At 35.0% G+C, this 72,089-nt stretch overlaps 1 protein-coding gene across 1 annotated transcript; it reads right to left on the reverse strand.

Moving 5' to 3' along the window:
• Positions 1-4,040: 4,040 nt before the first annotated feature.
• Positions 4,041-46,753, reverse strand: LOC127549580 (potassium channel subfamily K member 16-like). Its single transcript, XM_051977751.1, has 5 exons — positions 45,640-46,753; positions 34,744-34,864; positions 31,466-31,632; positions 22,979-23,147; positions 4,041-7,868 (listed from the first exon to the last, which is right to left on the reverse strand). The coding sequence occupies exons 1-5, from the start codon at positions 45,832-45,834 to the stop codon at positions 7,534-7,536; spliced, it is 987 nt and encodes a 328-aa protein (XP_051833711.1). The 5' UTR covers positions 45,835-46,753; the 3' UTR covers positions 4,041-7,533.
• Positions 46,754-72,089: the final 25,336 nt, after the last annotated feature.

The raw sequence follows: 72,089 nt of genomic DNA on the forward strand, positions 1-72,089 counted from the left end.
AGTGTTTGCTATATTTAAAAAAAATAAACAACCCATGCTAAACCACTGTTTAGCAATGGTAACACAAATAGAAAAACAAGACAGTCCCTGTTCTCAAGGGCACATTTTAATAAATGAGAAAAGCTTTGGAGGAGGATCTGTGTACAAAGTGGGACAATAGTAACCATATTTTACAAGGGAAGTAATTGAGGCATAAAGATGGAAAATAATGTCTAATATCCTCAAGCTAAGTAGAGTTGGAACTAAAGTCTGTGTTTTACTACTGTTAGATTCTTCCTCTTTTTATCCCCCCTGTCAAATCTGGGAAAGTTTGACTTTTGTTCAAGATTGCCTTCATAGTGAATTGCTGAAAATGATTAGTCCAAATAAAGGTTTGGACTTCACTTACTGCTACTTTTCTTTAAAACTAGGTACCATGGAGAAAAAATCTAGACTTTCTTAGTATGCTCATCAAAGATATTTGCTTTCTACTATTCCTGTTACAATATCAGACTTTTGTCCCAGAACTAGACTACAGTGTTTTTTGTTATTACTAGTCACAGAACACTTTTAACCTTTGCTTTTCTGGACAGGTATGATGACAGCATGGTGTCCTGTCACTCATTTTCTAAGTGGTTTCTTGCCTCCACCTCCACCATTAGTGATAGACCATAAACTTGATAAACACAGTATTCATTACTATCTTATTGCTGTAGTCTCTAATCCATTCATTTTAAGGCTGATTTTACTTGGGCAATGGGAGAGAATTGTGCTATTAATAAGAATTCTAAATTAGAACATGGCATTAAAGGTTGTTTTTTATCTGGACATTTTGAAAAACCCATTAAATTTAATAGTTTCAATAAGAGAAAACTTCTGGTACCAGTCCAGTTTGCTGAGTGCCAAACTTTAAAGAGAGGCTATTAATTTAAATGACATCTTAGATTAAAAGAATTGATCTGAATTAAATACCACATGGTCTAGCATGAGAAAAGAAAATGGACATTTTCTTTTTAAAACATTTTAATATTTTTGCTCATTAGGCTATCTGAAGTAGACCAGAGAATTCTTCACATTAGAACAAGTACTAAAGAATGTAATCTAGAGAATGTAGGTATATTATATATGTCTATGTGTGTTTACACATATATGCATAAAGACTATATTATAAATGAATGTATATGTATAAGCTACATATGTACCCACATGTGTATATATATATAAGCTACATATACATATGCATATTTATATATGTAGACATGAATGAATGGATGGATAAAATGTTTTTTTTAGTATAGTACCTAGGGACATAAGCAAAATGATTTAATTTTGTCATCTCTAAATGTGAATATTCTTTTTTTTATGCTGTTTGAAATTTCAACTAATTGCTGAAAAATTTCTGGTTTTCAAATATTATTCCAATCCTCCCTCAAACATCTGGAATGAAGATGAAGAAAATTCATATAGCAAACTGGGTTTTGTTTAGCAAATTAAAAGTAAAAGGTAAACATTCACTTATTTTAGCATTAAATTCTAAGGTAAAGCAACATTTAAGAAAGTACAGCTTCTTCTAATGAAATGACAGATGATTATGTGATCTTTTCACATAAAATGACAGGCAGCATTTAATGAAGTTATTAGAATTGGCACAGCACTTATTTTTATTTTCTGCCAAGCCTTAGGATTCAGTTGACAAATGAATACTGCCTTTCCCATGCCCTTATGCAACATTTGTCCTAGATGATTTTGATCATAATCTGCCGAAAGGCACACGGTTAGACCAGACACTATCTTGATATTGCTTCTGGCTCTATGATTCTACACTTAGTTAAATTTGTTATGTATTATTTCATAAAGCAAACTTGTTTCTGTACATAATTTTATTTAATATGTAGTATAGGTTTTAGGGGAAATGTGATTCTTCATGATGATTTTTATTGTAGCTTATTAAAACACCTACATTCAGATGATAAAAGAAGGAAAGACAAATGTTGGAAGGGTAATGGGAAAGCAGGTAAATTATCAATGCACTGTTGATGGATCTGGGACTGGTTCAGTCATTCTGAAAAGCAATTTGGAATTATGCCCCCAAAGTCCCTAAGGCTGGTGACTAATACCAAAACTTGTCTATAATCCAAAGAAAGAGAAAGAATTCATTTGTACCCCTCAAAAATGTATTGCAGCTCTTTTTGTGATAACAAAGAATTAGAAACTGATCATAAACCAATCATAACTTCAGAGGACCAACAATGAAGCATGCTGCTTACCTTCTAAAAAAGAAAAGTTGAAAAATAAGACATACATTTTTGGAAAGAGATGAGGGAATTATTTTGTTTGACTATACATATTTGTTTAAATGGTTTTCTTTTTTTAATGAGGGAGGAAAAAAATGCTTTTTAATAAAATGAAATAAGATATTTTTATAGTACTTACATGCTGAGACAGAGATTTCATCAGTGAAAGATCTGAAATCTCAAAACTCAAATTGTCATCTCTAAAGTTTTTCATGTAAACTCTGGTGCAACTTTATCACCAAAACCTTCTTGGACCAGGTTTGATGTTGCAACTAAATGAAGCACTAAAAAGTGATTGAACATTTATATTTGCACTAATCCAGAAAGGATATTAAAAAAAGATATAGTGACATTTAGTTGGTCTCTATATAGAAATGAATCAGCTTAACAGTATGGCATGTGACTTTATTCACACAGGCTTTGGATATACACCAAATCTGATGGACCTAAATTTCACATGGCTCAGACTTTTTATGTTCTTAGATGACCAGAAAGCTGAATCAGGGAATCTGTGGCTAATGAAGTCCTGTTTTGTCCTAGACTTACCTTTTGTTGGTTCAGGGTGGGAGTAGGGTGAGGAAGAAAGCTTCAGGGAAGTTGGGGGGCGATCACATAAGTCAATTTGTACACTGGTTATCTTTTTCTTCTTTTAAGTAGAATCTTCCCATAATGTGGATAGGAGAATACAAACTTTATCAGGGAAGTGCTAGTTCCATTGTAGACACAATCCTGAGGTCATATGTGTGACCAAATACAAATTTACCAATGACATACCTAATTATTTTTTCATTTATGATCAAAGTCCTCCCTTCCACCAGATTTTCTACCAGCTTTGTCTTTGTTTATACACTAAGCAGATATGTTCCACTATCTGTGCTTGGAAAGGCAGAGTAGGGAGTGATAGATTAAGTGTTTGAAGAAGGTCAATCATTTACTACCAAGTTATAATCAAGTTGTTGGGACTCAGTTACTTTATCTGTAAAATGAGAAGTTTAGATTATATAATTTCGAAAGTTACCTCTATGGCTAACTACTCTGATTCTATGATCCTTTCCTAATATATCCACAGCAAACTTGTAAATTTAAAACATTGCTTATAAAGCTGCCTGGTTATAGACCAAGGAGATGCTATTGTATCTAACAACAATATGGTTTTTCTTCTCTTTTGCTATCATGGTTTTTAATTTCTGATGTAGAACTTGACTCAGATTTTGTCAGTTAGCTCTGCATTTGGGAGGCCCTACTGGTTTTCTGGAACATTGTGAATTTCCAGAGTTTCATTTTGAGGCTCAAAATCTGTGAAAGACCTGGAGAGATGTTTTCAGGACCTAGCTTCTGGGAAGTTCTTACTGCCTGTCAAACACATACTCTATCACTAGTGAGCAGTCCTGAACAAGAATAAGAAAGGGGTGAGATCCTAATGTGTTTGGAAAGCTAACATGTTGATGTTTGTCTTACTTGGCAGAACCCCAGGAGCACTTGTGAGAAATATCTATACAAATATAATTAGGAAGTGCCTAAAGTTTTCAATGTTTTTTTTGTGTGTTTCTCAGGGGCCCCAAATCTCAAACCTCTTGTTATGCAATGGGTGCTTACAATTTTTTCAGGAAGTATGGGGCCATCATTCTATTTCTGGTTAGCAGGATGGATGGATGGGGGAAGGAGGTTGGGAAAGATGGTCAGGGTAGAAAAAAAAATAGAGATGGAGAGGAAATAATCTCAAATTAATAAAAGATCTCTTAAGGACTGTTGCCTCTCCAAGAAGACTGTCTTAGAAAGATGCTTTATTTATTTGTTTTTTATTTTTATATTTATATTCTTTTTTTATTTGCATAACTAAGACGACTTTCCCTGTAATCATTAAATGTGATGGTGTCATGTAATACAATTTGTTGAATGGATGAGTTCTGTGTATATGAACTTAAATACAAATATTGTTCCTATTTGTGACATTATGATGCTATACAGGTTCTCTATTTTTCTAGCATAGAGCTCTTTGCAGAGACTAGAAAACATTGGTAAAAGAAGGACAAAAAAACAGAGCCACATTAAAATGCAATAAAATAACCAAAAAAAGTAGCAATCTATGGAGGACCAAGTGTTGGTTACATTCAACAAAAACATACAAATCAATTCAATTTAATAAACATTTATTAAATGACTTTGGGCAAGATACTATGATCATTGCTGGGAATACAAATATAGTTAAGCCCATTTCTGCAGGAGCTAACAACCAAAAGGATAATTAGCCCTAATAGAAAGAGGCTGGGTTCTTAAATGCCTGGGATGAAAGTTGAAAGGGAAAAAAGCAGATTTTTGTTGCTTAAAAAAACCAATTTTTAAAAAAAAATTAAGGGAGACTGAGATGAATGCAAAGAATTGCAGGGCAAGTGTTTTGACAAAGTTGAACATGAATGAGAATAAAACAGGGAAAGCTTTATTTTGGAAGGAACATCCGAGATGGCTCTTGAAATAAGGAGGTATTCTCAAGAATACCTTAGGGTAGAGGAGGGAGTTTCTTCATGGTATCATGAGGTGCATGAGCAAAGGTACAGATCTGGGACAAGTCAAAAATGAAAAAAGGAATTGGAAAGTAATCAAATTTGTCTGTAAGGTAAACTGTGAACGCAAGCAGTATTATGTAAGACTAATCAGGTAGGATAGAATCATAGTAATAAGACCTCTGTGCCCACTTCCCTTATCCATAAAATTAAAAAGTTGGATCAGAAATATATAATTTACCTAATAGACATTGAGGATTTTAAAGAGAGGAGTGATATGATCATATTGATGTGTTAAAAAGGTTACTTGGACAATTATTTGAAGGGTGGATTATAAAAGATTTAAAATAAAAATGAGAAGATCATTTAAAAGAATTCCAAACTCAAAGAGTTTGAAGAATGTAAGGGAGGGGTGTAAAATATAATAAATCTGGAAAGGAAGGTCGTTGCCAGATTGCAAAAAGGCTCTAAATACTAGGTTAAGAAGTTTCCTTTTTTTTTTTTTTTTTTAGATAGCATAGGAAAACACTATAGGGAAATTATTTTTTCAGCCAGGTGGAGATAGAAGAGTTGGAGAGAGTAGAAATTGGAAGAGAATAGATTGTTGTAATAACCCAGGTAATAGATGAATAAGATTGGTGGCTGTGTAAATGGAAGGAAAGGGACAATGTGAGAGATGTGAAGACAGAGTTGGCAAGAGTTACCTGCAATGGGAATGAAGTAGAAAAGCCAAATTTGTGACAAGCTGTACAGATTGAAACAACAAGACTTGGAAATTCATTGGTTAAGTGATACAAGGAAATAAGAAAAGTCAAAGATGAGATGATTGATTTGAAGGATTGATCCTGATGTAATTAATAGAAGTAGGGAAATTAAGGAAAGGGGCAAGTTTAGTAGAAGAAAAGAAATTAGTTTTAGACATGTTGAATTACAGGTGAAGCTACCCAGCATATGATTGGAAATATAATATTGTCTGTGCCTCTGGAGAAAAGATTAAGAGTTGAGATTATGATTTGGGAGTCATCATCTGAATAGAGATGACAATCGAGGCTGAGTAGAAAAATTCATCAAGGAACAGCGTGTACATAGAATAGAGCATAGGGACTAGGACAGATTTTTTTTTTTTTGGAACATTCATGTTTAGAGCGGGATGAGAATGAGGAGCCAGACAAAGAGATATTGGAAGGAAAATGATGAGAATGTAGTGACATGGAAACCCTGGGAAGGGAGGAACACTGCCCTCAGTGTCAAATACCATAGAGAGGTCAAGGAGACTAAGGATGGAAAAAAGGTTGTTTAATTTAGAGATAACAAAGTCATTAGTAATCTGTTTCAGATATTTAAGCTATTTTGCAAAGGAGCTAAGAAGTGAATGCATTGCAAGGAAGTAGAGGCTGAGTATAGAGTATTCTTTCTAGGTGTGTGGTAGTTAAGAGGGAGGAAGAAGATAGAAAAGGTTTTTAAGAGGGTGGAACTGTTAATAGAAGAATTTTGTTTGCTTGCTTTTTAGACTGGTAAAGACTAGACTTCCACCCCTCCCTGCCACACACAGGACTGTAGAAAAGAGATCAATAGAGATAGAGCAGGAAAGATTGAAATTGCACAAGCAAGAAAGAATACAGAAGGGAATGAGTTCAAGAGTACAGGTGGAGAGGTTAACCAGCTAAAAAAGCCATTTCTTCTTCCTGAATTACGAGGAAGGAGTTATAGGTGACAGCAAGAACCTAAGTATGCCCTCAAGAACAATGTAAGTTCCTTGAAGGTGGAGAGCATTTTTTTTTTAAATCACCAGAGTGTAACATAGTACCTTGTTCATAGAAGGCAATTATATACATGCTTGTTGAAGAGACATGATTCAGGCCAGTTCCAATGGACTTGTGAGAGCCATCTGCACCCAGAGAGAGGACTGTGGGGATTGAGCGTGGATCACAACATAGTATTTTTACTTTTATGTTGTTGTTTCTTTACTTTTTGTTTTCGTTCTCATTTCTTTTTCCTTTTGACCTGATTTTCTTGTGCAGCATGATAATTGTGGAAATATGTATAAAAGAATCACACATATTTAATATATATTGGATTACTTGCCATCTAGTGGAGGAGTTGGGGGGAAGGGAAGGAGAAAAAAAATTGGAACACAAAGCTTTGCTAGAGTGAATGTTGAAAACTATCTGTGCGTATATTTTGAAAATAAGAAGTTTAAAAAAACCAATAAATGCTTGTTGAGTTGAACTGAATGAAGACCTAACTTTGCCTCTTTTCTGTTTTGTTTTTGCTATATCACCTATCTATCCTGGTTCTGTTTTCTTATCTGAAAAATGAGGGTGATTTCTAGAGTCTGTTTCTATGATTCTGTGTCACAATGGCAAAACAAAGTGAGACTACTATGACTTCACCAATTAAATATTTGCCATTCAAAACACCCCCTATTTCAATAATATTTAACCAATTCAAAAATCCCAACTATATATTTGTATCTATATCTCTATCTATATGTATGTATATACATATATATGTGAGTTTTCCTCTTTTATATAAATACTAAAAATATAAGTGGAAAAAGAAGATATCTAAGGCCATGACACAGAATTGGATCCTGTCAATCACAAGTATTATCACATTTGTCATTGTGACTATAGAAGCTTGTGGGAAAAAGGCTTAATAAAAATGCCACAATTCTTTATGATTATCATCTTCTTCTCAATGTGACCTACAAAACACAGCTCTCCAAACACCACAATATAATTTCAGTTCAAGGAATATCATAAGACTGTTTCACAAAGAAAGCTGATTTCTTTTTCTTCTCTATTGTCTTTTTCTTCTGTTTCAAAAAAAAATTTCTGAGAACCTTCTTTACTGGAAAGTGGAAAGGTCTCATTAGGAGAAGGATTGGCACACTGGCATTTTTTCAGGCTTCTCCCATTTTCTCTTCCTGCTTTTCCCATTTTGTGGAGGTCCTCAGCTATCTTTTTTTCTGTGTCTTCCAAAAATCTGATCAACAAATTAAACAGAAGTGCAATCCAGGCAAGGCCAAAGAGAATCCAGATGGCCACCAAAGCTTTGTAATAGGAACAGTAGTATTTCCCAGGCTGTGCACCTAGAAGTAGTAAGTAAAACATGTAGGCAAATCAATAAAAGTTGACTTTAGTGTTTCTTTATTCATACACATGCCAGTTTCCAAACTAAAGTTTAGTGGTGATTATTCTGCTGAGACCAAGGCTGGTCCAAGAACTAGAAAACTAGCCAGAACATTACACCTTAGCAATTATTATTCTCAGATGGCATTCAAGGGCTTTCATAATCTTCAAATCAATTGGTTCAGAACCTTTCCAGTCTTCCTTTACTTTAAAATTGTTGCTAACTTTTCATGACTTCATTTAGAGTTTTCTTGGGGAAAATATTAAAGTGGTTTGCCATTTCCTTTTCCATTTCATTTCACAAATATGAAAACTGAGGGAAACAGTGTTAAGTGACTTGCCCAAGTTTATATATCTAGTATCTGAGTACATATTTGAACTCAGATTTTCTCTAGACCTGTTGCTCTATCGACTGAATCATATCGTTTCCTTTTTCACTTTCTTCCAACTACCCAAATTCTGTGCTCCAATGATACTGGAGTTCTTACTGTTCCCCATACCAAACTCTCCATCTTCTGGTCTTTTTTTCATCTTACCTTCCAGCTTCCTTTAAATCCCAGCTCAAAGCCTACATTTACAGAAAGCTTTTGCCAAGTCCCCTTAATTCTGAGGTCTTTCCTCTACTGATTACCATCAGTTTGTCTAGTACATAGCTTCTTTGTACATAGTTGAAAACTGCTTGAATGTCCATTAGACTATGAGCTCCATGAGAATATCTTTTGCCTTTCTTTGTATTACCTATGCTTAGCAGATAGTAGGTATTTAATAAATGTTTCCTGACTGACTGTCTTTTGACCAGCTTGCAATCTCTCACCAGAACAAGCCTTTCCAGGTTCTTAGGATCTGCTACTAAAGCTTATACCAACATTATTATACCTTCAATAATCCAGAAGCATTTTTACATTCCAAATCATCAAAGTAAGACTTTAGAAGATATTAACAATGTCTCACATAAGGATAATTAATTGATTTGATTATAGACTTTAAGAAATAGAACAGATTTTAGAAATTTTATAGTGCCGAAACTGGGCCTCAAATTAGCCCAAAGTCAAAGTTTTTGACTTTCCCTGTGAGTTAGTAATATGATCAGGGACATGATCACAGCCCAAGTCTCCCAAATACCAATATGGATTTTTGGTTTAGTTTTCCAATTGAAAACCAATAAAAAATGAAAAGGAAGTTTCTTTAAAAAAGAAAATGTCAAAAAAAAAAAAAGAAAATGTCCATTAATTAGAAAAATATAACTCAGCTTATGGAAATCAAATTATCCAAAACTCAAAGTTAAAAAAGCTGTCATTTGATTCCCAGATTGAAAGGGTCCCTTGGAATGTATTTATCCCAGATGCTTGGTTTTGAGTGCTTTTTCTCTGAGGTCCCTTAAGAACACAATTAACATTTCAAATATATAACAATGTAATCAATTACAATTTTAAAGTCAGAAATGAAAATAAATACATATATCATATTTTGTGTGTTACACTATTGTACCCTAAGAAATGATGAGCAGGATGCTCTCAGCAAAACCTAGAAAGACTTAATGAACTGATTCAAAGTGAAGGAGAACATTATATACAATAACAGCATTATTATATGATGATCAACTGTGAATGATTTACCTATTCTCAACAACACAATTATCTAAGACAATTCTGAAGAACTTTTGATGAAAAATCCTATCCATCTTAAGAGAAAGAACTATTGAGTCTGTAAATCAAAGCATACTTTTTCTTTACTTTATTTTTCTTATTTTTACCTTTTTTTTCACAATGTGACTAATATGCAAATATGTTTTACATGATTGTACATGTATAAGTTATATAAATTTTATTACCTTCTCAATGATGGGGGTAAGGTAGGGAAAGAATTTGAAACTCAAAATTTTAAGTGAATATTAAAAATTGTTTTTATATTTAATTAGGGAAAAATAAAATAATAAAGTAAACACATGCATATATACACACATACAATATACTACACATACATATGTATACACACATATGGAGAGGTTGTGTGTATGTAACAGAAAATTGTTTCGAAATAGATTCATATTAAGGGAAGAATGATATACTGTTTCATCTGGGCATGGTGGAAAGAGTTTTAGAACCCAAGAAGACCCAAGTTCAAATCCTATCTTTGCTTGCTTACCTAGCTTACTAGGTAGGTGACAATGGCAAAGTCATTTAATTTCTGAATCTCAATTTCTTCATCTGTAAAATAAGGATAATAATATCTTATTATAAATAATATTAATTATATGAAAATTTATATCTGTATATATAAATTATATAATTACATATAATTATATATATACAGGAACTCTGAAAGGGTGTACTTGAGTCTAAGACAGCAGGGTGCTTGCAGTTAAGTACCTACTAGGTGTGAGATGGTGGTTCTCTAAGCACATACTTGATGTAATGTAATGATGTGCTCTATCTAGTTGGAGTATACTTAGGGTAATGTGGTGATGTGATGTTCTACAGCTGCACATGTCCAGTGTGGTGCCATAATGTAGTTGTGCTGGGATATTTAAGGAGAGTTCTTAAAGTATTCAAATAAGAAACCTATTAAAGACTTTAGCTTAAAAAGACCAAGGTTTCCCACTGCATCCAAGGCCATCTCCAGTCATTCTGATTTGTATCTGATCACTGAATCCAGATGACTCTGGAGGAGAAAGTGAGGCAGGTGACCTTACATGGTCCTCCCTCACTTAAATCCAATTTACTTGTATGTCATGGTATCATCTCCCTGGGGCCATGACCCTTTTCTAGAATGAAGGAAAAACAACTACAGTAATAAAGTCCTTGTGAAAATTTTAAAGCACTGTATAAATGTCTCCAGAAGCATGGCATATTTACTAGAGAACCAGCCTTAAAATCAGGAAGACCTGGAATAGATGACTTTGTCTGACTCACTTTGGGTATGTGACTTTGAACAAGTTTTGCTTGATTTCTCAGGAGATCAAAGAAAGTTTTCTCACTGGGAGTACCCATACAAAAGTAATCATAGACTCAGATCTATTTCCATTTGTAATAAATATCAATTATCATCATTATCATAAGCTTGCATTCTTAAGAATTTCACTTTTTCACTCTGTCAGGTTATGATAACTTTAGATTTAGGATCACTGCCTCATTTAATGCAGATATAAATGTGCAGTAATAATATTGTTTTTATAATCACTAAACTCTTTGTAATCTGATGAAATAACCAACAACAGAATTATACATGTTTTATTTCCCTATTCTCCTCCCTACCTCATTTCTGGAACCTTTCAAATATAGATGTTATTGTCAGTAAGAACATTAACCATCCGATTAGGAGTCTGCCAAAGAAACAATTGGGATATGTGTGGAGTCCTGTTGCCTGTCAAGTCAGAACGTATCCACAAAGTTTATTTAAATGATGTATTAACACATACAGTCCCAGGACAGTCTAATTTTGGCTCCTCATAGGTATTTAATGAACTGGCTTTGGGGGGAGTGGGTGGAAATCCTGTTTCCATACAAAACAATTGTCTATTAACAATCTATTCTGGCCAGCTGGTGGGAAAACACAATTTACTTATGACCACATCAAGGCCAAGGTCTACTAACCCTTGTTAATAAACTTGAGGGGGGGAAAAAAAGCTTTAAATTAATGAATTTTTTTCTTCTTATATAACAGAACACAACTACCAATCTTCCAAGCTAATGGATCAAAATATCTTCCCAAGTTGTATATCTGCTATTTTAACTAAACCATACCATTTGGTTAGCCTGAAGTAATCCAGTCTCCAGTAAAGTCTGAATGATTTGGGTCCTGCTGAGTTAGTTAAAAGTATTTGTAATGTAATATGTCTACAGGCACATGTTAGAGCATAAACAATGCTGACATAATGCTGACATAAACAAGTTCTAGATATGTAATTCAAGAATTTTTTATTTGGTTTTCTCCATAATCTTTGGTATTTGTGTATTATAGTACCTTTCATCCAAATAGATTTTGAAAAACCAAAGATTTTAAGTTTCATTGTCTCCATTTTGTAGCAGATAAATGAAGTACAGAGAGGTTAAGTAATTTATTTAGTATCAGTAGTGGAGATAGTAGCAGACACTGGAGGAAAGCTTAGTGAGTCATATGTCTCTTTGAGATTTCTGTTCTCCAAAACCTAGTTTGCAGAAAATTTCTCATCCCATCTCAAGAAACACTGCATCAGCGCATATGGTCAAAAGGCATACTTTTCCTTTGAAACCCTGGAGGTTGAGCTCATTAGTGAAAGAGAAAACACTCTCAGGAATAAGGCTTTGCCTTTGGCTCTCAGCCATCAGTGGGACTTCATTTCTCCATTCTTAGTCATTTTATTAGCACTGGAATAATTGCTAATTTTGTTTTTTTAATTTTTGTTTTTGGCCTTAGAATTTTGTTGGCTTTAGGTTACATTTTATGGGAAACATCCTTTCATAAGATACTAGTTCATCAGGCATTGGTGTGTATATCTTCTTTTTAGAACATCAATCTAAAGGAAATTTATAGAATAGTAAGAAATGAATTTATAATTAAATAAAGATATAGAAATCCATATGCAATCAAATTCAAAGAATGAAAATTCAATCTTGCCTAGGGTGAAAAATAGTAAATTTATTCATCTTCTGTTTATAATACATAGTAACCTGATCCCCTCTAATTATAACATTCTGAGATTGTGAAAAACTTCCCAGATGAGATAGGTTTGTATTGAAATTTTTTTTTGCATTTCATTAGACTAACTTCCATCCTTATAATGAGCATTTGCAACAATACAATAGAGAGAAGTACAGTTTGTGTTTCAACATCTGTTATTAAATTTAGGGAGATAGAGAAATTCTCCAAAAAACTTGTTAAAAGAATTCTAAATGAAATCAATATATACTATAATATTCAGTTACTTCAATGCCAATATAGGCATAAAGAAGAATAGCAAAAAAAAAAAAAAGATATCAAAAAATATGACTTAGGAGTAAGAAAAAAGAGTAATTAAAGGCTCATTATGTTTATAGATAACTCATCTTTATATCATGAAAGCTTTCTTTTAAAAATAGGAAAATGCTATAAGCAATGAATAATATCACAATTTTTTATTATATTCTAACAATTAAGAAATCAATGCTTTGCATTATGAGTGTCATTTTTTAAATAGTCATATGTGTATGCGGACTGTTAACTCATTAGAGCAAACAAAACTCCTTACTGGATTAGGCAAGATGAGAAGATAGTATATAGAACACTGAAGATCCAATTTGACCTAGTTATACAATGTTAACACTGAAAAATGAGAAATGGTTAGAAAAATAATTGTCAACACAGACTACAGTCATTTTCTAATGAAGTCTAACAAATGTAAATCAGTCAGGACAATGAAGAGACAAAACAAAAACAAAAGACAAGAAAATCTCTTAGAGAGCAAACATGATGATGAACTCATTGATAAGCAATGATAGCACTTGTTTAGAATAGAAATTAAGTTACAATATTTAACAGAGGAAAATGGAGAAAGATTATGAGCCATATCTCATAAGATATAATTAGAGGCAGTTGAAGGAAAAAACAAAATTCTTTAAAAGATATAACAGAAATAATTGTTTAAGAACTTTCTGATTACTAATATTAAGAGAGACATAAAACAGAATATTATGTTTGCTGTAGATATTTGCTATTATCATAGTAGATATCCAATGAAGGGAATAAATAATTCTTTATCCCCCAAATATTACCTTTGGAAGATGATGTGTTAATTGCATCAAGTCATAGAGCAATGCTGAGCCACTTAAAAGAGATCTATAATCATTCAAGAATTCAACCTAATTATCTACAGAATACCCAAATGGATGAAGAATATCTATAGTATAACGATATGTTCTCTCTTTTTCCCTCTCTCCTTCCCTCCCTCTGTCGGTCTTTGTTTCTCTGTCTCTATCTCTCCTTAGCCCATACATACATGTTCACATATAACACTGTATTCATTATTGGGCAATTAACTAATACAAGAATAATTGACTCAATTGCATTTGGGAAATTGTCCAGTGCTTTTAATGTCCCCATGTTCCTTCCTGAAATAAAGGCTTATCTTTCATTATTAATATTATTTCCCTTGATACTATACATTTGCAAATCATGAAATTAACAAACTCTAAAGAATTAAAGTTACAAATCACACAAATGACAATGGAGAGGTCTATGAAAGTTGTGAATAGACTGATGCATTTTTTTAACCATTGAAGAATTACTCTGGAGCAGTCATATCAGATTTTATTAGAGACATAAACGGGAAAAACAATGGAATAATTTGAGAGCAGCATGTGTAACCACCAATTTTCACTCAATGCAAGAAACCTATAAGGACTGAATACATGTCCAATAGGACAAGAGTTAACACAGAATAAAAAGCTAAACTAGATTGTGATATATTCTATTAGAGGCAGTATCCATAATGATGAGATTGTACATCCTTTCAAAATATTGCAATAAGCTGTGGGCACCCTCTTTGTAGAAACTCAATCTTAAGGAAATCTACAGAAGAGAAAGAAATGAATTTATAATTAAATAAAGACATAGAAGTCCATATGGAATCAAATTCAAAGAAGGGAAATTCAGTCTTGCCTGTGGTGAAAAATAGTAAATTTATTAATCTTCTGTTTATAATAGAGGGAAAAATTAATCGCCTCCAGCTATAATACTTAGAGATTGTGGGAAAACTTCCCAGATGTGATAGCTTTATATTTAAATTATTTTTATACTTCGTTAGACCAACTTCCATATAGGAACCTAATTTGTATTAAATTCTGACATAAAGTAAATAGTATTAAAAATTTTCTTCTGAGATGGTATCCATCAATTGGGGAATGGCTGAACAAATAACATACATGTTGGATTAATCAATCAATCAATATTTATTAAATGCCTATAATATGCCAGACACTGTGATAAGAATGGGGATACAAAAAAAGAGGCAAAAGTCCCTATCCTCAAGGAGTTTTCACTCTAATGGAGAAAATATGCAAGCAAAATATATACAAAGCAAACTATATTTAGGATAAATAATAAATAGTTAACAAAGGGAAAGTACTAGATTTAAGAGAGATTGAGGATAGTTTTCTGCAGAAGTAGGATTTTAGTTGGTACCTAAAAGAATTGAGGGAAGTCAATTCCAGAATAGCCAGAGAGATTGCCCTGAGTAGGCAGAGATACTCTGAGCTTGGCCCCAAAGTATTCCAAATTCCTTTAAATAGTGACTCTAAACAAATTTTAGAATATCAGAATACATTTCATTCCAGATGAAGATAACTTAGAAGGTCAGCAGGGAAAAGTCTGTGGCAAAAGGGTGCAAGTCCCGCACACAGTCCCAGCGCAAGCCATGCTAGCAAAGCCCTGGTCCCAGACCCAGCACCAGCGAAAGTCTCAGCTTACACATGGGAGGTTTCTTTATCAGCACTGAGGAAGGTCTCTGTTGCGTTAGCAACTAGAACTTTCGGTCACAGTGAAACAGGGATACTCTTCACAGTTCCAGGACAGAAAAGAGGTCTTATGATCAGGTCCCTAGAAGGAACTCTGAAAACAGCTTGAGACAGTGCACCCTCAACTTTGGAAACAAAGCCCTACTTTCACAAAAAGTGAAAAGTTAAATAATAGATTGGGAAAATGAGCTGATAACAAAAAAGATTCTGAATATAGAAAGTTACTATACTCAGAAGATAATAACAAAGTCAAAATTCCTACATTTAAACCTCCAAAAAAAATAAGAACTGCTCTCGGGCCATGGAAGAGCTTAAATGGAATTTTAAAAATCAAGGAAGAGAGAGAGAGAGGAAAAAACGGGAAGAGTAGTGAAAAAAGGAAATACAAAAAACAAATGAGGAACTTAAATGTTTAAATTTGATTTAAAAAAAAAAACAAATTGGACAAATTGAAAAGGAAGAACAAAATCTTACTGAGGAAAATGATTCCTTAAAAATTAGAATTGAGCAAATGGAAGCTGATGACTTTATGAAAAATCAAAAAACAATTAAAAAAAAACAAAAGCATGAAAAAAATAACTCTCTCATTGAATAAACAAGTGAACTAGAAAATAGAGCCAGGATAAATAATTTAAAATTTGTCTATCTGAAAACTAGGGTCAAAAAAAGAGTCTAGATCTCATCTTTCCAGAAATTATCAAGGAAAACTGTCCTGATATTCTAGAACCAGAGGGTAAAATAGAAATTGAAAAAAAAAAATCCACCCATCACCTCCTGAAAGAGATCCTCAAGTGAAAATTCCCAGTAATATTGTATCCAAATTCTGAAACACTCAGGTTGAGGAGAAAATATTGCAAATATTCAGAGGGAAATAATTCAAATATAATGGAGTTACAGTCAGGATAACCCAAGATTTAGCAACTTCTACTTTAAAGAATCAGAAAGCTTGGAATATAATATTTCAGAGTGCAATGGAGCTAGAATTACAACCTAAAATCACTTAACCAGAAGAAATGAGTAATAATTCTTCAAAAGAAAAGATGACATTCAATAAAATAGAGGCATTCCAAGCATTCATGATGAAAAGACCAGAGCTGATAAAAAATTTGATTTTCAAATACAGGACCCAGGAGAAGCATAAGGAGGTAATCAGGAAAGGGACTTAATAAGGTTTATCTGTTTACATTTCTACATGGGAGGATGATAAATTATTATCATGATGACAATCATGATAATAAATCATTGTTATGGCAGTTAAGAAGCACATATAGACAGAGGGGCACAGGTGTGAGTTGAATATAAAGCAATAATATCTAAAAAATAAGATAAAATCAAGGGTGAGAGAGAAATATACTGGAAGAAAGGGAAAAGGAGAGATGAAATGTGTAAATTATCAGCCATAAAAGAAGCAAGAAAAAGTTTTTTCAATGGAGGGGAATGAAGAGAAGGAGAAGTGGGTGAACCTTACTTTCATCAGAATTGGCTCAAAGAGGAAATTAACATACAAACTCAAAATGGGTACAGAAATCTATCTTACCCTGTAGGAAGGTAGGAGGGAAAGGAGACATGAGAAGGGGAGAGAGAGTGATAGAACAGAGCACATTGGGGGAGGGATTAGTCAGAGACAAACCATTTTTGAGAAAGGACAAAAGTGAAAGGAAAGAGAGAATAGAATAAACAGGGGAAATACAGTTAACAATAGTAACTGTGAAAAGAATGAAGGCTTCATTTCTCAAATGTATAGAGAACTGAGTCAAATTTGTTGTTAAAAAAAAAAAAACTATTCCCCAATTGATATATGATCAAAAAATATAATCTATGCTCAAAGAGCTGTAAAATCCTACATATCCTTTGATGTAATAATGCTACTACTAGGCATGAATCCCAAAAGAGATTTTTAAAAAGGAAAAGATCCTCTATGTATAAAAATATTTTTTCTTTTCTCAGGAAAAAGAATTGGAAATTGAGGGGATATCCATCAATTTGGGAATGGCTGAATAAATCGTGGTATGTGAGTATGAAGGAATATTATTGTTCTATAAGAAATGAAGAGCAAGATGCTATCAGAAAAGTCTGGAAAGTTGTCCATGAAGTCAAGCTAAGTGAAATGTACTATGTACAAAGTAATAGCAATGTTGTGGGATAATCAGCTGTGAATGACTTTACAGATCCACGACTGCTCTGAAGAACTTATGATGAAAAATGGTATCCATATCTAGAGGAGGAACTGACTGTGTCTGAATACAGACTGAAACATATTTTTTAACTTTATTTTTCTTAAAAAGGTTTTTTTTGGGGGGGAAGGTAGGGAGAGATCTATTTTCTTTCACAATACGATTTTTATGGAAATGTTTTGCATAACTTCATATATGGTAGGAGTATGGAGGAAGGGAGAGACTCTGGAACTAAAAGTTTTTAAAACAAACATTTGTTTTTTTATGTAACTAGGGAAAGTTAAAATATTAAATAAAGAAATTATGAAAGAGACGACTTTAGAAAACATGGGAGGATTTGTATGAACCTATGCAGAATGGAATGAGTAGAACTAGTAGAATAATTTATACAACAACAGCAATCATACAAAGACAAACAACTTGAAAGGCTTAGGTACTCTGATCAATATCAGAACCAACTGCATTTCCAGAGGACTCAAAATGAAATATGCTACCCATTCCTTGAGAGATAATTTAAAGTATGCAGATTTAAACATATTATTTGGGGCAGAAGATGGGACTGGGGATGGGGATGGAGATAGAAGGAGAAAGATGAGAAAGATATGGCCAATATGATGATTTGATTTGCCTGACCATACATATTTGTATCAGGGGTGGTGTTTTTCTTGCTTCCTCAACTGAAGGTGAGGGCAGTAGTGATTATGAATGGGATTGGAAGTGTGAAAGGAAGAGATGGACCTGAAAATAATTTTTTAATTAATTTTTTAAAAAATTAAACATATACCCAGATTCTGACCAAATCAGTGAAGGTCATTCTTTTTTAATCCCTAGCCTTCCCAAATTTTGTAACTTGGGCATCAGAATATTTTTTTCATCCAGTACAACTAGGATTCACAGAAGTTTAGCATTATCTGTGTAAGTGACAGAGACAGGATTCAAATCCGGATCATTCTTGACAGTGAATTCAATGTGCCTTCTAACATACCATTTTACTTTAAAAAAAAAAAAAGTCATTTTAAAGTTTTTCAGACACAAAGCACTCCAATGTGGACAAGGACACATGGATCCAATAAATGGCTATTGTGAAAACTTAAGATTCTAACACAATCAAAGTATTTTAAAATAGAGGTTAATAGAGTCAATTCCTCTTCCAAATCCATTTGAAAAGAACAGCTTATACCATGATGATGTGAGTTGCCATACCAACTGTAGATTCCTTATGTACTTTTCTAATAAAAGGTTGTGCCCTGCAGGGATACTATGACACGAACAGCTTGTGAGCAGCATGCTTGACCCATCATTAAGACAGAGGAAATACTAGAGGAAATTCAGCACAAAAAGAATATTTTAATTGTGTTTATGCTCAGCATGAAAACTAACAGAGGAACAAAATATGGGTCAGATATTATTACCATATGCATCTAGTTTCAATGGCATGTCACTAGCTGTAACTAGCATGCCTTTCACCAGGACTGAAACAGTAGAGAGGGGACAGAGTTGAACAGAAGATAGTACAATGGAGTAGGAGGTTGCGGTGGAAAAGTAGTCAGCATGGTTCAGGTATACCTATTTTTATAATATGAGAGCAACCCCCAGAGAAGCTAACTTATAGGATTTGAAGGGGAAGGCAAAATAGACCCAGGGGAAGGGATTGGCTGGCAAAGGATAATGAAACATAATGAAGCCTGTCTCTGAATCCTTGTGGGGAAGAAATGTACTTTTCCAGGTGCCATTACCTGGGGAAACCCTCTGGTTGCCCTGCCCCAGTTAATGACCACTGTGACATTCTGTCTTTTTAAGATACTGATAGTAAACATTATCATGTAGTTATTGAAAAAGAAAATAACTCAGCTAGTAACTAGCTAGCTCTGTGATCTTACTTTAATCCAATTCATGCACAAGTCAAGACAACACCCTGTTATGTCATTGGCCCTCTTTGAAAATGAAGAAGGAACAGCAACAACAAGTCATGTGACTTCGGGCAGACCCCACATCTCTAGTCTTTAGTTTCTTCCTCATGGATCTATTTTAAATGACTTTTAAATTATCTTCTAGCTCTAAAATCAAGGCTCCTAAGGAGGGTTTCTTTTGATTCAACAAAACATTCAATTTCTCTTTCATTCTTCTGAAAAGATATTTGTGAGAACAATTTGTTGGAAAGTCATGGCTCTAGCACTCAATTATCCTATATCTGACAGTGATCAGAAAAAGAATTGATTTCTTCAGTCTCAATGTGGTATTTTTGGTGAGACATATCAAAAATGTAGAGTTAATCTTTATGGCAAGTATGAATAAGAACTGTACAAATTTTGTGGTTGGGCACATGGATGCTGGCAATATTTTGTGGATTTCATCATAAATTCTTTTAGTTGAAAGAAATCTTTTTAATTGTGGATTATCCTTTAGTAAGACCTTCCCCGGTCTTCCATTGCTGAGTTCCTTCTGGAGTCTTTTTGAAAGGGCCCAGGCCAGCCTTCATTCCCATCCTACCTCCATTTCTAACTTCCAGACTTCAAAGTCCTACCCTTGCATCAAGTTCCTGCTTGCCTCATGCTTCTCAGAAGTGGAAAGAATACTAGGCCTGGAGTCAGGAAAAGGAAAAGGAAATCCTTTTCCTGAGTTCAAATCTGGCCTCAGACACTGAATATATAAACCTGGACAAGTCACTTAAATTTGGTTGCCTCATCTGTAAAATAAGATGGAGAAGAAAATGACAGTATCCATTATCTTTAAAGAGAAAACCCCATATGGGGTCACAAAGAGTCGGACACAATTGAAGTAAGTGAACAATAACTTCTCTCACAAGAAGGTAAGCTTCTTAAGGGTTTCGCTGGTGCTGAACATAATGCCCTAGCACTTAGGAATTTCTATCTCCAAATTATTTTTTTTCTTTCCTTCCCTCTTAGTCTCTTCCCTTTAGAAAAAGAAAGCTGGATAACATAAATATTATCTAGTCCAGTGGTTCTCAAACTTTTGTTCTCAGAATCTTTATATTATTAAAAATTATTGAGGATCTGTCCAAAAAATTTTGTCTATGTGGGTTGTATTTATAGATATTTATCATATTAGAAATAAAATTTTTGAATTTGTAGACCCTCTGAAAGAGTTTCATAAACTGCCACTCCCAAGACCACACTTTGAGAACCACTGATCTAGTCCACCATTTTGAAAGTATGAAATTAAGGCATTAAAGCAAATAATGTTAATTGACTTTGTCACACAGTCAGTTACACACAGATCCAGGAACAAAACCTAAACTTCTGTACTTGAGAGTTCTTCCTTCTATACCACACTGCGGGTCTTATTTATATTTCTTTTGTGGCTAGAATTAAGGTAAGTACATACAAACTAACATAAGCTGATTCATGTTCTTCAAACCTAATTTTAAAAAATAATTTTTATAATGGGAATGCCATTGTTTAATGGTTGACTGTGACTTCCAAAGCTATTATTCCACATCACCAGGTTGTGATGGTAAGCCTCTCTGCAATCTATAACTGAGCATATATTTAAAATCTTTTCAACCTAATATTACCAATCAGTGCACTTCAAAATCTGTTATAATCACTACACAATAAAACATCAAAAAATGATGGCTTTCTAAAAATATCAGTAAACTGTTGGGAGTTGGGAAAGGGGAGCTTTTCATTGAAGTAGAGTCTTATGCATTTCCTCATTTAATATGTATTACACAAAAATGAACCTCTTAAAGTATGGAAGTCCCCTCCATAAATGGAACCTCAGGGCTAACAACTTTGGTTTGTAGATGTTCGCTTGAAAAAAGAACTTTCAGGTATTCTTTTTCACTTTCTTTGGCACCATTATCTTTGGCTCTATATTTGAAATTGTCCTAGATTTCTGATTTCATTGGTATTAGAAATGCCTGCTAAGTAATTCCCTTCATCACTATAGACTATAGTCTTACGGAACTGCCTAAGTACATTGAGAAGTTAAGTGACTTGGACAGTATCATGGATCCTGTATGTGTCAGTGATGAGAATTGAACCTGCTTGACTCTCCATTTATATATGATGTGTTTTTCATACATCTATCTATGTTTTAAGGGCAAATTTTCTGGACAAGTCACTTAACCTATAAACCATAATCTATGACAGGCAATGTCCTACCATCTTATCAATGAGATGAATAGGAGTTGGATCTCTTTAGCAATGAGGTGATTCAGGCCAATTCCAATAGATTTGTGATGGAGAGACCTGTCTGTATCCAGAGACAGGACAGGAGACTGAACATGGATCACAGCATTGTATTTTTACCTTTTTTTGTTGTTTGCTTGTTTTTTTTTTCTTTTTTGATCGATTTTTCTTATGCAGCATGATAAATGTGGAAATATTTTTAGAAGAATTGCACATATTTAACCTATATTGGAATACTTGCTATCTAGAGGAGAGGGTTGGGAGGAAGGGAGGGAGAAAAGAAGGGAACACAAGATTTTACAAGGTGAATGTTGAAAAATATCTTTACATTTGAAAAAAAAAGCTATTATTAAAAAAAGAAAAATGAATAAGAGTATTTGTGGAGTCTTTCTTCCCCTAGAAGTCCTTTTACTAACAAAAAACCCAGAATGTGAAGAACAAGATAGAGTTTAACTGAATCTACTATTTTCATTACAAGTATTTTTGATGCATCTTGTGTGGACAAGCTAGAGCAAGATTTGAGAATCATTTCTCTAGCAACTAGGAGTTCACAGTACTTAAAGTAGAAGATGTTAATTCAAATTTGGCCTCAGACACTTACTAACTTTTTGTAACTTGTTCAACTTCTATTTGCTTCAGTTAATACCTACCTCCTCGTGTTGTGGAAATCAGATGAGACAATATTTCCTAAGTATTTAGCACCCTGCCTGGCATATAGACATTTTGAATGCTTGTTCCCTTCCTTCCTTCCTTCCTTCCTTCCTTCCTTCTTCCTTCCTTCCTTTCTTCCTTCCTTCCTTCCTTCTTTCCTTCCTTCCTTCCTTCCTTCCTCCTTCCTTCCTTTCTTCCTTCCTTCCTTCCTTTCTTCCTTCCTTCTTTCCTTCCTTCTTCCTTCCTTCCTTCCTTCTTTCCTTCCTTCCTTCCTTCTTTCCTTCCTTCCTTCCTTCTTTCCTTCCTTCCTTCCTTCCTTCCTTCCTGCCTTCCTGCCTTCCTGTCTTCCTTTCTTCCTTATTAGCTTCTTCCCATAAGAGAAAGAACGGTGAATAAAAAGTGTCTGTATTGGATAAAAGTGACAAGATTCTATGAGAAATTGTTGAATATTTATTATATGTGTATAAGCATGTGAGAGTATGTGTATATGTTTAAGTTTCAGCATTTCTTAACTCCAGTAAATACATGATGCATCTCAGGTTGACGCTTTATTTCAAAATCTATTTCAATCTGCTGCTTTAAATGAAAGAGCTACTTCAAATAGGAACATGAGAGTCCTTACCTACTACATAATCACCAAAACCAACAGTACTTAGAGTGATGAATGCAAAATAAATTCCTTCACTATAGGTCCAACCCTCTGTTGAGTGGAAGACAATTGATGGTAATCCAAGAAATATGAGGATTCCCGTCATCAGGAAAAACAGAAGTGTCAGAAATTTGATTTTTTTCTAGAGAAAAATGAAAAGGGATAACAAATTAGGCATACCACGAACCTAATATGACTCAAATAGTTGCTCTCTTCTAGAAGCTCTCAGTTTACAGTGAAATCAGTAATAGTATTTTGAACTTAAATATCACATTTTGCTCTGATACCTTCAAGACTTAATTGAGGTGGGGAGAACAATTTTATATTTTTCTAATCTGTAACTGGGATATTTGTCTTATAGATGTGCTTTTTACTTATTCACCCAATGGTGAACCAATGCTTATGATACAATTATTCATAGTCCTAATGATAGAGTTTATTGCACACTGACAGGCTAAGTGCATGCATTATCTTCAGTCATGACTTTGGGGCACCCATTATGGGCTTGGTATTGTATTAAGAGCTATGTCAATCATATATTTTAAGAGCATGTTGTTCATTTTAGTTGTCAAATGTTACTTTTCCAAGATAGCTCCCAGACTTCAAATTATTTTTTTCCTCTTGCTTGAAAACACAGAATTAATAGGTAATACTTCCATAGAACATAGCACTAGGAATCAGGAAGATTTCAGTTTTAATCCTGCCTCAATTGCTCCCTACTCCTGTGACCCTGGACAAGTCCCTTATTTTCTCTGTGCCTCAGTTTCCTCATATTTAAGATGTATACAATAATAGCTCGTACCTCCCAGGGTTATTGGGAGAATCAAATGAAATAATATTTGTACAAATGTATTACAAATCTTAAATCATTATATAAAATTATTATCATTTGTATAATAAAAAGGGAAGCAATGAAGAGTCTTTTAAAAAACCAATTCCTCAGGTTCCAACATTTTGTGAGCAATGCAAACAACAGAGGAAATACTAAAAATTATTTACCCTCCTTACAAAAATAAGGACAAATTACTAAATATGAGATTATTTCACAATGATGTGGCTTCAATTGTGGTTTTCTATTAGAGAATTTTATCCTGCAGAGGGTATTATGGTAGAAGCAGTTCCAAAATGTGCAAAGTCAGTGAATGATAAAGGATAAGCTGCTGTATCTCTTTTTCTCAGCTTCTCCACTTATATATAGATTCACAATAAAACAGTTGGCTCTTTTCAAAAATGAGATATTCAGATCAGATCCAATGATCTTGTGATGAAGAAAGCCATCTACACCCAGAGAGAGAACTATGGGGACTGAGTGTGGATCACAACATAGCATTTTCACTCCTTTTGTTGTTGTTTGCTTTTTTTTCCCTTTTTGATCTGATTTTTCTTGTGCCACATGATAAATGTGAAAATATGTATAGAAGAATTGCACATATATAAGGCCTCACACATTTATTAGCTGTGTGATCTGAGCAACTCACTTTACCCCATTTGCCTCAGATTCTCCATCTATAAAATGGCCTGAAGATGGATATGGCAAACCAATCAAGTATCTTTGCCAAGAAAACCAAAAAATCAAGTAAAAAGAATTGGACACAATTAAAACAGCTAAACAACATCAATAATCATTGTCATTCTCTCACCTCTCATTTCCATTTAGTCATAAAGTTCAGTTATTGCTACCTTTTCAACATCTCTTATATATACCCCCCTTTTTTCCTCTGACACTGCCACTACCTTCTTGGTGCAGCTCTTATCACCTGCTGGCTGATCCCCCTGTCTGAGATCTTTCTTTCCTCTAACCCATCTTTCAATCAACTGTAAAAATAATCTTAAAGCACATATATGGCAGTGTCAGTTCTATATTTAGTAAATTATAGTGGCTCCTGATTGCCTCTAGGATCAAATATAAAATGTTTGACTCTTAAAGCCCTTCATAATTTGGTCTCCCCCTTTTATCTTTCCAGCAATCTTACACCTTACTCCTTCCCACATATTCTATGATCTGGTGACCCTAGCCTCCTTTATTTTCTCCAGTTATGACACTTCATCTCTCTACTTTGAGTGTTATTATTGGTCGTCCTCAATATTTGAATATTCTCCTTCTCATTTCTCTCTTCCAGATTCCCTGGCTGTCCACCTTCTTCAAAAAAAATTTTTTGATCCTCCTTAATTTTTAATACCTCCTTGTAAGACAATCCCCAATTTATCTTGTATATATAATTCTTTGCACATTCTCTCTCCCACTGACATATAAGCTCTTTGAGAGCAAGGATGAGAATTTGTTTTTTGGATGCATTGAGGATTGAGCGTTTTTTGTTGTTGTTCTTGGTTTTTTTTTTTTTTTTTTTTTTTTTTTTTGCATTTCCTTGTATCTTAAGAATTTAGCACAGTACCTGGAACATAATAGATAATTTAATAAATGCTAGTTTTCTGACTATCTCTCTATCAAAACAACTTTAAACATACTTTTGTTTCTATTAAAAACAGCAGACAAAGATCTCTTTAGAAATCTAGATAGCAATATCTATATATAAAGTAAAGGCAACCATTTAGATATTGGTATAGATATGGATAAAAATATCCCATTAACTAATTCAATTGTCTGTAACATAGGGTTATATATATATCCACTTTGTATTTCAGATTTGTATATGCAAATCTATGTTGCATTATTCTGTACTTCCCTGGTTTTATAGTATTCCAAGGCTGAGTTCAATTAAAATAAGCTAGAGATCACCCCTCTGAATTATTTATTGATTTTACAATTTACAAGCTAGAAGCATTTTAAGAACTTCACAACAGAGAATCTTTTTAAATCTTTGGAGTTTGTATAAAATATCTTTCCAGATCTAGCAAGAAAGTTGTTAGTTTTTCAGTTAGTTCAATCTTGTCTGATTTTTTGTGACCCTATTTGGAGTTTTCTTAGCAAAGGATATTTTGCCATTTCCTTCTCCAGCTCATTTAACAGATGAGGAAACAGAAACAAATAGGGTAAAGTGACTTCCCAGGGTCACAGAGCTAAGAAGTGTCTGAGACAAGATTTGAATTCAGGAAGAGGAGTCTTCCTAACTCCAAATTATCTACCTATCTGCCCTAGCAAGGAAGTTATATAAGCTTATTTTCCCTGTTTTACATCTTGTTTGAAATTAAAACTTTGTAGAAACTGAAGATGTTTCTCTCTCTCTCTCTCTCTCTCTCTCTCTCTCTCTCTGGCAATTGGGGTTAAATGACTTGCCCAGGATCATACAGCTAGGAAGTGTTAAGTGTCTGAAGCCAGCTTTGAAGTCAGGGGTCTTCTAACTTCAGAGCTGGGGCTCTGTCCACTGTACCCTAGATGCCCCTGATGCTTATCTGTGTAAATGTATCCTTCCTGAAGTCTTATAAAACTCTTTCTGAAACTTTACGCAGCAGCCACTTTCACACCAGAAATACCGCCACATCTAGTCTCCTCCTCTGGTGAGTTCCTCTCCAAACTGCATGCATGAAGTTTACCCCATCAGCCAACTTCAAGCTACAGTCTCTTTCTCTGATTTGGGAACTCATTCCTGTCTTCCATGCTTACCGTGGTAGTCATGCTTACTTAAGAGCAGAGAATATCTTAGATTTTGACTCTATTTTTATTCTCAGGTCTGAGCCTAGTCCCTGGCACATAGCAAGTGCTTGATCATTATCTGTCTGTCTCTCTGTGTTTCTGTTTCTGTATTTTTCTCCTTTTATCTCTGTGTCTCTCTGTTTCTCTTATTTCTCTCTGTCTCTTTATCTCTAAGTCTCTCTCTTTCTTCCTCCCTAATTTATCTATCAGCTATTTTCACATCTGTCTCTGTCTACTTACCTACCTATCTGTCTGTCTATCTGTCTATATAGAATGTGAAAGTTGTTATGTGAGCAAAGTAATCATAGCTATATTTTTGTTCTACTAAGTCGTTATTTTTTTCAAATCAATAAATAATTCAGAGGGGTGATCTATACTCTTAGTAGGTAGAATAATCATAAAATTGTCATCTGTTACAGAAGCCTATCTGTGAAAACCTTCCTATTTTCTTCTCATATTTTCATCAAAGATACCACCAATAAAGGCACAAAACCTTCTCATAAAGATTTTAGAGAGACGAAAAGCAGGCATGTGAGTCAGTAGTTGCTAATGTCTTCTTGGTGCCTTTTATATATTAAAACACCATATGTTTTCCATTCTTTTTGAATCATCTTCTCTTTTAGAAATCTTGAAATTCTATCCCTTAAGTACCTTTAAAATGATATTGTCTTCATCATAGATTTCTTCTGTTTGTGTTCAGCCTGATCCAGCTGCTCTTCCTAACTTAATATTTTAAGTGGTATTAATTCACCCTTACAATACTATCTACATTATCACCTATGAGAACACACTACAAAATTGCTGGTGACTTTGTTCCATAATGCTTATGCTTGTTGTCCTCTTTCCAGTTTTATCCACAAATGTTCTTGACTTTGTTATGTCTCATGTTAAGCTCTCTAAAGATTTATTTTCTCTGCAACTACTTTTCATTATTTTGTGAGATAATATTGTTCATAGGCTACCAGTATTGCGCCCTGGGATGTTTTACAAATAAGCTTATTGCTCTAGTTCCATATTGTCTCTAACTACTATACCTCTCCAGGTGGCAAGAAGATTAAGTATTTGTTGCTGAAATTCTTTCTGAACTCAAAATAGTGACTTTGATGCATGAGTGAAATGTCTTTAAGAAGACAATGATAGTCTAAGCCTTTCAATTATCCATTTTCTTTTTTTCCAATTAACTCCTAATTTCAGCAAAATAGATTGATCTTACTGCAGTTGCAGTGTCTTCCTCTTGTCTTCATTTCATATAATCTATTATTTTCTTTGACCTTTGCTATAACTCAATTACAAATACACATAAATAGTGACTCTGAAATTCTGTGCCTGTCACCAGTCTGCTAATGTGAGTGAAAGCCAATTTGATTACTTCAGTCACAGCACCCAAGATGCATGTAAGAAGATTTAACTGATCCAAGAGAGCAGGCCCAGTCATTTTTATGCTATGGCATAGTGAGAGTTAAGTTTCTTCATTCCCCATCCCCCATTCCTCATTCCTACTAAAGAATAAGACAATTCAGAGAATACTGTCTTTCTAGTGGTCCAAATTATTCCCCACTGCCTTGCTTCACAGATAACAAGATAGTGTCCTATTAGTGTCACATAAGACATTTGTATAAAAACTCTAAGTAAGTTTGAGTGACTTGAGTGACTTTTGGGGGCCTTCAATCATAGTGCACAAATTGCTGCACATCTGAGCCACCAGACATACACTGTTCCTAAGGGCCTCCCATCAAAGCTGCTTCTGACTGACATCTGTTCTCCTCCCATGAGTGCCATCTCTATGTGGCAGTGTTAATATTCAAGAATAGCTCCCTCCTCTTTTGCACTGCAGTTAAGATAAAACCAATTTCTCTTTTCAACAGTGTGGTAATTCACTGAGTGTAGATCACAACATAGTATTTTCACTGTTTTTTGTTTCCTTGCATTTTGTTTTCTTTCTCTTTTTTTTTTTCCTTTTTGATCAGATTTTTCTTGTGCAGGATGATAATTGTGGAAACATGTATAGAAGAATTGCACTTGTTTAACATATTGGATTACTTGCTGTCTAGGGAAGAGATTGTGGGGGAGGGGAGAGAGAAAAAAATTAGATCACAAGATTTTGCAAGAATGAATGTTGAAAACTATCTATGCGTGAGTGTTTGAAAATAAAAAGATTTACAAAAAAAAAAAAGGGACAGTGGGGTGATTCAAGGCAATTCTAACAGACCTGGAATGGAAAGTGCCATCCACATCCAGAGATAGAGCTATGAAGACTGAATGAGGATCAAAGCACAGTATTTTCACTTTTTTGGTTGTTGTTTTCTTGTTTTCTTGTATTTTGTTTTCCCCTTTGATCTGATTTTTCTTGCACAGCATGACGAATATAGAAATATGTTTAGAATTGTACATGTTTAACCTATATTGGATTGCTTGCAGTCTTGGGGAAAGTAGAGGAAAGGGAGAAAAATTTGAAACTCAAGATTTTCCAAAGATGAATGTTGAAAACTATCTTTGCATGTATTTGGAAAAATAAAGTACTATTAAATAAATAAATAAAAAGATATGGCCAATTTCAATTTTTTAAACAATGTCACTCAGTGCTTGAAATATTTAGTACCTTCTGACATTCATGAAAATTGTTCATAATGGCCAAGTGTGAAAACTTCAAGCAATTAAAAATCTTTGACCTCTTTAGTTTCTTGATCCTGAAATTTATTTTCCAACATAATTTGCACTATCTACTCACTTTTATGGTATCACCAAATATCTAAGTATATTTTAGTTTCATCAAGTTTTTGTTTTCTCAACATCTTCCTTTTCTGCAACAGATGTCACATTCAAATGGATTCAACAATGCATAACTATGAACACACATAGTTTATATATATATATATATATGTATATATATACATATATATATGTATATACATACATCTGAGGGGGAAAGATTAGCAGGATGGAGGAAGGAAACAAGAAAGGCATTCTGCAAGAGATGGATTTTCAGCTGAATTTTGAAGGAAGTCAGAGAAGCTCAGAATCAGAAGTGAGAATAGAGAATATTTCAGTTCGGGGCTTCTCTGGGTATGTTTTGAGCATGCCCAGTTTATCTAGCACAGAGCTCTATGGATCCCTTATCATGTGGACGGAGTAGTATTCTTTGGTTGATCTCCTCCTTCTTTAAAACGGATGAGAATGAGTCTTTCATCCTCTTCTGGAACTATGTCTGTTTACTGTTAGCAACCCTTTTTTTGATCTTTTTGTGATTCCTATCTGTTCTATGCAGCATAAACACCATGAAGTGAACCCATAAGAGGCAAGGTGCCCTTTTTCTTTCTTCTCTTTATTTCAGCTCTGAGAAATAGCTCTGAGGGAGGGCGGGATTTGTTCCACGTTGTTTGTCTTCAACTGAGGAGTTATGTGTAAAAAGATTAGGAAGGTAGAAAGCGGCCAAGTTGTGAAGATCGGAAAAGAAGATCTTATATCTGATTCTACAAGTAATTAGAAGCCATCGAAGTTCCTTGGAGTGAGGTTAAGGGGCAGATAACAGTTATCAGACTTGAACTTTAAGGAGATTTCTTTGGTAGTGGAATGACAGATGGATGGGAATGGGGAAAGACTTAAGGTAGGGAGACCCATTAGAAGATTATTGAATAGTCCTGGCAAAAGGTAATGAGGGTCTATACTAGTAGCAAGATGACTATGTTAGTAGAGAGAAAGAAATGTATATGGGAGATGTCATGAAGAAAATATAAGATTTGACAATAGGTTAAACATAAAAAGGTGATTGTGAATGAAGTACTGAGGATGAAACTGAGATTGGGAGTCAAGGTGCCTGGGAGGATGATGAGTAATAGGAAAGTTGAGAAGAGGGTAGGGTTTAGGTAAAAAGATAAGTTCTAATTTGTACTTGAGTTTGAGATTCCTACAGGGCATTTAATTTGAGATATCCAAAAGAAGATTGGAATGTCCAAAAGGCAGAACTGAAGTTCAGGAGAGAAATTAGGACTAGTTATTGGTATTATAATCCAACAGGTTAATCTTAAACACCAAGTCTAACAGTTATTCACTGGGAGTTAAAAACTCCCTGAGTCTCAATACATGATCCAACTCACAAACTATTGTAAAGAAATTACTTGATAAATCTTAAGTAATCTTAAAATAATTCTTAAATTTTAAATGTATTGAAATAATTCAATACAAGTGTGAATTTTAATGGTAATTTTAAAAAATAGTTTTTTTAAATTAAAGATTAATGAAAAAGATACAAAATTTGATTATATCCCAACAAATTAAACTTAATTCAATTGATAGTAGATTTGTATTTAACATTATCCATATGTTCATGTTTCATATGATATCACAAAGCTCCTTTCAATTTACCATTTCAAATAAATGTTCCATAGTCCTATATGAATATCATAGTTTCTATTTATCTCCAATGTTTTTTAAAAAGAAATTTGCTTTCTAGATCTGTAACACTTGTCTACTTAATGTTTATACTCAGATATTCATTAAAAAGCATATATGGTGTAAAAATATGTATCTCATTACTTTAAAAATTTCTATGGTTGACTTCTATGGATTTCTACCATGAAACAATGATAAGAACATTCCTTGGATATCTGTCACCAGCTTACCCTAACTATAGGCTAAGGATCTAAAAGGAATCATTTCTGGAATATTAAAATTGTAAACAATAATCATAGATGAACTTTTTAGATTTTGTAATACCCTATCAGACTTGATTTTCTAAACTAATACAATAACTACTATATTTAATACCTTGAATACTTATTCTGACTAAGTACTCAGGTTCCAGTTGACATTTTTTAAAGATAGTAGAATATAGATAACAAGCATGTATCAAAATACTGGATAATTATTACCTCTTTCATTCCTTGACTCTGAAGGCATTTTCCAAGCTTTTCACATAACATGGAAAGTGTCTTACCCACTTGGTGAAGGAATATGAGATTTAAAGGAATTCCAAACAAAGCAAAGATGACACAGAAAATCTGTCCACCAGCTGTCTTGGGAGATAGAGTCCCATAACCTGTTTTTAAGAAAGAGATAAATTGAATGACCTCTCTTGCTGCTACAAGTTTGTGCTTCTGATATTAGGCTTGGCTATTATTGGAGATTGTTATTTTGTTATTTTAACAGACCTATCATGTGCATAGTACTGTGCTGCCCGGAGCTCCCTCGGCCAGCAACATAATGGGATTCTTAATCCCAGGGTTGTGGGCTCGAGCCCCATGTTGGGCACCAAAATATAATATTCTTCTCTAAAATATAATGTTTTCTGGGAGCAGGTTGCTTGGAGGGCTTCGGGAGGCAGCCTTTGTTCCAGTTCAGTAAATACCCCAAATGCAGCCTGGAGTTAAAGTCCAAATCCTTTATTGTTTCCTTTAAAGTTTTGTCTCTTCTCCTGGGGCCTGGTTAGATTTAATAGAGTCCTATCTCTCTCCTTGGTTCTGAGAGCTCCTGCCGCTAGTCCTTTGCCTCTGCCAGCTTCAGCCCGTAGCTCCCTCCGAATGTCTCCAGCCCAGCACAAAGGTGGAAGATGGAATGGATCTGTCTCAGCCTCAGAAAACTTCTAGTGCACTTGTCCTTCCTGGCCCTAAGAGCTCCTCCTTATATGTTCCACACTGAGTATATTCCAATCATTACGTCACTAGGAAACTTATTTGTTGTAGGATTAAATCAATGCTAAACTAGATTTAACCATTGTCTCCTCAATTCCATTTACTAAGCACCTTATAAGAATCCTAACATCATTGCACAGTGCAGACTGAGACATCAAACTAAATTTCAAAATTTCCTCAAATACCCTGCTTGGTATTATTTGCCAAGCTAAAACTATTTATGAAAGATTATTTGACCTTTTCAAGTATAAAAAGGAAAATATTTTGGGGACAGTTAATTTCTTAGGGCTTATGTAGTCTGGAACATTTTCTCCCTGTGCTTATTAATTTTCACAAGAACCATACATAATTTTTCTTTTATCAAATGTTCTTAGAGAACTTTATCTACTTAACATTATCTTTTATCATATTTTATCTTGTAACTGTTTATGCACATGTCTTATGAGATTAGAAGTTCTTTGAGGGTAGGGACAATTTTGGTTTTATGTTCATGTCTACAACACATAAGCCTTGTGTTTGTATATCTAATTAAAGGAGTAGCTATGTGGCTCAGTGGCTAGAGCAACAAGATTTGGAGTCAGGAAAACCTGGGTTCAAAAATGGTCTCAGATACTTATTAGCTGTGTGACTTTGGACAAGTCACTTAAAATGTTTGCTTCAGTTTTCTCATCTACAAAATGAGCTAGAGAAGGAAACGGCAAACCACTCCAGTATCTTTGCCAAGAAAATCCCAATTGGAGTTACAAAGAGTCAGACATGACTGAAATGACTGAACAACAACTACAAAAAATCCAGATAAAATCTAAGAGGCTAATAAAAATCCAAGCATGAACAGAACTGCCTATTACAATTGAATCAAGAAATCCCTATTCCTGGAAATCAATTCCATTTTTACTTTGTGGTCACTTCTTGTCATACTATAGCCTTGGGGACTGATTGTTATCTCACATGTTACATGACAAACAAAGCTCTTTTCTCTGTACTGTGGATTTGGCATTGCTTGTGGGAAAAATGCTCCAAATGCTATTTTTTCCCTTTAATTTATTGACTTAAAGAGCTAAAATCCCTCAGTTCCCTCCCTTTTAAGAATTCATTTTCTGCCATCAGTGTCCCTGGGGGAAAATTTATCTTGAGTGTTTGGGAATGATATAATGCACTTTAATGTTTTCATACATCACTATTTTCCAAAGCATTTCATGGATTTAACGTCCTGCTAACTTGCTCAAGTAAAGCCATATTCTTTTCATAGGAACCTCAATGACTGCTTGATATGTCACAGCCAACTCACAACAGATTTTTTTTTTAAACAAAAGCAAATAAGAAAACAGTTTTCATTTGAAACTCATTTTTACTCTTTATGTATGACACAGTTTACCCATTCTGGTCTAAAAAGACACAGTAATTCCTTTATTCTTATGTAAAGATAACATAGTATAATATATTTTTCCTTTCATTCTTTTGGCATCTTAAACTTCCCTAAACAGGTAAAAATATCACATACTATTTTATGGAATCATATATTAAATAATTTTTTAAAATGCTATTGAAGTTTGGCAGTGAACTGACTCCAGTTTCTCTTTAGTTAAACCAAAATGTTAAGACTGACTCTAATTAATCTCTGGTTCAACTGGAATGTTAGGATTGAAGTTAGAAAGATCTAGATTGAAGTTCTGCTGCTGATATATACTATGTATCCACATGCAAGTTACTCAACTTCGAAGTGCCCTCCAAGTAACTCTCTTAGACAAGGAATAGACATACTTCTTCTCTGGGAATAAGAAGACTTTTCATACTGGAAGTTCTTTCTCACTGAAGAGATTACAGATCAATTTTTTTTAAATTGCTATTATAATGTCACAAGGAATTAGATACAAGTATTGTTTTCAGGAAATGCATAGTATTGATTAAAAGAAATGTTTGATTTGTCATTTTGAGAGGCTAACTTTTGTTCAGATGTCATTTCCAATTCCCAGTTATTATTATTAGAAATGTTGTTGATAACAGGTTTTTAACTGACTCAAGCAATTAATTTTGGTGGCCTCTTATTGTTTTATGAATTGTTGTCATTTTTTAAAAATGTATATTTCTATTTGCTCCAGATTTCTTGAAAATCTATCCTAGAAAAAAAAAAAAAAGAAAATCTATCCTAGAGTTAGGAATATCTGAGTTCAAATCTAGCCTCAGATGCTTGATTCTGGGTATGTCACTTAACTACAATTGTCTCACACACACAAAAAAAATCTGTCTATCAATCTATCCTTAGGATTTCTAGGCAAAGCTAAATCAGGTAGTATTTCCAAGTAAGAACAATGAATTTAAGACAGATGATTTGGAATCATCTTCTGCCACTTACTACCTGTATAACCTTGAATAAATTTACTTCACTTGATTTTCCTGATTTATAAAGTAAGAATGTTGGATTATATGCACTCTAAGGTTGTTTATAACTCCAAACCTATGATCTTATGGTCCTAGGAGAAATCTCAGAAGGGTGATTAGAAAATATGTATAATACCTACCTATTGTGGATAGAGTGGAGCCAACAAAGAAAAAAGAGTTGCTAAAATCCCAGTTGTTATGATCAAGCTCTGATGAATTTCCCAAGGGATATATTCCTTTTTTGACTGCATGAGTCAGATTCTGCAAGAAAAAAAAACCACTCTTTAAATGCATATCTACTTGTGATTTTTATAGAAATCATGTGGGCATAATGAATAGGATATTGATTGAAATAAGAAGACCTGAATTCAAATTCCACCTCAAATCACTGGCAGGACACATAACTCCTTAGAACATGAGCTTCTTCATTTGTAAAATAGGAGTAATAATCATATTACTGACCTCACATGGTTTTTGTGAGGACTTGTTCAATTGTTTCAATCATGTCTGACTCTTCATGACCCCATTTGGGGTTTTCTTCAAAGATATACTGAAGTGGTTTGTCATTTCCTTCCTTGGCTTATTTTATAGATGAGGAAACTGAGACTGAGACAGTTAAGTGACTTATCCAGAGTCACACAGCCACTAAGAGTCTGATGCCAGATTTGAACTCAGGAAGATTAGCCGTCCTAATTCTAAACCTGGAATTCTATTTACTGTGCCATCCCCTGTAGAAATAAAAATTGTTATTTCTTGTCATTATTGTTATCCTTCCTGTAATAATGGAAAATTGGGCTCTTTGTTAACTAGGGGTAAAATTCAACTCTGAAAATAAGCTCTGAGAAATTGAATTGAGTGTAATTAAAAGTAAATAAAATACTAGCAATCTTACTTACCTTAGGGGAGATGACCCTAGAAGTAACTGGGTAACAAAGTAGGTCTGGTAATGAGAGAAACAAGGTATACTCTTATTTTTATTATTAAAAAGCTTGTGTAAAGGATATGTACAGATTTTGTGGGATGACTAACACATTGCTAGGTCTAGTCATCTGCAAGGTTAATTTAGAGTCAGCCAAAGTAATGGAAATAATTTTCTCAGAAATCCCAATCTGAATTATAACAAACTATTTGCATGGTGGGACTATCCTAACTGCTTTTCTCCAACCATTATTTAGGACCATTGTTGTTGTTGTTATTCAGTCCTGTCCAACTCTTGTGACCCCTTTTGGGATTTTCTTGGCAAAAATATCGCAGTGATTTGCCATTTCCTTCTCCAGCTCATTTTACAGATAAGGAAATTGAGGCAAATAGGGTTAGGTGATTTGTCCAGAGTTATATAGCTAATAAACCCCTGAGACCAGATTAAAAAGTTTTCCTTACTCCAAGTCTGACTCTCTATCCATTGTGTCATCTAGCTGCCCTATATTTAGGATTTCATTCCCTTAACATCTATCTTTAACTTACCATGTCTAAAAAACCTTGAAGAAGAAATAAAATACTCTTATAAAATTCTCAGCTATTAAAGTCCAATTCATGTTGTTAGCTTTCTGGATACATTTTAGATTTTGTAGCTCATTTCTTCCCTAACCATCATCAAATATGAGATCCTGAAAGCTATACACAGGTTGACAGAAAGCTCTGGGTCAACATCTACTTAAAACCACAGGCAACCCCTCTTTCTCTTTTGTCAGACTACAGTACACAACAATGCAAAGTATAGATATTTAATTAAAACAGAATAGTAAGGTAAATAACCATGACAAACTCCACTCTCCCTTACACAGGGGCACATTTTTCCACAGATTCTCAGATCATTAGTGGGAAAAAGAATACAAATAGGGAGCATACATAGCCAGAGGATATGTGTGAAAAAGGAAACATACATAGAGAACTCACATGGGAGTGGAAACACATGCATCCAGGAAATTTATGTAGCTAACAAACACACATAAGAGAGAATTGATGTCCCCTAGCCAACTGACACCCCCTAGGACTATGTTACAGCTGAAATATTTCTTTGCCTCTAACACTGCCCCTTGCTGCTTCCTCATACATAGAATTATTTAGATCATCAGTTCTTCTAGCAAAGTCATATGTCAATCTTTCTCCACTAAAATGTTTTCTTTAATATACTTTTACTTGTTGGTGTTATCTACTAGGCTGTCTTCCCATCTGTGCAACCATCTACTGGTTTTTGGATAAATTATATAGGCTATGTTGTCTATTTCTCACATGGCAGTGTCAGAACTATTTTAGTTCTTTCGGGAGTCTGCCCTATATCCATGCCTATTCACTGATCAAAAAAAAAAAACTATTAGGTCAAGAGTGCCTTTAATTGCTTTGTTTGTGCCTCACAATAATTACACATTACCTGACATTTGAGTTGGAATAAGAAAATGATTTAATTCCCATCATGTCCCTAGAATTTAACACTTGCCTTGCAAATTAGCCTAGAGTTTTCCTTTGGCAAGAATGAAAAGTTAAAGTAGAGCTTGCAACATTTGTCTTGGATTTAGGTAACTGTCCCCAACTCACTCATCTTCCCAAAGATTTTAAGATGCTGCTGGTTCTTATCTTTTCAACTAAAACTTCATAATGATTTAGATGCCAGGATATAAGTTATGTAGGTTACATAGTTTATATAATATGAAAATTAGTAAATCTAAAAGAAAATTTCATAGTTTCCTCTTTTCCCCTGTTCCTCATCCCACATTACTCAAATGATTTTTGCTGCTCTCTTCTTCTTTACTTCTGTTTCACATAAATAAGTGGCCTTTTATCTTGCTAAGGCAAAATATCTCATTCCTCCTATCTTTGCCAACAGATTTCTCCCTTTAAACATCCCCCTAACTAATGTTGGATCACTCCCCCAATCTAGTTGCTTCCCTTTTGCCTAAAACTCTTTACCATCCTCAAAAACCTCCAGCTTATCTATCCTTGTTTACTAGCTTTTGTCCCATATTTCTTTTCCTTTTTGTGACTGAACTCCTTAGAAGGTTGTCTACAATAGGTGTTTTCCCTTCCTTTCCTCTCATTCTTTTCTTAACTCTTTTCAGTCTGGCTTCTGACCTCATCAGACACCAGAACCTCTTAATTGTCCAAGCTAATGGCTTTTTCTAGGTACTTATAGTTGGTTTTTTTTTTTAACTCACCTGTGCCTATGATCCTGTGGATCTAAAACACCTGGAAGAAGAAATAAAATGCTCTTATAAAATTTTCAACTATCAAAGTCCAATTCATGTTGTTAGCTTTCTGGATGCATTTTAGATTTTGTAGTTCATTCCTTACCTAACCATCATTAAATATGAGATCCTGAAAGCTATACACAGGTTGAAGAAAAGCTTTGGGTCAACATCTACTTAAAACCACAGGCAATTCCTCTAACAAAGATTTCTCTTTTGCCAGACCAAAGTGCACAATAATGCAAAGCACAGATATTTAATTAAAACAGAATAATAAGGTAAATAAACATGACAAACTCCTCTTCTCCCAGTTTCCTTCTTCTCTCTAGGTTTTCCTCCTCTTATCCATCTGGTCTTTCTCTGTGTCCTTTGCTAGATACTCATCTAGCTCACTCCTGCTAACAGTGGGGATCCCCTAAGGCTCAGACCTGAGCTGCCATCTCTTTTCCTTCTTTTTTTTTTTTTTTTTTTTAATTTTTTTTTTAATTTTTTATTTAATAATTACATTATATTGACACTCATTTCTGTTTCGATTTTTTTCCCCTCCCTCCCTCCACCCCCTCCCCTAGATGGCAAGCAGTCCTTTATATGTTGGATATGTTGCAGTATATCCTAGATACAATATATGTTTGCAGAACCGAACAGTTCTCTTGTTGCGTAGGGAGAATTGGATTCAGAAGGTATAAATAATCCGGGAAGAAAAACAAAAATGCAGATAGTTCACATTCGTTTCCCAGTGTTCTTTCTTTGGGTGTAGCTGCTTTTGTCCGTCATTTATCAATTGAAACTCAGGTCTCTTTGTCAAAGAAATCCACTTCCATCAAAATATGTCCTCATACAATATCGTTGTCGAAGTGTATAATGATCTCCTGGTTCTGCTCATTTCACTTAGCATCAGTTCATGAAGGTCTCTCCAAGCCTCTCTGTATTCATCCTGCTGGTCATTTCTTACAGAACAATAATATTCCATAACATTCATATACCACAATTTACCCAGCCATTCTCCAATTGATGGGCATCCATTCATTTTCCAGTTTCTAGCCACTACAAACAGGGCTGCTACAAACATTTTGGCACATACAGGTCCCTTTCCCCTCTTTAATATTTCTTTGGGATATAAGCCCAATAGAAACACTGCTGGATCAAAGGATATGCACATTTTGATAATTTTTTGGGCATAATTCCAGATTGCTCTCCAGAATGGTTGGATTCGTTCACAACTCCACCAACAATGCATTAGTGTCCCAGTTTTCCCGCATCCCCTCCAACATTCATCATTATTTTTTCCTGTCATCTTAGCCAATCTGACAGGTGTGTAGTGGTATCTCAGAGTTGTCTTAATTTGCATTTCTCTGATCAATAATGATTTGGAACACTCTTTCATATGAGTGGTAATAGTTTCAATCTCATCCTCTGAAAATTGTCTGTTCATATCCTTTGACCATTTATCAATTGGAGAATGGCTTGATTTCTTATAAATTTGAGTCAGTTCTCTATATATTTTGGAAATGAGGCCTTTATCAGAACCTTTAACTGTGAAAATGTTTTCCCAGTTTGTTGCTTCCCTTCTAATCTTGTTTGCATTAGTTTTATTTGTACAAAGGCTTTTTAATTTGATGTAATCGAAATTTTCTATTCTGTGATCAGTAATGGTCTCTAGTTCATCTTTGGTCACAAATTTCTTTCTCCTCCACAATCTCTTTTCCTTCTATATTAATTCACTTAGAGATCACATCTGCTACCATGGTTTCAATAGTCATTCCAATGCATATGACTCTCAGATCCTCTTGTGTCCCTAATCTCTTTTCCAATCTTCAGGCTCAATATCTTCAGCCCCTGAGCAAGAGTCCAGTTATCCAATCTCACAACTTAGGTGTCATTCTTGTCTCCTCACTTTCTCCCATGTCCTACACTTAGTACCCATTGAGAGGCCAAAATCTAAATATAATTTATGTACTTTATATCGTAGAAAAATTAGTAACTAAAATGAAATCTGAGAGAGCTCTTCTCCCCTGTTCCTCCTTCCACATTACTCAGATGCCTTCTGCCACATCTCCTTTTTCACCTGTTTCACATTCAATCAGGGTTCTAATCCTGTCATTCTCATCTTTGTAACATTTCTCCTACGTGCCCCTTTCTTTCAGTCAGTCAATAAATTTTATTAAGCACCTATTATGTTCCAAGTACTTGGCTAAGTGATAGAGATGCCAAAAGAAGCAAAAGATAACCACTGTCCCCCCAAAACCTCACATTCTAATGAGGAATATTAATAGCAAACAATATGTACAAACAAGTTACAGTATTAAATAGGAGGTAATTAAGAGAGTAAAGGGACTGGATTTGAGAAAACTTGGAAAAGACTTCCTGTAGAGATAAGATTTTAGTTAGAAAGTAGAGATGAGAGAAAAGCAGTCCAGGTGTGTGGAACAACCAGAGAAAATTCCTGGAGCCAAGAAATAGATGGAGTGTCTTGTATGTGAAATAACAAGGACCTAGTGTACTGGATCAGAATACTTGGTGAGGAGTAAGGTCTTCTTATACCTTAAACTGTGAGATGGGAAAAGGATGTTATGAAAGATTTTGGATGGTGCTTGGTTGGGACTTTGTAATTGGACAGTTGAGAGGAATGTGAGTAATAAATTGGTTAGGGGGGATAAGGAAAGGAATTTAGAATTTGAGAAGTGTATTGAGATATGTAGGTGTGACTGACTAGAAGAATGGTCATCAGATATTGGGAAGCACCACTCGCATTCCCTCCAAAGGCTGTAAATCTCTCCCTTGACATTGAAACCATCCTAGAAGAGGCCTTTATAACCTCACACCTGGACAGTTGAAATAACCTCCCAGTTGATTTCTTTGCCTCTTTCCACTTCAATCATATTCATCTGAGTTGTTAAATTGGTCTTCTGAAAGTATAGAACTGATCGTGTCACTCCCTCTTCCTCCTATTCAATAAACTCCAGTGACTCCCTGTCACTTCCAAGATCAAATATAAAAATTTCTGTTTGGTTCTTAACCTCCTTTATAACCTGACTCTATTCTACTCTTTCTACTACACTTACATCTTATTCCTTTCCATATACTCTCTAGTTCAGTAAGACTGGCCTTCATGCTGCCCCTTGTATATAATACTCATCTCTTGACTCTTAGAACTTTTCTTGGCTGTTTCCCATGTCTAAAAAGCTCTCTCTCCTCTATCCCAGCCTCTCAGCTTCCCTGGTTTCCTTCAAATTTCAGCTAAACTCCCAATTTCCACAAAAAGTTTTACCTCCATCATCTTAATGATTCCTTCTATGATTACTCCCAATTTGTCCTGTTTATTTTATATTTTGCTTGTAAATCATTACATGTTCCCTTCCTGACTGGGAGCTCAGGTAAGGACTGCTTTAAAAAAAAAGAAAGAAAAAACTTTCTTTGTATCCCCAGTGCTTAGTACAGTGCCTAGCACAAAGTAAGTGCTTAATAAATCCTAACATACTGACCTGACTACTAGTTGATTGGATAACTGACTGTAATGTCTGTTTTAATTTTTCAAATGTAGTACAAATGTGTTTGGTATTTCTTGTTGGATCTGTGTTTTTTTATTGGTCTTTGTCAAATATTTTTACTAAATGTATCTATATCATGTAGTGTTAGACAGTATATGGCAAGTGACAAGTGACAATTTTAGGTCATTTTGTTTTATGAAGGACACTTGAAAGCAAATATGTCTATTGCTCAAGCTAGGACAATAGATGCTCCTAAATTTCAGTAAGCTTGATTGAGAAAGATTACCTGTATTGGGGTTATGTCATAATATTTCTAGAGATCCACAGGTATCATTGATAAAGTCGAAACCATGATATGTCCAGACCCAGAAAATATCTCTAGAATTACTGGCAGAGTATACAGGCGTGTGTGTGTGTGTGTGTGTGTGTGTGTGTGTGTGTGTGTGTGTGTGTTTATATCTTGTATAGTCACAAATCTAGAACTAAATATTTAAACATCCTGTCTAGAAGACAAAAGATGATGGTGGCAAAGAGTAGAAAGTAAACCCTGAACTCTCAAGTTCAATGGTTCAAATGATTCAAAGATCAACTTTAAAAGCACTCCAGTATCTAGAGGATAGCACTAAATTGATTATTTGGAGAAGAAATGCATCTGTGCATTCCTACTACATGAGTAAATGTGGGATATATACATGGAGTAATATATATAAGTCACTTCTAAAGGTCAATCCACCCCCACCCTCATTAAGGTATCTGAAAGGTAACTTGCATGGCTTTTTTAAAAACCATGACAGAAGCATGACAGGTGAAAGGAATTCCCTCTCCACAATCCAACCTGGGAGACTTTTTAACGGAAGCAGAGAAGGCTAACTGACTTAGGTGGATAGGAAGATGTCTGAATAACAAAAGAGATGAAAATTAGCTTTCAGGCATACTGACCTGAGCAATCTCATAAAAGATCAGAACAAGTCATGGCAGCAGATTATAGGAAGCAGTCATACAACGATATTGTATGAGGATGTATTCTGATGGAAGTGGATTTCTTTGACAAAGAGACCTAACTGAGTTTCAATTGATAAATGATGGACAGAAGCAGCTACACCCAAAGAAAGAACACTGGGAAACGAATGTGAACTATTTGCATTTTTGTTTTTCTTCCCAGGTTATTTTTACCTTCTGAATCCAATTCTCCCTGTGCAACAAGAGAACTGTTTGGTTCTGCAAACACATATTGTATCTAGGATATACTGCAACATATCTAACATGTATAACACTGCTTGCCATCTAAGGGAGGGGGGGGAGAGAGGGAGGGGAAAAATCGGAACAGAAACGAGTGCAAGGGATAATGTTGTAAAAAAAAAAATTACCCTGGCATGGATTCTGTCAATATAAAGTTATTATTAAGTAGAATAAAATAAAATATTAAAAAAAGGAAGTAGTCATAGACGAAACTGCCACAATAGTCAATAACAGATATAAAAAACATTTTGAAGTAGGAAAAAAATAATGTCTTCAGAGGAGTAGAATATTTCAGAGACAGAGTAGTTCAATAAGCCATAGCCAGTTTCTGTGAGATGAAGCTATGAAAGATATTTTAAGCACAATGCACCCCTTTATAATCTAAATTATCTGACAAGTAATTCTTTATCCACACCTTAATATGTTGGTTGGGGTGGGAATAGGATCACAAAATGCAGACTGATTTTTGCTTCTTGATTTCCCCTTAGTGGTTACTCTGCCCTTCTGTCCTAAGTAAGTACTTTCTTTTGATTTACATTTCCCACCTTCTCTGTTGACAGAGAAAGCATTGTATGATGTATTTGTAAAGTCAAAATTAACTAAGGGCAGTACGATAATTTGAGAACTGATTGTGGAGTCAGAATTACCTTTAACACATATTGGCTGGGTGACCCTGGGACAGATTAAATCAAATATTTCAGTACCCCAAGCAATTCAATAAATTATAAATTGTAGAGACGGTGTTAATCTGGATACACAGAGGAAATTACTTATTGGAAGTTCCCTATGGCTATGAAATCACTGTTCTAATTAAAAATAATAATGATAATCAATAACAATATAACACATATAACAATTATTATTGTTATATAACAGGCTCAGTGCTTTACAATGATTATTTTATTTCATACTTACAACAACTCTAGGAAGTAGATGATATTCTTATCCTCATTGTACAGATAAGGAAATTGAGGCAAATAAAAGTTAGATAATTTTCCCAGGGTCATATAATTAGTATAGTACATGCACACACAATATATATGTATAAATATATGTATATATATACATACATATGTGGGTCAACTGTAATCACCCAACTGTAAGACATTTCTGCCCAACTTTTGTTCATGGCCTAGTATGACATCCTGTGTATATAAGTGTTAAAAGATTTTAAGAAAATAGTCAAGGTAGTAATTAATCCTTCTCTTTTCTCTTTCAAAGATATTTTTCTCTTTCAAGTCTTCTATATTCTCTTTTTTTTTTCTTTAGCTGAATTGGATAGGCTTAAGGCTAGTTTAATATAAATTGAGGGTTTCTTAAAAATTTTGGTTGCAAAGTAAAACAAGATTACTCTAGTATTAATATGGCTATATTTAATTAGCTGTTAAGAACTTTTCACATTTGACTAGGTCTTGAAAGGTGGCAATTCCTCCTTTATTTATTAGATAACAATACCAAATAACCCTATTTGTCTCCTCTATCACTCACATTTCTGTAGCACTCTGAAGTTTAAAATTGATTTTCTTAAACTAACTTTGAGATAGGGTAATATATGCATTATCTCCATTTTATAGATGAGGAAATAGTTTTTCAAAGGTTAAGCTTTGTATTGAAGGTCACACAATTGGTCTTCTCTTGTTCTTCTAAATCCAACTTTCTTTAGACAAATGGTTTCATTCATACATTCTAATCCTATGACACTCAGTGTCACAGTTATAGCTCAACTTTCTTTCTCATCATGAGAATATTAACATTACTTGAAGTTGAAGGAGTGTTGAATGCACACTGAGATGAAATTTAGCTATTCATTATTAAATGAGATTAATTATTAACATCTCATTTTATTCCTATGATTTCTTGATCATTCTTTTTCATTATCAAAAGGTGCCACCCTGAAATGTCTCTGCCTACCAATGCTTTTTAGTACCTTTTTTCCTAAGCTCTCTTCTTCAATCTCATAGATTTGTTTCTTCTTTTCTATTTGTTACTCACCTGGCATAAGTGACATGAGATTAGAATGATTTTCATTTGAGCTTTGCCTTCTTCCTGTGCTATATGTTAGTCAAAACAGCACAAAAGTTTATTGTAGTTTGATTTAGATAGCAAACAGACAACCGAAAGAGAATTTCTAAAAACAACAACCAAAAAATTGCATATTCTAAAATATAGGACTCAAAATGCCCAGAACACCTGGCTACAAGAAGAGAATAGTAATGTTAAAATAATGTGTCCACAATAACAGCAGTATCATGTGATGATGACTTATATAGACTTAACTTTTCTCAGCAATACAGTGATCTAAGACAATCCCAAAAGACACATCAGGGAAAATGCTATCCATAATCAGAGAAAGAAATATGGAGTATGGACGAAGATTGAAGAATACTATTTATACTTTTTTTGTTTTTGTTTTTTGTGACTTACCCCTTTTGTTCTGTTTCTTCTTTTACAATATGACAAATGTGGAAATATGTTTACTTGATTGCACATATATAACCATATCAAATAATTTGCTGTCTTTGGAGGGAGAGCAGGAAGGGAGGAAAAAAAATCTGAAACTCAAAATCTTATAAAATATGAATATTGAAAACTATCTCTACATAGAATTGAAAAATGCTATTTTAAAAAATAAAAACTCAATTATTTTTAAATGTACCCAGAACATGCTGCTATATTCACTCAGAAACTAAACAGGGACAAATTCTAGCTCCATAATATCATTAAACCTCCCTCCCTTTCAGAACATCACAGTTGATGGGACCAGACAGAAGTGAACTAAGTTGTTATACCCCTGAAAGGCTGCACTACAATTTTTCTCTCCCCTACTCTTATCTCTGTCACCAGTATAGGTTTAAGGAGAGAAGACATCATGTAGATCATCTAGTCCAATTCCCTCCCCTATCACCACTTTACAAATGGGGATGCCAAAGCTTCTTCCTTGTTTGTTTTTCTCTTTTTTTTTTCTTAGTTTCTCATTTTATATCACCACCATCACCACCACCACTACTACCACTACTACTACTACTAGTACTACTATTAACTACTACTACTAGTACCTTTACTATTCCTACTACTCCTACTACAACCTCTCTTTAGCATGGTTTGCAAACTCATTGCTTCCTCTTACCTCCACAAATTGTTCAACATCTTCTGGAGTTAGATCATCAAGTCTCCTCACGAAAGCAGCTTTCATTTCATACACTGATGTTTTCAGTTCTCTCTCAAAGTCAGTCTCCAGGGCTTGGAATATCAAAGATCCCAATATTAAGTAGATAAAATAACTAGCCAGCAATAGACTGATCTGGATTTTAGTATCATCCATGGCTTTCTGTAGAGCTAGTTCCAGTGAGAACCAGGGACAAAGGGCCTTAAATCCCTTTAATGTAAAACTGCTTCCTTCCCCAACCCCTTAAAAAAAACAAGGCCCAAGAGGAAAGGACTTCCTAGACACACAATCTAAATTACTTTTTGTCTTCAAATATAGCTTTAAACAAATATATAAAGGAGACAACTTTCATAATATTAATAGAAAAGGAAAATTGAACTCTTCCTGACTAAGGACTTCCTTCACTCTGTGAAATATTGAAATTCTCTGTTCCCCTAGCAAATTAGTCAGGGAAAAAGTAGGGGAGGGAACTTGGCACCAGGCCATAAACTAGTTCACATAAACTAGTTGCACAGATTTGCTAGAGGCAGAAGGACATGAATATAGAGGTTGTTCTTGAGGGCACTTTTCATGATTTTTTAAAAGCAACAAGGCTATTATTTTGTTTGGGGGCTTGAATGAGTTGATTGAGGCCAGTTAACTAGGAATCTAATTTGAGACCTTCATTCCTATAGAATTTTGCCTTGGTTTTGGAACAGGAGTATGAAAAAAAAAACCTTTGTGAACAGAAAAATAAAAATGGAACTTTTTTCATCAAGCCTGAATTTGACAATAAATCAGGAAGAATGCTTTTGAGCTTTGCAGCTAGAAAATTCTTTGGAGTGTGTGTTCCAATAGCTTCTCCATGAATACAATGTATATTTGTTTAATATTAAATTTAAAAACAAAAACTTACGTAGCCTGTGCCTGTAAAGGCCTCTTCTCTTGGGCCTTGTTATATTTTTTTAGGGGATTGGAGGAAGTTTATATTAGAGTTGATAGATTCCTCATTGTTGCCTCTAGCCCTGAATCCCACAGAAATAACTACAGCAACAAGCAGGTCAGCATGCTCTATGACCACACCATCTGATTAAGATATACCACAGAAATCAGCCAATAAGAAAGCAGCACCAACAAGATGCAGAACAGGATGTTGGACTGCAAACAACAGCCTCGTTTTAATATCATTACCATACATTAATACCCACTCACCTATAGTGGTTTTTTTCTGTATGCATTCTGGATCACCGCATGGTGATCACCAAGGCTTTAGAACCTACCCTTATTAGCAAACTCCTCTAACCTCAAAATTTCTACCTCTTGTGATATAATCAGCACCATGTACTCTATAAATATTCTATCTCACTCTACTAGGCTACTGACTCCTTCAGGGAGATTGACCTGCCCGTTGAGTGTGAAAAATGCATTTACTTGATTTGGACACAGTGTGAGTCCTGAATTCTTTTGAATGACACCATGAAACACTTATAGAACCCCAACAAAATGACTTGAGAGTCTCTGCCTTAATTCTCACTACTGTGAGAAGCCACGGGCAGTGAATGCCCAGCTGCTTAAAAATCTGTGATTTAAGTCTAATCCAAGTACAACCTCAAGGATTTGTCAAACTAATTGAAGTCTTAGGAGGACAGATCAATTCCCTTTTCATATTTTCTACTTTGCTCTGCTATCAGGAGCATCCTGGAAACTGGCTTTTCTAGATACAAGAACACTGTGTAGAGGATACCTGTCTCACTCAGAAGTCCTACCCTGCTGACCCTCATTAGACCAGACTTCTTCAGAAAATTTCATAGTTTCACTCTAATACAGTTTCATATCCTGAACATAGCCCTGCTATATTGCATTGTGACTTAATAATGGTGAATGACAATTTTAAAAAGCAACACTCCTTTTGTTTGCTGTTGGAAGTTTGCCAGCCCTGTATTTGTGCTTGGTTTGATGCTATAATATGTTAAAACAATCTTTGAAAATGTGGTAGACTGTCAGATTTGATAGTTTTTGTTAAACTGTTGTGTTTTTTCCCCTTTCTTCTTGATTCTTTGTTCCTAGGGATGGCCAATTGGTTAAGAGAGGGGGAAGATATATTTGGAAATAAAGTGGATGTTTTTGTTTTTTTTCTTTTCCATGCAATAGTAGTTTATTTTTTTCCAGTCACATGTAAAGACAGTTTTAAACATTAATTTTATAAGGTGGATTTTTAAAAAGATATAAAAAATTAAATATTTAAGAAAAGTCAAGATTATATATTAATATAATATATTGTTTTATTATATATAATAATATATTAATATAGGATTATATTAGCTTTTTTTTTAGCCTGCCATGTTATATTGTAATTAAGTTTGCAATCCCCAGCTCTCCTTTTATCCCAATTTTTTATTTGTGAAATTCTTTTCAAATCTAAATGTAAAAATTTATATTTATTCTTAACAAAATTTATCATGTTAAATTCAACATAGTGGTCTAGCTTATAGAAAATTTTATGTGGTCATCTAGTATTTTACTATTCTAGCTTCTGGAGTCAAATCAATTAAGTGTGACATTTCTGCTCTGATCTAAAATAATGATTTAAAAAAAGTTAAGTTATGAAGGGATTGAGATAAATCTCTGAGATATCCTAGAGACCATGCTCCAGGTCGACACTGAACAATGAAAAAACTACTCTTTGGGGCTGGCCATTTACTCAATTCTGAATTTACTTAACAGTGCTCTTGTTGAGCTCAAATTTCTCTAACTTTTCCACAAAAGTTTGCTTGTATCTTATGAAATTCTAGATAAACTCAAACTACAGGACTCCTCTATTGTTCTGGTCCAATAACCCTTTCAATGGGAATTCAGATGGAGTTAAGCTTAGAATAACATGACCTGTTCTTGATGAAGTCTTACTTGGTTCCTTGAGATCGGTGCTTCCTTTTTCCAGATACTTAAGAACTTTTCTTTTAATATGTTCAGAAATTGAAACCAATCTCACTTGCCTGTAGATCTTATATTCCATTCTCTTACCTTTTTAAAAATAAGAGCAACATTTCCCCTTCTCTACTCTACTGGCACCTCCTCTAATCAAGGGCACCTAGCTATTCACTTTTTCCCTATATCTTTTGGGTCTTCAACTTCCCGTTGCTGTTTTTATCTGCCTTTTGCAGTCCAAAGATTATACTCTTTTGATAGAAAAAAAGAAAGCAAAACAAGAGTTAAGTATTTCTGTCTTCTCTCCATCATGCATTATTAATATCTTGTTCAACTAGAAGAGCAGTCATAAACACTCTTTGTTAATGATCTCCCCTAGCCTTTTACACACACATTTTCAACTCCCCCATGCCCACTCTACTTTAAGAATCCTGTTTTATTACACTTAACATTCCTTGCCAACCTCAGCTCATCCTAAATTTTAGCCCTGCTGTTACTATTCTTATAGGATCATGGAACATATTTGTGTTTATCCTATTTTCCCTTGCTTTCAATTTCTAAACATATCTTGTTCATTGAATTTCTTTTGCATTGTATTGTTTTCCTTTTCTCCTTTCCCTTTCCCCCCATCAGTGTTTCTGTACTTTCCCAGGGTTACATTGAAGGCTACTCATGTTGGTCTGACCTCTGGAGCCTGAACATTTGCCTGGGTTTGTGGTAAAGCATGTGGCTGTTCTGGGACATGGAGTCTGCTGATTCCTCCAACTACATTAAGACACATGGGAGATTCTGATCTTGGTGTTTACCCACTCCACTGGGACTCAGGATCTCCCTCTGGTTTGCTGGATTTTGTAGCTGGCTTACAGGCATGCTTCCTGCTCTGAACTGTATACCCCTTTTACCTGAGTGGGAGAAACCTTTCTTGTCCATCTTTCAAGTTCCTTGAACCAAAAGATTTTTTAACCCTAAATTTTTGCTGGTTTGCTATTCTAGGATTTGTTTTGGGATGCTTTTTTTGAGATTTACTCCAAAATTTGTCCTTATTCTGTTTGAAGAAGAAACATTTAACTTTTTTGGGGGGGGGGATCTTTTAGATGTTGAAAAATCCAACACTCAGGCATTATGTAACTCGAAAGTCTTGGTTTTCAATATTTCAACACCATATTGCTGATTTTGTTATCAAAAGACCTTATGTACATCAAAAGTTTTCATGTTAATTTTATGACTTTATTCAGTCTTTGATCTCTTCTACCATCCTCCAAGAGAAGGTATATCCTGTTTAGGGAAGATATAATGAGAAAGTAAGCCATTAGCAGTTGAAGAAGAATTCCTAGCCTTAGTGATTAAGAAGTTAAAAGGTTAAAAAATAGAATTGAAATCTTTAGGATTCATATGGCTATTCTGTTTCATGAGCTTAGCTCCTGAAAAAAGGAATCTCTTTTTAGTTTAAAAAAACAAAAAACAAAAAGCCTGTTACAATCAAGAAGTAATAAAATTTTCTTATGAATGAGAAAAAAGCAAAACTGCTTTGTACCATAGATAGGCTGGTTTAATCCCAACCCCAGCTATTAGATAGAGGAGGTAGACCCTGCTTATCCTGGCAGGAGGACCTCCACGCTGATTTTTCTCTTTCCAAGATCCTACAATCAAAACTTTCTCCCCACTTCTCTCAAAATAATCCCTCACAAAATACTTCATGCATCTATTATCCCCAAGAATATTTTCTAATTACCACGAACATCAATTTTCTCTGAGATTACTTCCTGATGCTCTTCACAAAATCCACTAAATAACTGGCAGCTATGGTACCTTGCAGTCTAGGGTACATAGGGATTCCTCTTTTATAGTTAACCCCTTCAATATCATAATCCTGGTACACTTGGGTTTACCTTCACTCCACAAGATTAATTAGGCATTTGGCAAGTGTTTGTTGAATCTCAATTTCCCAAATTCCCTCATAGACAATTTATGAATACTTAATAACAAGACACTTTTTACTTTTTAGAGTTCACTAATTTAATCTATCAATAATCAATCATTGTTTTAAAAATGTATTTCTCACAATAGCCCTTTCAGAGATAGTATCTTATCAGTATCATTTTTAAAAAAGCTTCATCCAAAAATCTCTATGTTCTAAGGATTTTTCTAGGATTGTGGAGTTATCACAACTTTGTTAAGAGTTATATTACTCTTGTTATTTAGCTGAATGACCTCACAACTGCACAGATGACTAAAGAGACCCCGAAGTACAAGACAAGAAATGTAAAACTTTTAAACTTCACATCTTTTGAAAACAGACAAATATGAACAAACTTTTAAAGATCTTATCAACTGCTTCACACAAGCATTAGTGTTGGTCTATGCGGGTCCAAGTACATTTTTGCCCAGTATAAAAATCTCAGCTTGATAGGCATGGAAATAATCTTGTTATAATAGAGTGATGACCACCAGAAGCTAATTTCCCTTGTCAACAGAGCTTTGTGTAACAGCAAGATTTGTTATCTTACCCACAACCGGAGACCTTGTGTTTGGGAGTGGGCGATTACTAAAAAATTCAAAGATTTTGTACACAGAGGAAAGTTACAAATATGCATTGACAATGATCCACTGACATATATTGACAAGTGTCTGTGACCTGAGATAAGTAATAACATTAGCCATACAGGAATTTAGCATACTCTATCAGCCAGGGGAGATTTATCTATAAACAGATATTCTATTTTAAAGGCCATATGACATTAAAGCTATGATGATACCTAAGGAGAGAGTGAAGATTTGAAAGAAATGATTATTAAATAACCAATTATTGGGGAGGTCCAAGTGTTTTTTTTTTCTTTTCTGATTTCCTCATTCAAAGTCTTGACTTCACAGAGATCTCTGATTTTGCCCTAAAATTTATTCCATATAAACCATCTTGCCTAGATAAAGTTGTCCCACTCAACTAGAAAAACTTTTTCTGAGTGAATTCTGTCCATTGTGTACTCAGGCTAGGGTGGATAGAGCGGGGTCAGCTCTTGTTGTCTAAATTGTCAGGCTAGAGGTGGCTTGGGAGTAAGTCACAATTAGATAGAAGTCCAGTTGAAGTTTGGGACTTTTACCTAATAGCATTGGAATTATATATGTGACTCTTCCTGGAATCATATGATGGAGTTTGAGAAACAGCAAAGAGGCCAATATCACTATATCAAAACATGGAGGGGAGGAGGGGGAAGACATAAGATATAAAAAGACTAGAAAGATAGACTATAAAGAACTTTTAAAAAGAAACAGAAAATTTTATTTGATATTCTGGAGGTAATAAGGGAAGAAGTGGAGTTTAGTAGTTTACTGAATTGGGGGAAGGCAGTAGGTGACATGGTCAGACCTGCTCTTTAGGAAACTAAATCTCTCTCTCTCTCTCTCTCTCTCATATAATATATGTATATAACAAGTTCAACTTGAGTGCAGAATGGACTGGAGGAAGAAAAGACTTGAGGCAGGAAGACCAACCAGAAAACTATCGCAGTAATCTAGATATGAGGTGATGATTTTAAAGGAGAAAAGAGGTATATATGAGAGATATTGTGAAGGTAGAATTGACAGGACTTGTTAATAGATTAGAAATGAAATGGTGAAAGTTGATAAAGAGTGGAAGATAAAGCCAAGGTTGTGTGCCTGGGCAACTGGTAGGATTGTTATATCACAGTAACACAGACTTCTGGAAGAAAGGTTTGGAGGAGATATATACCAAATATCCATTTCAAGATATCTACAGGCAATTGGAAATACAGGTCTAGAATTTAGGAGAGAAGTTAGGCCTAGATAAATACATCTGAAAATTATATGCATAGAGAAGTCAATTGAAACTATGGTGGCTGAAGAGATCATCAGATGGAATAGTATAGAATAAGAAAGCCCAGAACAGAGTGTTAGGGAATACCTACAGTTAATAGGTAAGACCTGTTGAGAAAAGAGAACTTTAGGAGCATATGGTGAATGGCAGTCAAAAGCTGCAGAGAGATCGAGAAGGAAGAGGATTGAGAAAAGCCCATTTAATTTAGTAATTAATCATTAATATCCTTAGAGAAAGCAGTTTCTGTTAAATCTCGAAGTCAAAAGCCAGACTAGAAAGAGTTAAGAAGAGAATGAAAGGTAAGGAAGCTGAGGCATCTTTTAAATGCAGAGATGCAGAATGATAATTAGCAGGAATGGACAAATCAAGTGAGGGACTTTTGAGAATAGGCGAGACAAGGGAGTGTTTGCAGGCAGTAGAAAAATAGCCAGTAGATAGGGAAAGATGGAAAATAAGTGCAAAAATAGCAATAATAGAAGGGGCAATTTGTTAGAGAAGACAAAATAGAATGGGATCCAAAGGGGTCATTTTTTCATATAAGATTCGGGTGAAGAAAAGATAGTAGGGAAAGGTAACTGAGAAAAAAGAAAAGAGGAAAACACTCAGCAAATAGCTTCAATGTTTTTTCAGTAAAAGATAAAATGAGGTTCTCTGCTAAGAGTGGGTCCTTCTAAGGATGTTTTTTTTTTTTTGAGCTCTGACATACTGTTATTCTTTGAATCAAATATATCACTGGAACACTGTAGAACAAAAAGAATTAAATTAGTAATCATCTGGCAAACTAACTTTACTTTCTGGAACTTCTCTAATATTTATGTGCTCTTTACCAAGAAAAATGCATTTTGTGGTATATTTAAGGTTGAATTGATGGGGTGAACCTCTGGCTGGAATTATTCTGGAGAACATCCTCATTCAAATCATATTGTAGTGCCAAATTAACTGCAATCAATACTTTTATGGTTTCCAAAGTAAAATCTATTATTTTTATTTATAAACCAATCAAAAGTTGTGCTTTTTTCTTTTGTTTAGACTTTCAAAGTGATTTGACACACTGTTCTACAGCTGGGGCAAATTCACATGAAACAGTTCATCAGAAAAATTAGTCATGGGACTCTTGTTTGTTTCCCAGTTCTGTCTCTTGTGACCTTTGTAACTGTGAATAAGTGTCTTTCTCTCTCTGGGACTCCATTTCCTCCTCTCAAAATGAAAGGTTAGACTAAATGATCACTTCCAAGTCTTTGGGCTCTAAATCTATGATCACATAAAATTTCTATCTTTGCTATACATTTCCCCTATAGTGTTCTTAATTAATAATTTCTCCTCTTCATGCTTCACTTTGTCTTGGTTTTCACTTTCTCCAGTTTTCAAATAATAGCATTCAGTCATTCATAAAGCAAACTTAAAATTAAGGTGATTTTTTGGCTGAATCTTTTGTAGAACCTTTTAGAAATCTATGTAAGTTGTAGGATAGTCATTTCTCAAAGGAATGATATAAGTATTTTCAAGAAAATTTGGATATATTATGATTATGACAGGGACATTTCTTTAACATTGATATATTATTTAAATATGTATGTCATGTACTACTACTTGGTCCAATACCTCACCTCATCCTAAAGTCAGCTCTGAACTCCCAGGTTCCTCAAGACTAATTCATTTATTCATTCACTTTAAAAAGTAATGTTTATTAAACATAAATTATATACCATGTAAAGCAGCTAAGTGATACAGTGGATAGACTCCAAACCTGGAGTCAGGAAGACTCATCTTCCCAAGTTTAAATTCAGGTACAAACATTTACTATATGACTTCATTTAACCCTATTTACCTCAGTTTTCTTATCCATAAAATGAGAAGTGACATTCTAATATTTTTGTGAAGAAATCTTCAAATAGAGATGGAAATAGACACAACTGAAGTGACTGGAGAACAATAACAAATATGCAAATCACTTCACTAGGGCCTGGAAGAATAGCAATTGGTAGTTGGAAATGCCTTGCACAGAGCAGACATTTAAAAAAATATTTGTTAAACTTCCTTTAGAACATCTTGAACTGAAATGTCCCATTGACATCTCAAATTCAACATGTCAAAAACAGAAATCCTTATCTCTTCCTAAACCTTCCCTTGTGTTACTATGGAGCATACTATCTTTCTAGTCATCCAGACTCCCAACTTTGGAGTGAATTTCCCTCATGTTTACTCCCATCCCCACATCCTACCTAATTTGTCACATAGTCTTATCATTTTACCTTTATATCTCTTGTACATATTTCTCTCTCTCCATTCCCACATCCTCCAACATGATAGAGGATACACCTCAAGCCTTTCTGGTTTGCTCCCTGCCTCGTTTCTTTTCTCTTTTTAGGACATCCTCCATTCAGTTATAAAAATGATCTTCCTGAATTTCAGGTCTGACGATGTCATATAACCTCCTTCCCCACAACTCAATAAATTTCAGGGAATTCATATTATCTCAAGGATCACATACAAAATTCTCTGTTTGGCTTTTAAAGTCCTAAACAATCCATCTTTCCAATCTTCTAAGACTTTGTTCCCCTCTGTGTATTTAATTATCCATTAAAATAGCCCATTTGCTCTTTTTTCTCTTATTACACTCCATCACCCAACACAGTGTCTTCACTGCCCATGTTTCCCATGTTTGGAATGTTCTCCATCTTCATCTCTACCTCTGACTTCCTTCAAGACTCAATTCAAGTCCTACTTTCTGCTGTAAGCTTTTCCTCATTTTGCCCACTGCTAATGTCTTCTCCCTGAGATTGCCTCTCCTTTGTTCATTGTATATTTCTTATGTGTGCATAGTTATTTACATTGTTGTTTTCTCCATTAAAAAGTGAGTTCCTTAAAGATAGGAATGTTGCTTTTGTCTTGCTTTGTGAATTCAACATGGTAATGACTAGCACATAGTAAGCCTTTAATAAATGCTTGTAATAGATAACTTTGAATTAATTGAAATGTGAGTCTGAAGCGCAAGAGAGAATTTTATGTATATACATGTATTATCTTCAAATATGTGATATTTGAAGCTCTAGAAGTAAATTAAAATTTCAAGAGAGAATGAAAAGAAGAGAAGGGAGTTACACTCCTTTACAAGATTCAGGAAGAGAAACAGGAGACAAAAAAAGAGAAAGAACAGCAATATTGATTTAAGAACCACTTTGAGCAACTTAGTCATTTTAACTGTTATAAATATCCAAATTAATTAGAAAGGACCAATGAAGGAAGATCCTGACTGCATTCAAAGAAAAAATTGATAAATAGAAGTATGTTTAGGATAATTTTACATATATATATGTAGCCAATGTGGGGGGGGGGGGGATACTAAGGGGAAGAGAAAAAAAAGGGGAGGAAAAGAAAGTTACAAAGTAAATGTTTAAAGGAATAACAAATTGTATAGAATAGACTCGCAGTTACATTGCAAGCATCTCTTTTTTACTCTACTGTTATATAAATGCTTGTTTATTTTATACATTTAAAAATAAAATAAATATTTCTTAAAAAGCAAAAGCATATATATTTTTGTATGCATGTCAATGATGAATTGCAGTCAGGGAAGGAAGAGACCAGATATGGGAATTAAAATTATACCACCTACAATATTGCACCATCTTGACTGTGTCGAGGGCAAATCTATTAGTTACATCATAACTGTCTCTAGATTAGAATCTCAGACTATCCTGCCATCATCTCTGCCTCCTACCCAGCATTCCTCCCTACCCAAAATATCCTTATTCTTTCAAGATTACTTGGTCTATTTCTCAAACAGGTGAGTGTTATATACAAACATTTGGTTTGACCTATGGAGAGCAATTTTCCAAGGGAAAAGAAAACCAAATCCATTTTTATTGAAGAATCTTTGAAAACTGGTGATTCCTTTGAGCTGGACAGTCAATTTTTTTCCTCCCAAACATGAGGCTCTCTTTTTAAAATAAAATGAAGGAACAAAAAAAGAGAGTGTTTTTCCCCCAACCTATTTCCCCATATATGCTTTAAAAAACTCAAAATACCAATTTTCAGACTGTAACATTGCAAGCTTTCATTTTCCTTTCTTCTGCCAAAGGGTAGCATTGGCAAAGATATATCCCCTTTCACATATATACCCAGGCAGTTTCCTTCTCAATTGCTAGTAACATCTGTTATCTCTCCAGGGTCTATTTTAGGCCTGTAATTATTTGTTCACTATGTTAATGATTGTGAATCTTTCATTATTTGGTTTTTTTCCTTCCATTGCCAGACTTTTGAATCTCTGTTGTTGATTTTCTGTTCCAGGAAAAAGAAAAAAGAAAAAAAAAGAATACAATTCCTAGTCCCATAGGGAGACTGCTGGCTTTCCAAAATGATATTCATCAAGAATGGTTCAGAAATGATAATATATGACTTAGTCTTTCTAAAAACAAATGCATGATAATTACTTCTCTCCATGTGGGACCAGATGACCAGAAGGATGATGGGCAATTAGTCACTTCCCCAGACTCCTTTAACACTCCATTCCTCTTAAGAAAGAAAGAAAGAAATGAGACAAAGAAAATAAACAAGAGAAAGAAGGAAGGAAAGAAGGAAGGAAGGAAGGAAGGAAAGGAAAGGAAAGGAAAGGAAAGGAAAGGAAAGGAAAGGAAAGGAAAGGAAAGGAAAGGAAAGGAAAGGAAAGGAAAGGAAAGGAAGGAAGGAAAGGAAAAAAGGAAAGGAAAGGAAAGGAAAGGAAAGGAAAGGAAAGGAAAGGAAAGGAAAGGAAAGGAAAGGAAAGGAAAGGAAAGGAAAGGAAGGAAGGAAAGGAAAGGAAAGGAAAGGAAAGGAAAGGAAAGGAAAGGAAAGGAAGGAAGGAAAGGAAAGGAAAGGAAAGGAAAGGAAAGGAAAGGAAAGGAAAGGAAAGGAAAGGAAAGGAAAGGAAAGGAAAGGAAGGAAGGAAAGGAAAGGAAAGGAAAGGAAAGGAAAGGAAAGGAAAGGAAAGGAAAGGAAAGGAAAGGAAAGGAAAGGAAAGGAAAGGAAAGGAAAGGAAAGGAAAGGAAAGAAAGGAAAGGAAAGGAAAGGAAAGGAAAGGAAAGGAAAGGAAAGGAAAGGAAAGGAAAGGAAAGGAAAGGAAGGAAGGAAGGAAAGGAAAGGAAAGGAAAGGAAAGGAAAGGAAAGAAAGGAAAGGAAAGGAAAGGAAAGGAAAGGAAAGGAAAAGGAAAGGAAAGGAAAGGAAAGGAAAGGAAAGGAAAGGAAGGAAGGAAGGAGAAAGGGAGAAAGGGAGAAAGGAAGAGAAAGAGGAGGGAGGGAGGGAAAAAGGAAGGAAAAAAAGGAAGGAAAGAAAGAAAGAAAGAAGGAAGGAAGGAAGAGATGGAAAGAGGAAGGAAGGGAAAGTAGAAGGAAAGAAGGGAGAGAGGGAGAAAGGAAGGAAGTGAATGGGATGAACTGAGTGAAGATCTCTCATGGAAATGTGGCTTTAAACTATGCCCTAATTGTGACTTGAGACTTGTGATAATAAAAAGCTAAAAAGCTGCAGGTGTTCAGTTGTCTTAGATGAATAGTTCTCCTCTTGTTCCTACCACCTCTTAATTAACATTTAAATACTTAATGGTAAAGAGTTTGTTATTACTAGTATTCTTTTGTTTCTGGAATAGATTTCCATGTTAAGGGTATAAGCTTGGACTCCCCCAGACAACGGGAGAAAAGCTGTGTGTGTGTGTGTGTGTGTGTGTGTGTGTGTGTATGAGGACTTCTGCACTAGGGTCTATATGATTCTGTGTTTTGCAGTTTGTGCTTTGCACTCCTCTATGGACAACTTGTCTATTGGGAGTTGCCCTTTCTCATGAAATCATAATAAATCCTTTTTTTTTTTTTTTTAACCTTGAGAGTCTTTGATTTGGATAAGGGTCACTGTCTCAGGCAGTTTTATGAGCTTGTTCAAGGATATTTCCTGTTCCTATTCATGAGGAGTCTCTCCTGTATTGAATCCTTGGGCAGGCACCCTCTGGAAGTTCTCCAGTGGTTCTTGGACTCAGTTTGGGAAATCCCATTCTGATCAGGTAAATTCCTGAAGAGAGACACTTGAAGAAAGCAAAAACAGAAGTGGGCTAGCAAAGATAAAAGATTAATTCAGCTAAGGAGATAAGCCAGCTGAGAAAAGTTTGAAAAGAGGATAAGATACTGTGAACCCTGAGAAAGGAACAACCAGATAGAGCAAGCAACTGGTGAGGGTGAGGAGGGATACTGTAAGTAGTTAAGAGGACTTTCACTTTGTCAAATAGTTAAAGTTACAGAACTACTAAAACATTTTAGCAGATTCTAGGGTTTTTTGATACTAAGTTTTAAGCAGCTTGGCATAGTTATATAACTTATCAGTTAATTGAATTAATCTATTGTATTTTTAAGTAGGTCTAATTTACATGACTAAAAGCCTCCAGAGGGCTTAAACCTGCGGCTTATAGAATATCTGCAAAAGAAAAAAAAAAAAAAAAAACTTTCCTCTCTGGGATTTTCCAATCTTCTCTGCCATGGAGAGGTTTGTGAAATCTGTCCTGGCTAGGCTAGTGTCCCTGGCTGGCCTGGATTCTTCTGGGGTTTGCACTGATGCCCCAACATTTTTGACATGGGCCCCAACATTTCTGGTATGAAGGATAGGCTAGTCACTGGGCCTCAGACCTGCAGCTTGACATATGGGTCCAAATCTCTCCAGCTTTCTCCCTCAGGATCCTAAGTCTGCCAGTTTCTTAAAGTCCTGTAAATGGCTTGAAAGAGCAGTTTTCTGCCACCTTAAATTTTGGGGCTGTGGGTATTTAAATTGAAATTCTGATACTGAAATTGTATGAGATAATTACTATTAACTAATGTATACTTAAAATTGTAAATTTGTTTCTTCTGGTATAAGATTTTAGAAATGTGTGCATTAATATTGAAATATTGCTACTACAGCCCTATTTGTAGTGGCTAGAAACTGGAAAATGAATGGATGCCCATCAATTGGAGAATGGCTGGGTAAATTGTGGTATATGAATGTTATGGAATATTATTGTTCTGTAAGAAATGACCAGCAGGATGAATACAGAGAGGACTGGCGAGACTTACATGAACTGATGCTAAGTGAAATGAGCAGAACCAGGAGATCATTATACACTTCGACAACGATATTGTATGAGGACATATTTTGATGGAAGTGGATTTCTTTGACAAAGAGACCTGAGTTCCAATTGATAAATGACGGACAAAAGCAGCTACACCCAAAGAGAGAACACTGGGAAACGAATGTGAACTATCTGCATTTTTGTTTTTCTTCTTGGGTTATTTATACCTTCTGAATCCAATTCTCCCTATGCAACAAGAGAACTGTTCGGTTCTGCAAACATATATTGTATCTAGGATATACTGCAACATATCCAACATATAAAGGACTTCTTGCCATCTAGGGGAGGGGGTGGAGGGAGGGAGGGGAAAAAAATCGGAACAGAAACGAGTGCAAGGGATAATGTTGTAAAAAAAAAAAAATTACCCTGGCATGGATTCTGTCAATATAAAGTAATTATTAAATAAAAATTTAAAAAAAAGAAAAAAAAGAAAAAAAGAAAAAAAAGAAATATTGCTACTAGAAGTTCTTTAGTAACTTACCTAAAGAGGTCATGTTTGTTCTCTTAATTAGACTATATTGCTGTCTAAATTGTATATTGGGTAATTTGTAAAAATTGTATAAGCTGTGCTTTATCATTTTGCAGCCCAGATGGATATGTGATATAAATTTTGTGAAACTTGATCCAAAGTTATTTAGATATTACCTATATCTGAATCTTAAGGTTTGGCTTGCTTTCTCCCTTTAACAAAGAAGTAAAAGCAAGAAAATTTGTCATATAGGGATATGTGTAATTGCAGAACAAATTGTATCTGAAAAGTGTATAATATATCTGAAGATATATAAGAAGGTATTGAGGAGGTGTGCCTCCAGGGGGAAGGAGTCTGGCTCAAGTTAGGTTTTAATGAAATGATACCAGTAGTAATGGTTGAAAGCCTTCCCCTGGACTCTGCTGCTTAAGAGGGTTTAGAGGAATAACAATGGAAGAAATTGCATTGATTCTGATAAAAGAGCATATTTTACTTCTAAGATTTTATAAGAAATAATGGGGAGGGATTGCAAATTGAGTGATAATTCCATACACCTGGGTATCCACCCTCATCAGAGAAAATGCAAAGAATGAATCAGATTCTTAAGAAATGTATTACTAAATTGATATTTGCCTGTTGCTTTGTTAAAGAATTAGAACTGTCCCTAGAAGTGATCTGGGACTTCCCTATTATGAGATTGGTTTATTTTATTTGGGAGGAAAAAGGGAAAGCCCTCTATTGAAACAAAGGATAAGTTTTTAAGAAATTGTATACTGGCAGTGTCCCCATCCCTTTTAGCCTTTAGGAAGCAAGGATTATTGGCCCAGACAATACCATTGGAGTTTGCAATTGCAGTAGAGTGGGATATACTAAATCCTGGAAGAAGCAGAGTAGGAAGAACCTTACCAAGTGTTACGGATGATTGAGACTGCAGTCTGGAAGCTGAGAATACCAGTGGAGGAACCTCAAGATTGGATTGTTAAGGACAATTTATAACCTCTAAAACTGACTTTGCAATTAGGAATGTTATAGTGGAAGAAAAGATTAATTGTGCTGAGATAAATTTTAACAATATTGGTCTTGTACCTGTTATTTATATTTTCAGAAAAGTTTATAGAGACTCCTCGAGTGGAGGGAAGTTGAGTTAACATTTTTGGGGATGAATAAATTATTATTGTTAATTCTGATAGAGTTCTTTAATGTGAAATTAGGACAGTATATTCTTTATTCTATATCAGTTTTAATTGGTTGTACTGTATCATTTCAAAACTGTTTCCATTGTTTAGGGAGATTCTGAAAACAGTGGTCTATGTCTTTGTCCCTTTGAACATCATGGTTAATATCTAAACATGTTTTGATATAGATTGATTATTGAGCATCTTAAAGTGTAATGTTGAATTTAAAACCTATCTACCTAGAAATGAAGATAAATTCTGAAGTTTCTAGGATGAATCTCTTACCATTAAACCTATTGTCCTGGAGACCACAATGGTATACTCTAAGGTATGGAGAGAGAGAAGAATGTTTATATGTTTGATCTTGCTATAATATCGAAGTAGAAGCTAATTTTATGATTAACTAATGTTAAGTGTTTAAATGGAATCGAGAGTGTTAGTCATTGGACATTCCTGACAAATGGCAGAATACAGTCAGTGAAGTATTAAGCCAATTTCATTAGCGTAAAAAGGTGCCCCCAAATTCCCTTTGTAATCTAGAAGCCTACAAGAAAGGAGCCTAAGTAAATACAAATACAGCACAAATGCAACAAAAGGAAAAAAATGAGTAAAATCATAACAAGCTCAAAGGAAATAAGAATAATTATCTTTTTAATATACTATTATATGCCAACAAACTGATGAAATGTCAGAAAAAGAAATAGCGGATCATCTATAAAAAATATAAATTATGCAAATTAACGCTATCCCAGCTATACATCTTAAATAACATAATTTCTTTTTTTGTCAGAAATATATTATAATTTCTTAAAAGGAAATTGAATTAGGGCTAAAATAAACTCCTAAAGGGAAAAAAGACTGGTTGAGTCAAAAATTTTGCAGGAAAATACTATCAGACTTTTAAAAATTGATAAATAATCTACATTAATTTAAAAAATAATAAAGAGCTAGAACATTCTACCAAACTTTTCCTATAAGATAAATATAATCCTAATGTATAAATCTCTATATAGAAGACTAATATTAAAAAGAAAGATCCCGTGTACATCAAAATATTTATAGCAAAACTTTTTGTAGTAGCAAAAAATTAGAAACAAATGGATGTTCATCAACTGGAAAATGGACCAAAATATTATGATATATCAATGTAATGTAATTTTGCATTGTAAGAAAATATGAATGTGATTAGCAAGGACAAGCATGAGAATATTTTATGACCTAATATAAGGTGAAGTAACCAGAAACAGAAAGCATATGCAAAATAACTAAAACAGCATAAAGGGAAAGAATAATTACAAAAAATTAAAAACTAAATGTGTGATTCTGACCACAGTTGGCCAGAAAGAAGAGATTTGATAAGGTACATTCCCATAATCTTTAAATTTATAGGGTGCCATGTATATGGAATACTGTATAAAAGATCAGTTATTTCAATATGCATGTTAGATATGCTACTCTATTTTTATTCCTCTTTTTAATTCTTTATTATAATTGTGGGGAAGAGGTTCAGCTTGGTAACACAGTGGATAGAGCACAGGCCAGAAGTCAGGAATACTCATCTTCCTGAGTTTAAATTTAGTCTCAAACACTTAGTGTCTGTGTGACCCTGGACAAGTCACTTAACTCTGTTTGCTTGAGTGTCCTTATCTGTAAAATTAGTTGGAAAAAGAAACGGAAAAAGACTCCAGTATCTGTACCAAGAAAAACACAAATGGGGTCATGAAAGGTTAAACATGACTGAAAAATAACTCAAAAACAACAGGAGGAAGAAAGAGGGTAGGGGTATATTATGAAATATAGGTAATGGACAAACAAAAAATATTAATAGGAATTTGTATGTATTCCAGTCTTTTCTCTTTAGATATACTTGGAATTGAAAACCATTAATAAAAAGCCTCAGCAACAAAGCCTGCTCTTTGAGACTGCCAAGAATTTAGTAATAGGCCAACTGTTGTTATGTCTCTTATCCATGTATTATCTTTCTATTGGCAAAGAAGTCAGATTTTCATCTCCACATCTCTGTAGAGACTCAGGAAGATATTTGACCATAATAACTGTCAGCTACCAACTCCTATGAAATTTCAACCTCTCTGTTCATTTAAGCAAACTTCCATTTGGCATAGGAGGACTCTTCTTCATGCATTGCTAGTCTCTCTACAAATGAGCATCAGAGCAAACTATCTACAATCATATTATTATTTATTATGCTTTAAAGGAGTTTTCACTAGTATCAAAAACCAAAAGAAAGAAAGCAATAATTAGTGTTTATATGAATGTGGGTCATTAACAAAGAGCATCCAGATGGAAAACTTAGTATTTCATTGTTATTGAGAAGAACAGGGAAATATTCCTATGATCAACCCTAATTTCAGACATATTGGAAATGCAGATAACAAATTACCTTTGAATCATTAAGTCATAGGGACTTATCTAAAGCCCACAGGGGTTAACTGCCTTTTCCAGAGTAATACAGCAAGTTTCTGTGGAATTTGAATTTGACCTGACCCCAACACCAGAATTCTATTCACTATACCTTTTTATGTACCCTCTATACAACTCAGGGAGGGGGGGGGGGAGATAGTGTTTCCTTTAATTTTTTTTTTAAATTGGGTCTCCCTATCTTCCCCTGAGTGGAAGTGCAATAGCCATTTATAGGTCCAACCTAAGTATTGATCTGAAATGTTCAGGCTAGCTTTCTGGAGGGCCTCTGGAAGGGCCTTGATCTCAGCAGAATAGAATCCAAAGTCTTTATTGTCTCTTACACAAGCTGTGTCTGTCATGGTCCAACCCAGTCTCAGTCTGACCTAGTCTCATCCAGTAGTCTGACAGTCTGTCAGTATCAACCAGTCTTCCCCTTCCCCAGTCTGACTTTGTCCCCATTTAAATATCCTATTATAATTACATCATTACAGTATACTGAGTATGTGTGAACTAGAGAACTATTACATCACCATGCTAAGAACTAAGTATATATATATACTAGAGAACCATCATCTCATCAATTACACTCAGTTAATATCTTGTTTCAAGTATACTTCTCCAAAATTCTGGCCCTCTACATCTCCCACTTTCTTTTGTTTTAGAAAACAGGTGGTCACACCCTCCCTGACTTCTCAGAAAGGGAGGTAAAAACACCAAAAAGAAGTGATCACGCCCTCCCTGACTTTTCAGGGAGGTGAGAACACCAAACTAGGCATTTCCTTTGGATTGAAGGGTCTTACTTGAAACAGGTATACATAAATCCTTCAGCATGGGAGGTATTACAGAAGCACATAGTAATATAGCACAGGCTAGTAGTGATGTAACAAACAACATGAATCAACATGAAGAATTATACATGTCCATAAGTCTTAGAAGGAGTATATATAAATAACAATTACATATACACTTCCTTCAGCAGCCAAGAGATAATCTAAAAACGAATCTATTATCCATTACTTCATGTGTCAGGGAATCCAATAATTCTTACAATTTTTGAAGTCCTGCAGTAGTCTCAACAACAATGATGTTCACTGTCATGCTTTTTCAGTGGCACAGGTAGTCAGAGATGGAACCATCTGATGTTTCTTGGGTCTTTTCCTTTGTTTCAAGGTCTTCTCTGTCTCTCTTCGATGGACAAGGTGAATATGATTCATGGCACCCATCTGATTCCTTCTCCATATGTAGAGAAACAAGAAAACCCTTTCTCCCAAGCAGTTAACCTATCTGGTCCCTTCCATTCACCACTTTCTGGATCTCTTTACATTACCTGGAGATCATCTAAAAATAGTGAAACTGCTTGCGCTGAACACTGCCTTTCTAGTGGGTTATAAAAACTGTGCATCTTTATCAAAAATCAAAAAATTACTAGTGTAGAGAGCTAAATTTAGGAGAGAACTCCTAGGGTTATCTGTGGCTCCCCCTTTCTTTTGTTTTTGGAGGAGTGTCTTAATGTCTCTGTTTCTCCTCTCTACTATTGCCTGTCTTTGAGGATTAAAGGTATGCCAGTGGTATTGTAAAATCTGATACTGTGCACAAAAGTGTGCAAAATGTTTAGAAGTATATGTAAATCCATTATCTCTTTTTATTGCTTGTGGCACATGCATGATTGCAAAAGCTTATATAAGGAATTCAGTGACTACTTGGGCTGTCTCTTTTGCTGCTAGTATTGCAAAAGTAAATCCTGAAAAGGTGTTTACTACAACATGGATAAAAGACAGATGACCAAAAGATTTATAATGGGTCACATTCATTTGCTAAATTCCATTGGGTCTCAAACCACAAGGGTTCTTCCCTGGAGGGAGTGTAGGAGCATGGAAAGGAAGGCAAGCTGTACAGGTTTTTACTATGCTCCTAGCTTCCTCTTTTGTTATCCCAAATTGCAAACGTAAAGCTTGAGCAGCCTGATGGTATTTAGAATGAGATCCTTGGGCTGCCTGAAATAAAAGACTATTGGCTAACATGGTTAGAAAGCATTCTGCCTTTGAATTTCCATAAAAAATAGGACCTGGAAGTCCACTATGAGAGTGGACATACAAGATATAAATCTTACCTGGATGCTTTTATTTGGGCTGTGGCAATTCTTTGTACCACATCTACTGAATAGGCTGAATCAGATACTATATTTATATCTCCTGTTTAATAAATAAGAGATAGCATGCTTACATACAATTCATTCTGCTGAGTGGCCTGAAAAGAAGTTCTGACTAATCTTTTTATAGTTGTCATGAGAGTATACAGCACAAATGTTATATTTGGATGCATCTGTAAAGATAGTTGGTCCTTTAAGAGGAACCTTAGAAATCTTTTCTTCAAAAATCCATCGCCAATTATGTAACAGCTGGGATATTGTTAATGGAGATCCTTATGTAAAATTTGGAGCTGTGGCCAATAAAATTTGCCACTCTGGGATGGTTTCACAGTATACATTAATTTGTGCATTAGTATAAAATGTATATATCTTGTCAGGTCTTATCCCAGATAATTATACTACTTGCTTAATGGCCTTTAATAAAATTCTAGCTACAAGCACTGGGTAAGGAGTAAGGCTTTGTTCTGGTTGTGCTGGGAGGTTCACCCACTCTATCACACTGTGTCCTTGATGAAGGACTTTTGTGAGTGCCTCTTTTGTAGCAAAAACTGATATTTCTAAGGATTTTTGAGTAACTTTTTCAACCACATTGGATAAAGCCAGTTCAACTTCTCTCAAAGCCTCTTGAGCTTCTTTTGTAAGCTGGCGTGGTGAGTTTAAAGCACTGTCTCCCCTTAAAATGTCATATAATGGTTGTAATTGATAAGTAGTTGAGACTAACACTGGACGCATCCATTGTATATCTCCTATCAATTTCTGAAAGTCATATAGCACCTTAGGATATACTTCATATCCTAAATATTGAAAAGGAGCATGTCTTTGAATTTTTCCTGGAGCTATATGCAATTGCATTGTATTCCTTAATATATCTATGGTCTTTTGTAGATATGCTTCTAACATTCGCTCTGCAAGTGCACATCCCAAGATATCATCCATGTCATATAACAATATAACTTTTGGAAATGCTTTTCTTACTGGAGTAAGAGCAACAGCCACATACATTTGACACATAGTAGGGCCATTTTTCATTCTTTGTGGCAAAACTGTCCATTCATATCTTTTATAAGGCTCAGCTAAGTTAATGCTGGGCACTGAAAAGGCAAATCTTTTCATAAACTCTTTAACCAGAGGGATAGAATAGAAACAATCCTTAATGTCTATAACCCAAAGAGACCTTTCTCTAGGCAATTGAGTAAGAGATGGAAGTCCAGGATGAAGAATTCCCATAGTTTTCATCTGTTCATTTACTTTTCTTAAACTAGCCAACATCCTCCATTTTCCAGATTTCTTTTTAACAACAAATATAAGAAATTCCAAGGACTTAGAGAAGGTTGTAAGTTTCCTCAATTAAGTTGCTCCTGTACCATATCTAATAAGGCCTGAATTTTTTCACTTGTTAAGTGCCACTGTTCTATCCATACTGGTGTATCAATTTTCCATTGAATGGGAACAAGTGAGAGTGCAGGCAGGCCTTCAACAGCAGCCTTGCCTAAAAAGCCAAAGTACTTAATTGTAATATTAACTATTGTAAGATGTCTCTTCCCCATAGATTGATGGGATTTTTTCTACTACAAAAGGAGTAAAAACTCCTGTTTCACCTTCAAATATGCATCTCAAAAAGGTAGCACTAACTTCATCTGCTATTGATCCTCCTATGCCAGATATATAGGTATCTCCCTTAGTCTTTGGCCAACAACTGGGCCAATTAGCACCTTTAATGACTGTACAATCTGTACATGTCTCTACCAACCCTTTTAATGGTATGCCATTTACATAGATAGTGAGCATAGGATGGTCAGCTGTAACATTTGCAGTCTAGAATATTCCTAGATTCTGTTGCTGGGAGTCAAAATCTGGGTAACTATCACCACATTGCCTATTAGGAGTATGTATCAGTAAACCTGATGCTACTACTTCTCCTGGTTGATAAGTCACACATTGTGTACCTGTATTAGTGACTGGGATATTAGCTACACATTCCCCAGTTTCCCAAATCAATGTATGTATGGACACTGTTTTGTAAGCACTCTCAGGAGGTGAAATGTCAAGTTTACTGTGCCTGAAGGCAAAGGATCTATAGGACAGACAGAGACAGATTTCACCTTTCCACGGGATATCTCAGTAGTGCCAGATGCATACAACTCTATTTTGCCCAATTGTAATACCTTTCTCCCATCAGATTGCTTCTTGGCTGATTGATCATGTCAGAGTATTGAACTTCTAAAGACTCTCTGGGTGTAACATTGGCTGCCATCATGCCCCAAGTGCTTTTGCCTGGGGTCCTGGAGCATTTCTCTGAGTTATTCTACATTTTGATGCCCAATGGAAGTCTCTGTTGCATTTTGGATATAGGATTTTGGGTCTTGTTCTCCCACCCTGTCTTCTCTGCCAACATTGAGCTCTAAATGCCCTACTTTACCACACTGCAAGCATTGACGAGTCTCTCTGAAAGTCCCTTGCCAAAAGGGACTCCTGTCTTCCCATGTTCAGATCTTGAGAAGTCTGCATCATAGCCTGAACATAAAAAGTATTTGTGCCCACTGTGGCACAGCATCTTATGATCTCCTCTAAAGGAGCATCTTTGTGTAGTCCAACTATAATTCTTCTACAAACCTCACTAGTATTTTCCTTAGCAAGTTTTCTTATAATTTCTGTTGCTGTGTTTTCATCAATAGTTTGTATGACAGCTGTCTGCAGGCATCCCACAAAATCAGCAAAGGGTTGGATTTGAGCATAGCATTATTTTTGTGAAGGCTTCCCCTCTATTTTGTCTTCCTGTGAGGGTGCCCCATACTTTGATAGCAGCTTCAGCAATTTGCTCATATGCTGCTATAGGGTAATTAATCTATGCTAAAGTATCTGCATAAAGACCTAAACTAGTTTATCAGAGGTAACTGGTATATTAACTCCAGGTTGCCTATTTCATTGGGCTTGTATTCTGCAGAGTTCATTATACTCAGAAAGTCACAACAAGTTTTGTCCAGGTTCTAAATGTGTATATAGATTTCCAATCATTAGGGGTTAAAACTTCAAAAGCCAAATTCTCTAATAATGTCTTAACATAAGACGATGTAGATCCACAAAGAGTACAAGCCTTTTTCAGATCTATGATAATTTCCAAATTAAACAGAGTGTATTTTCTTTTTTCTTGACCTGAAGAGTCAAACTCTTCAATCACAAGGTATACTTCTATTTTTAAATCAGATATATTCTGTCATTCTTTTTAGCTTTAATTAGTGACTTTTGTAATCTTGTCATGGGGGTGGACAAAACTGCTGCATGTGTGGTGCTTATGGTATCACTGCCCTTCCCCTTCCTCTTCCTCCCTCTACCCACGAAGGTGAAATTGAGGGAGAATGGTCAGGAAATGGGGAATGCCCTAATGGTGCCTGCTCAAGTGTAACTGAGCTGTGAAAGTAAGAAGCATCACACCCCTTAAGTTCATCAGCATTCTTCTTGTCTAATTCTCCATGCTTTGTAGCTGCTTTGTTAGAATTTGTGGGATTCTTTAAAGCCAATTGCATTATATTGTACATAAGGAGTGTTTCTTCAGGAATTGAATCAGGACCCAAAGCTTCATAATATTCAATTAGTTGTTCTCCCACTAGTTCCCACATATCTATCTCTAATTTTTCTTCTTTAGATAGCCAAGGAGACTGCACTCTAATATATTTAAGAGTCCAGTGATCTGCTTCAAAGTTACCAACAAACCTTATGTCTTTATTAACCTAACTATGCATTCTGCATATTTCTCTTGGGCTGGGGGAGACTCTTTTTTAGTTTTCATTACAAAACAAAAGTGACTAGTTTAGCCCTTACTAAAGTTTCCTGCTTGTTTATTTTTATACTCACCCTGTTTCCAGGTCATGGGGACTTCTCCACTGAATTCATGATCGTGTCAGTCAAACTGCTGAGTGTACATTTTTACATCCCATGTTTGGGTGCCAAAATGTAATGTTCGGGCTAGCTTTCTGGAGGTCTTCCAGAAGGGCCTTGGTCTCAGCAGGATAGACACCACTAGAATGGACAAGAATAGAGTCCAAAGTTTTTATTGTCTTGTAAAGGGCTGAAACTATGAAAAGGTGCACTTGAATCAGACAACCAAGCATTTAAGGCTAATTACCTATTTGACAATGACTCTATTAGCATATATTTGGGGAAATGGCCTTTCTTACCATTGGTTCTGGCTCAATATTTGATGTTAAAATAATTGTAGGCAAGGATTAGAGGGTGGGGTGACAGAGGCCAGAGATTTCACTTTGCAGCAGGAAGAGGAGGAGAGAAGTTGGTGGCAAGGCTTGTGGCAGTTTTTCTGTCTCCTTCACTTCTCCTCCTAAAAACCAAGGAATTTTACTTATCCTGACTCTGGCTGATCCTGAGGTCTCCAGGGAGCTAGTTTGGACTTAACATTGTCTCTTACACAGGCTGTATCTGTCACAACCTGACCCAGTCTCAGTCTGACCCACTCTCATCCAGCAGTCTGCCAGTCTGCCAGTCTCAACCAGTTTCCCCCTTCTCCAGTCTGACTTTGTCCCCAGTTTAAATGCAGTAGTTTAAATAACCTATTACATCATTATAGTATACTGAATATGTGTGAACTAGAGAACCATTATATCACTATGCTAAGTATTATGTATATGTGTACTAGAGAACCATCATCTCATCAATTCCACTGAGTTAACACCTTGTTTCAAGTGTACTTCTCCAAAATTCCAGCCCTCTACATCTATCAGGAAACTTTAATTAATTTGCTCCCTTTTTTATTTCAAGCTGTGTTGATTTGCCCCTCCTTAGGCAGCCTGATGGGACATCAAGGAGGTATAGTGGATAGAATACCAGGCCTAGAGTCAGGAAGGCTCATCTTCCTGAGTTCAAATCTGGTCTCTGACACTAGCTGTGTGACTCTGGATAAGTCATTTAACTCCATTTGTGTCAGTTTTTCATCTGTGAAATGAGCTGGAGAAGGAAATAACAACTTCAGTATCTTTTGCCAAGAAAACACCAAAAATGGGGTCATTAAGAGTCAAACCTTACTGAAAAAAAAAACTCAGCTTGATGATCCTTTGCTCTCAGGGGCTTACCATATTAGAGCCAGATTTAATGTCAATACTCAATTGCCTATAGTTCTACTGAAGCTCAGTGATCTCCCAGCCTTGGCTTCTTTCATTAGCAGGGATCGCATGCATACCTATGCTACCACTCCCAGGAAGAAAAAAAATCTTCCTGACGCACAGGTCTAACCATTGTTACTCTCTTGATCTAGAATTTTTCATGCTTCTCTTTTGCTTCTACAAATACAAACACAAGTAAAAATACAAATTGGTCAACCTGGGATTTATAATTTGGCTTTAACTTTCCTTTTCAAGTTTATTTCATAATGATTATTGTTATTCAATCACTTTAGTCTTGTCTGACGCTTTGTGACCCCATTTGGGGTTTTCTTGGCAAAGATATCACAGTGATTTCCTGTTTCCTTCTTCACCTCATTGTATAGATGAAGAAACTGAGGGAAAAAATGACTTTCCCAATATCACATACCTAGAAATTGTCTGAGGTCAGTTTTGAACTCTAGTCTTGTTGCTCTGTCCACTGCACCACCTAACTGCCTTTACTTCATAATACCTCCTTCATAAATTCTATTTTTCATGTCTTTGCACAGATTATCCCACCTCATATGAGGGATCCTTTGAGAATTTTTAACTTCATTCAGAGCTCAGATCATATGATACCTCTTACAGAAATACAGTGGGAATTATTAATGTGCCATCCCTCCTCAATTTATTGTGTATATTTTTATCTGTAGATGTATGATACATCTCACATGGGAGGATAAAAGTTCCTTAAGGGAAGGGACAATGTTCATTTTGTCTTTGCATTTCTAGAATTTAGCACATAGTAGATATTTAACAAATGACTATTGTATTGGAGTGAACTTATCCTTTATTTTTATTGTATTCTTCTTTGAGAATGCAGATACTGCATTCTCCTAAGAGGAATGTAACACATGATGTCTAAGATTAATGTGAACTAATTTTCAAAGCAAGCAGCAGAAGACCAGAGGGACTTGATTGACATGAGACTCCTATGAATGATATACTCTAAAATTCATGTGAATTAATTTATTAAAGTATGTTTGCAAAGACCGTAGGGACTCAGGACAAGTTCTACACATGTATCAAAGCAGAGTAGGTGGGAGAGGATAGTGACGTAGTAGAAAGGAGCCTAGAAAGAAAAGATCAGAAGCACCAAAGAAAAAATTCAACATCACTTTCTTTTTTTGCATTAGTTTATTGTTTTATAGCTTTTATACAACTAATCTTCTCAGAAACCCTCAATGGCT

Source organism: Antechinus flavipes, chromosome 2 (genome assembly GCF_016432865.1).
Source record: "Antechinus flavipes isolate AdamAnt ecotype Samford, QLD, Australia chromosome 2, AdamAnt_v2, whole genome shotgun sequence".
NCBI classification, from domain to species: domain Eukaryota; kingdom Metazoa; phylum Chordata; class Mammalia; order Dasyuromorphia; family Dasyuridae; genus Antechinus; species Antechinus flavipes.

Excerpts from the sequence above, each read along its gene's own strand:
- LOC127549580 (XM_051977751.1), bottom strand. The coding sequence starts at position 45,834 with ATGGATGATACTAAAATCCAGATCAGTCTATTGCTGGCTAGTTATTTT. Across the intron at positions 34,865-45,639 it reads ATGTTGAACAATTTGTGGAG|AATCTGACTCATGCAGTCAA; the intron begins GTAAGAGGAAGC and ends TTTTTCTTGCAG. Across the intron at positions 31,633-34,743 it reads CTCCACTCTATCCACAATAG|GTTATGGGACTCTATCTCCC; the intron begins GTAGGTATTATA and ends TCTTAAAAACAG.